Raw genomic sequence first — 71,853 nt, forward strand, 5'->3', positions numbered from 1 at the left:
GCTCATTTCTCCCAAGTCACTTACCCTTCTCAACTCCAAACTTGCACATATATTTTGATCCAAATCCCTTGGTGTACCTTTCAAAATCACCTACCCCTGATACAAGATTTATTTTGGAGGCTTGCTCATTGGGAGATGCTTCTTCTTGCAATAATTGAGTGAGTCTAGCAATCTCTTTCTTCATGTTATTCTTCTCAACATGGTTAGTAGCACAAGTGTAAATATCAATATTATAGAAACATGCACAACTATTACTAGTTGATGAACTAAGTGGCAGAACCACTTTGAGCCACACTAGTTTTAGTGTATCAAACACTTCGACTAGTATAACTAATGGTCCTTCGGGTAGGATCCCGATATAGCCACTCGATATCGGATCGTAATACAACTATACATCCCGCATGAAGGCGAGTCAGAGATACAACAATTTCACAATATTTTACATCACATAGATAAGGAGTATAATTTACATCAAAGTTTCGAAGCTAGCAAGCCGAAGCTTTATCTTTTACAGTTTTATTCTGACAGAAACTAGAGAAGTTTCACAAAAACAAACTATAAGAAAAGAGTTCTGCAGCGGAAAGTAAAACATGATTATGTATAGACGTCGTAGGGGTGATGTCATGGTAAGCCCGAACATGACATCATTCATCCGAACTTAGCTGGTAGATGGTTCCCATTCCATCGTCCAGCCAACAGGTAAACCACTAGGCCAAGTTGAGCTAGAGTCTTGGTCATCGGAAAACTTTCCTGAAAATATTATCAAAAGAAAGTCTGAGTATACTAATACTCAGCAAGACTGACCCGTCTAAGGGTATAGCATAGCCCTTTAACTAGACATGAAAGGTTTGCGAAGGCTTTGGAGTTTGTTTTGTTGAAAAGCAACAAAGAGTAGATCCTTAAGGTCAAATTTTAGCTTTCAGATTCTAGTTGCATTAACCATTCTAGGTAAGCATCTATCTACACAAACATGATAGAGGATATATTTGCATTTAACCATATTATGAATCATAAATATTCAACTTCTTACTCTATGCAGCAAAGGGATTAAGCAGTCTCATTATCCGTGAGAGGCGGAACAGTTCGAACCGAATTTTAATCCTTGCAAGGTAGAACCTAACACACACGCTTGGAGCACTGATGAGTCACTCCCAAGAAACCGTTTGCCTTTCATTCCGGTTCATGGACAGGGCCACTCTCCTCGGTTATAGCGAGCCCGACCCTCTCTGTAGCCGTGGATTCTTGCAACATATAATATATAACTTCCTATCTCTACAAGAGAGTGGGGTAAAGTCCACTTGCCGGTCCGATCGGTTACTAGGTTTGCCGCGTACCATATTTACGGCATATGGATAGTACTTTCAAACACTTAACCACCGCTACCACACATTGCGGCCTTATCAAGTTCATCAACACAGACGGACTTCAACAAATCCGCCCATGATCCTTATAGTGATTGCAGAAAGTAAACAATCAACTCCTATAAGCTCGCGAGTGACAGGCAATCACTCGACTTTTACCGATCTTATTAGCATAGCAACTATTCAGGACTCAGATCTAGTGTTCAATCAATAGGTATCTAGAATTATGCATCTAATGTTTTCAATCAATTCCAATAACTGAAATGCACAAGTAAATAATAACGATAAGTTGCATAATTTAAAATATTAGGATTATGCTCCGGGGCTTGCCTTTTGTGACGTCTATAAAGTCTGTAGATTAGATTCTTCTAAGTTGACGTTCAAGACTTCAGTTAATTCCATAATATTGCTTGGGCTTCAGAAATATCCTGTCTGGTTCCTAGATAAATCCGTGTGTTCCGTTGACTAGCGATATTATTACTATATGCAATGCAATAAAGTAAATTAGTGAAGTGCTTGAGTATAGCTTTCCTTCACTAAAGAGTTGAAACTCAAATCAAGAAAACAACCATTCATTATTTTCTACTAGGCAGTCATTTATGGAGTAAAAAGGAACATAAAGAGCTCCATAAAATGAAAGAAGGGGGTTTTTATTTCAAAATAAACCACAAAAATCTTTTTAAATAAATCTTTTAAGATATAACAATATATAAAGAAATAAAGTTTTTGAAATAATCCACAAAAAGGATTAAAATAAATATTTAAAGACACCAATACTATATAGAGAAGAAAAGTTTTAAAGTCCACTAATGTGTTTTGAAAACTTTTGAAAAGTTTAACATGCTTCAAAGATCACATGTTCAAAGCTTATTTGAAATAAAAAATCCAAAATAAAAGATCCAGGTTTAAAAGACCTATAAACTAATTTTATTTTTAAAACTTACTACACAAAGTTTCATAGCAAACTCATAGCATCATCAATTAGATCTACTCACAAGGAATCAAACAAAATCAATTTCACATTTTTCTGATTTTTCTAGCATTTACTAGAATTTTTCAAAGTTTGCTAGAAAAAGAATAAGAGGAACCTTTTTCTTTACAGATAGGTCCCTGGAATCAAAGATTCCTTGCAAATAGGCCCTTGGCCGGGTTTGGGAAGGGGAACAGGAGAGGGTGGCCGAATCCCGGCGATATGGCTCGCCGGCGGCGAGGGGAAGGTGGCCAGGGAGGTAAATTGGACCGAGACGAACCTGCTGGTAGGGTTGGGGTGGAAGATTGCAGAACGGAAGGTGCTCCTCGGCGTGGAGCAGAGCTCGGCGGCAGAGGTCGATGGCGATGGCAGCCTTCCGGTGAGGGGTTGGCAAAGGAAAGGGGCTGGGGAGCTTTGCGAGGTTACGGCAAAGCTTGCTAGGAGGTTAAGAGGGTTGGGGTGGGCCTGACGCGGTGGGTTCACGGCGGACAGGAGCTTGCCGGCGATGGAAAAGGGGCAGAGCGGGGTTTGCCGGCGATGGGGATCGTTCGAGCCTTTTATAGGCCAAATGTGGAGAAGATAAGCACCAGGAAGGCCTTGGGATCAAGTTGGACAGAAAACAAAGGCGAAATGGCAATGGCAGCGGCCTCTCCACGAGCACCGGCGAGGTGGCGAGCAGAGGCGGCGTCGGGACGGCGTGGCGCGACCAAATCCAGCCAAGCGGAGGCGGTGTAGGGCACAGCGGCACTCTAGATGCGATGCGTGGGCGTCGAGGTGGCTCGGGGAAGCCGTTCCAGCGGCGGGGAGCTCACCGGAGTTGCAAATCAGGGACGGCGGCGGCAGACTGCCTCGGGGATAGAGAAAGGGGCGCCCACAAGTAGGGGAAAAGGAACAGGGAGGGCCAAGGAGGCTTGTCGGCGCACCTATGGGCGGCCTGGGGCAGCCGTCGGGCTGGGAAACCGACGGCAAGGGCGGCGGCGGCGCCCTTTGTTTTAGCCCGAGGAGGAAGACAAACAGTGGGTGGACTAATTTGCAATTACAAAAAGTCCAAGGGATGAAATGAAAACTAAAATTTCCCACTATTCTAGGGTTCAAATGAAAAAGTGCCCAACATGAAAGTTATTCAATTTTTTGAGATCTACAACTTTCATGTTATGCAAATTTTCACTAGATCAAAGGTTTTGAAGATATTTTTATAATTTCAAAAGAACACTATTCCTTTAAGAAAAAAATACTTTTTATAGTAAAATTACTATATTTTTGGGCTAAAGTGCAACAATGCCACAAAGGTAATTATTTTTAGCATATTTGCAATAAGGCCCATAATAAAGTTAAAATTATTCCCTAAGTCAAAACTTGCACAAAGGGACTTGTAATTTTTCATAATTACCAAAATATCCCTACTTTGCACAAAATAGTTTTTAACTATCAAACATTAATAAACACCAAATCCACACATTAAACTCTAATCAGCAGCTAGACACCTAAGGTGTCACAAACTAGATGAACTAGATTTCTCACTAGCTTTTGAGTAGCTCTCTAAAGAAGTGTTGTGTTCAACCTCAAGTGCCATGTGAAGGGCTTGCAAGCTTGTAAAGCTCTCTTGAAGTTTCACATTTTCACTCTTCAAGCTAGAATTAGTGTCCCCTACAAAAGAACATTTCTTGGTTAAGTCATCCATTTTCTCCTTTTCACTAGTGAGTGACTCTTTTACCTCAAGAAGTATGCCATCATTGGTTTTGAGAGAGTCCTTAAGCCTCTTGTTTTCCTTCCTTTCATTGGCAAGGTCCTTTTCAAGAGTTTCGGATTTTTCTCTCTCAAGCCAGTAGTATCATCCATTTCATCTATTTTCATCACTAGTTTCATTATCTTAGTTGCAGCTCCTTTACCATATTGATTGATTAAGCTAGCAACCTCATTTTTCTCATCTAATTCATCATCCGATGAGTTTGGAGAGTTTACCTCATGATTGGATTTTGATCATCACCGTCGTTAAGATCTTCACCGTCGTTAAGATCTTCAAATAAGCTTGTGGAATGATGAGGAGATGATTTGAATGCCATGGTTGCAACACCTTCATTATCGGAGTCACTTTCTTCTTGTGAATCCCAGTCTTGACCAAGATGAGCTTCACTGTCTTGTTTCTTGTATCTTGGTCTTTTTTTCGTATATGAGCCTTCTTTGGTGCCCTTGTTTTTCTTCTTCTCTTCTGGACAATCTGCAATGAAATGCCTAACTTTCTTGCACCCAAAACAAGGTTTGTTGGATATTCTTCTTTGTTCATATTCGCCCTTGTTCTTGCCAAAGTTCTAAAAGATTCCTTTTCTAAATACTCTTCTAAAGTTCTTGATAAAAAAGGCCATTTACTTATCATCTAGCACATCATATTCATATTGCTAGAGTCTTCTTTCTTGGATGATTGAATAGCTTTCTCTTTGCCTTTGGAACTTGCTTGAAGGGCCAAACCATTATTCTTTGCCATTTTCTCTTAAAGTTCGGCCAGATCTTGATTTATCTTGACTCTCTTCAATTGATCATGATGAGCTTCAATGCTTTCAAGAACATTTTCAACGGTGAAGTTCTTGAATCCTCTTTCGGCTCTAAGCAAGCTAGGTAGAGCGACATCCCTAGACGGTCAAGAGCTTGTCCACAATCTCATGTTCACCTCATTTGTCACCACCAAGTGATTTGATTTGATTTGTGATCTTCTTCATACGGTTATACATTTCCTTCACACTTGCATCCATCTTCATGGAGAAGAGACTTAAATCATCTTCCAAAGTCTTGATCCTTGACTCTCGGACTTTTCTTGAGCCTTGGTGATTTACTTGTAATGTGTCCCAAGCATCCTTGGTGGTAGGTGCATCTTCAATCTTGTCAAACTCTTTCGGACTTACGGAAGTGTGAAGAATATTCAATGATTGGAATTTTTTTTGTAATACATATTGTTGCAATGGTGTTGGAGTTTCATCTTCATCCGGGATTTCACACCCAACTTCCACTACCTTCCAAAGATCTCTGTGAATTGCATTCAAGTAGCCAAACATTTTTGTCTTCCATTGATTGTACCCCGTTCCATCAAAATAAGGGGGCTTTCCCATATGAATTGATGCACTATGATCACTAGGAAGTTGGAAGGTGTAATCATGGGAAAAACGGTGATACTCAGCTTTTCCTTTCTCTTTTGATGAATTATTCTTGCTAGATGTGTGGAAAGATCTTCTTTTCTGATCGGAATTCAAGTCATCACTTGGAGCTAGATTTCTTCTTTTTTGTTTTCAATTTCTGCTCCTTCCTCCATGCTTTCCACTCACGGTATGACATCTCATCATCACTTGATTCCGATTCATCTTCATCATCTCTTTGATTTTTGCTTTTCTTTCCCTTTGATCCACTTGATTCGTTTTGCTTTTCCTCTTTAGGCTTGCCGCCCTCGTTCTTGTCCTTGTTCTCTTCGTCTGATTGATCGACGGGACTCTTTGGTAATTGTTCATACGAAATCTTGCTTCTCCAAATGGTTAAGCTCTATGTGGAGATCCAAGCTCTGATACCAATTGAGAGGATCTTAAGATGCCTAGAGGGGGGTGAATAGGCGAATCTGAAAAATTAAAACACTTTGAACTCGATTAGTACCAAAGGACTCGGATTGTCCGGGTTTCAGTCCGGATACTCCGGACTTGGTATCCGGAGTATCCGAGTGTAAAATCCGGACTATCCGGGTATTAGTGCAAGTGTACAAGAAACTAAGAAACTGAATATGAAAAACAGATCGAGTAAATTTGTAGGTACCAGGGGTTCCTTCTAAGAGTATTCGACCAGATATATTTCTCTAGAAGCTTGTATATGAATGGATCGAGCTCAAACCCTAACTAGTTAGTCTCACAAGCAAATAACAAGTAACTCAAGTAAAGTAAAGGCAAGGAGACATCGATTTGTTTCCCGAAGTTCATACCCAATGGTGTTACGTCTCCGTTGAGGAAGAGTCCAAGAGACGAAGCTCAAGAACCCCTATGTTCCTCACCCAAGGGCGAGACCAATGCTAAAGCCCAAGGTGACTTACTATAGGTTCCTCCGAGAGGAATGGAGATTACAAACTTCCTGTGGAGCTCACAAATCAGCTTGAGCGCTCACAAGCACGCCTAGCCGTCTAGGAGCTCAATGCTCCAAGAGTAGAAATGGCTAGAGGGGTATTTATACCCCTTACAGTAAAAACTAGTCGTTGTCCAAAGGTTACCCAGAGAGTCCGGGTTTGCCTCCAGATACTCCGGACCTGGTGCCCGGACATTTCGGGTTGAAACCCTGACAATCCGGGTTCATCAGCAGGGTTACTCAAACACTAGTTCTAGTGAGATCTTAGAGTAGTTTTTGTGGCTCATCGGGTTTCTATTAGTTTCTTGAGCACTAGATCTAAGTCACAACCTGCAGATCGAAGTCCCTCTTGATAGTACGACATTCATATACTCAAATATAAAATAAAAATTCTAATCATTGAGTTAATGTCAAATACCGCTTTTCATTTCCTTTTCAGGGGACGTGCTTCATCATTTGATTCACTTCTCCAACCCTAGCACTAGCACACATGCTTGATAACCACATTAAACGTACATGTGTTTTGTTGTCAAATACCAAAACCCACTTAGGGGCCTAGATATTTTTCATCAGCGCACCAAGCACATCGAGATTGATCTTCACTTTGTCTGGGAGTGGGTCTCAATTGGTGATCTTCGTGTTCTTCATGTGCCGACTTCGTCGCAATATGCAGTTATCTTCACCAAAGGGCTTCCCTTTTCAGTGTTCACGGAGTTCAGGTCTAGTCTGAACATGTGCAGTGGATGACTATCAGACTGCGGGGGTAAATCAAGGTTCTTAGTGGGCCAAGCCATAGGCCGTGGCACCCAACCCACATGGCTAGGTTGCCCTTTGGGTTTAGGGGTAATTGATTTAGATTAGGCAAGGATCACTATTGATTGGGTGTTTCCTATAAACCTTAGATGATCCTTGCCTATATAGTGTACTTCTTATACTCTCTATGGTCAATCACCCAGTTTTCCACAGCAATGTTTGCTTTCACATTGGTCCTATTTTATTTTGGTGGAAAATGGTTGCTCTAGCAATCAATCCGATTTATCTTGATTTCACAAAAGGAAGGGTTTTGACTTGAGACACTAACTACACCGAGCGACTACTGTGCACATTCTCATGTTTGATTGACTAGTCGTACTCATCATCTTAACCATCAGTAGCAACTGTTGTGCACATTCTCTCCCACTTGCTTGACTAGTCGTCCTCATTATCTTAGCCAGCACACCCTTGTGCACCATTTGCAGATCTCCATCTTTCTCTCTACCTTTGATGAGATGACGTGTTAGGTTTTCATACGCTATAGTCTGAAGTGGTTTATTTCAGCATGTTTAATGAAAATAGATTAGTGTCGATGTAATCTAGATTTTAGACCACTAGCACCTTGAATTCTAAGGATGGAACCATTCCATCCTACTTCACACTCCAACCAAACATTACCTGAAAAACTCCAACTACGTAACCTTCCTCTAGTTTGGGAGCTTGAAAGTTGGCATTCGATTGCCTTCCAAGGCATTTTTGCACGAGGCTATAGAGTACATGCGCTTCTCAAAAATAATAGAGAATATGGGCATAAAAAGCTGATTAAATAAACATGGAGCCATGGCATTACCAGATGGCTTATTTATTTGCAGAACCTGCCCTGGCTCCCCGAATCGGAGGAAGCAGTACAAAAATCACCAGAACAATTGGTATAAACAAGCATTAAACGAATTTACACTCGACTCTTTAACTAGAAGGCAAATGGAAGCTAGTTACATCGGCAATCTTGTTGTCGCAGAGCTCTACTCCTACTGTACCCGCCTGACATCCTGATTGACTGTTCCAAAAAAAAAATTTATCCCAACTTCACCCTGAGCATTCCCTAAACGCTCCTTGGCTCGATCTGTATAGCATCTGTGACCATCTCAATTGCCTTCAAAATCTTGGAGGAACCAGCAGTTATACATGGAAACAACAGAAGAAAGAATCAGTCATCAAAAGTTGGTTATCGACCAATGCACATCTGAACGGGATACACAATGCTTAAAGTAAATATTCACCCAGAAGCTTAGAACTATCAAATAAAACATAAATAGATGAGGGTAGCGCGACACCACTTGCAGGGCTGCTGTCGCATAAGCTCCTTGACATGACCAGGGCGTCAAAATTAGGTTATCTATCCACGACAATAGGGGTCTGACCTCAAGCAACTGGTTTACAAAATCAATAGGCTCATTGACTCATTTTTTCCCTTAAACACTCAATGACTCATTTTAACAACTTAGGCCTTTTTCTGTTCGCGGAATTTTTTTGGGTATTGGTAGTGTAGCACTTTCGTTGTTATTTGACAATTAATATCTAATTATGTATTAATTAGGCTTAAAAGATTCGTCTCGTCGTTTACAGTTAAACTGTGTAATTAGTTATTTTTTAACTGCATTTAATGCTCCATGTATATGTTTGAAGATTCGATGTGATGGGTACTGTAGGAAAAATTTTTGGAACTAAACATGGCCTTAGTTTCAACAAAAAATTGACATAGGTCCATGGAGAATTATGTTCACTATGCCAATGAATCAAGAGTAGCTCATGTTTTATTTCAAAAGAATAGCATGCAGAAGTTCGTTCTTTCACTATGGAAAAAAAGCACTGATTAGAAAACACTGCAAACTGAAATTGTGAGTTGCATCCAATATCCATTCAAATTTAGTTATTTCTTTCCCTTTTTTCAATAAATATTTTCAAACCATCACATATAACGCGAACTCTCAACAATTTTTCTTATCTGAATGTGAAATCATCCAACCGAACTAATGGCCATTGATGTCTTCTGTTGCATACTTGCACAATGGCCCGTGAATAGCACTTAGAATTAACTCTGTTGTGGTGGCATAAATCTGTAACCCCCACCCCCAAACCCAACACACACACAAAATTCCCCAAAATTTTCCTATCGTAATGCTACGGCAGGTAGCTCTCCTACAAATTCAAAAAAAAAAAGCAGTTCTTTCACCAATTTCTCAAATCCTACCATGGAGTTATGAAACATCTAATAGGGAAATTATAAACTGGGGTGACTTAACCATTATGAAAGCTCTCTCTTGAATTAAGGAGATAGATAACTCAATCTAATCTAAGTATTGGGGCAACAAACCAACCAAAAGCCTGGTGTGAGCAGTAACTACGTAGGCTCTGTTCATGCAAGATGACCCAAATGTATATAGCACCAGTGGCCATGGAGACCGTCTCCCATGGGCCTAACAGGCGCACACAAAAAGTCCACAGCAGTACAAAACAATGGTAATTAGTCCCTAGTAGATTGATTCGGTCCATGTTGAAATGAATCTACAACTAGGCCAAAAATCTTATTAGTTTAATTCAATATACCATCACTATTTCAATAGTAACATGTTAGCTGAAACATTGCTTCCTGAATCTTGATGCGTTTGATATCTTGGAATACTTCAAAGTGAAAACTAAAATTGACATATAACTAATACTTTGCACGTACCTAGCACAAACACTATCCACATCTTTTTGGCCTAGAAACAACCAACAGGTGTGACAATGTGTCACAACACTAAATAGAACTAACAGAACCATGGGATAAACTCCTCAGGATACCGAAACTTCACTGTAAATCTAGCCCTAACAGCAGGGGGGGGGGGGGGGGGGCGGTGTGGAAAAATTATGAAGAGGCAGCTGGGCCTGACACACGGGCTGGGCCTTCGGCAATGACATGGGCATTCCCCAAAATGTGTGAAGAATATTACATGTGGCAAAGAATAATCACCCCCATACCTGTACATGGCAAGCAGAAAAACAATGACCCAGTGCACTCTTTATCACTCCATGGAGGAACAGATCAGCCAAAGCCAAAACCTTCACTAGCTTCATGAATGGCAAGAAGCAGGCGCTCTTCTAATTGCTCCTTTGAGGTGTATTCCGGTAAGTCCAACTGGTTAAAGCTGCAAATTCATTGTACATTTAGAACAATTGCTAAAATAAATGCAAAAGTGAAAAGCAGTAAATGAACATATCAATATATTACCATGTATGAGCAGATGGAAGCCGATCTGGAGCTCCGTAAGCCTTATGAATCTGAAATCTCTGGGGACCAGAAATACCTTGTAGTGCTTTGAAACCTTCCAATGGTACCTGCAGAAATAAATTCCAAAAGGGGCTATTGAAGTTCTACTGCAATATATTGCTCAAGATTATGAAAAATTTTATGTGAAACTACAATTTCACAAGTGCCTTTTGACCTTTGATGTTCCAGTAACAAACTGCAGTAGTCTGGCCATGTCCTCCTTGCTGAATACTTTAACAACTTCCCAGAACCACTGGATGACAGGAGATGCAGCAGAATATCCAATGTATTCCGCATTAGCCTTCAGATCATCCACTGCAGGAGAAACAAAATAAAAATCAAAAGGAAACAAATAAATAAGCAATAAGATGATGAATTATCTGATAGATGGAATCCACTCACGGTCAATTTCAGGAAGACCACTGATCAGTAGTTCAAGTTCTTTATCATTAAATAGGGCTATTAGGTCCCTTGGAACTAACTCTGTGAAGCCCTCAAGGAAAGCATTAATTTGAGGACGAATTGCTGTGGTCAGTATATGTTCAGCTACAAGGTCAACATATTCTTGCTTTGTTTCCTCAGTGACCCTGATGTTTCTTCCACCGGGTTTTAGCTCATAATCAGTAACCTAAATTGAAAAATTATTAAAAACTTAACTACGATAATAGTTTAGTAAAAAACTAAGATAACAGCTGAGGTAAATAGAAAAGTTCTCGGCCAAGCCATGATGTGTTTTCCATACCTCAGTCTTCTCATAGAGAATATGTTTTTCCTCGTCAGGATCCATGCTGAATGTTAAATCAGGAAGGTCACTTACATCATTCTGTTCAGAAAAGGCATGATTTAGGAATTACACACAGCAACATAAATTTAGCAAACGAAATTGTGGATAATGAAACCAAACCTCCAGCATCCACTTCAAATTTTTGTAGTAATCAGGATCGATAGCCTCTATATCATGATATGTTACTTTAGCACCGAGGATGTGTTTGTAAAATGAACGGGTGAAGTGGACATCCAATAATTGGCCATCAAATAATGCTTTAGCAACCTGTGAAAATAACTAGGTCTCAGAAGAGGTTTTAACAAATGATGCAGTATTATACTATTGAGGACAGTGCCAAGAAAATACCACTCGACCAACAAACTTGAAATATGAAAGGTGCTCTGTTTGATAAACAGAGTTGGGATTAGGCTGGAAAGTCGCATTGTTTCCTACTGTGGTGAAGAGAAGAGCTCCTTTGTCAAAAATAACTCGTGAGAGCAATTGGTACCACTCCCTAGTAAGTCCTCCAGCATCTATACCCTCTTCTCCTTGAAACTGCACAGTCAAGCGACCTTTCAGGTCCTGGGTACGACGTAATCTCAACTGATTATATGAATCCTCCAAAACATAAGCTCTGCGAACACTAATGCGTAGAGGAGCTGAAAGATGCTGATCATGTTGCTGTCTGATGCGTGACCGGAAGTAAGCACGCTTGTTGTCAAAATCTATCAGCCTTGGTACTTTCAACATCATAGAAAGTGATTTCTCTAGTAAGCTTGGGTTTTGTCGAATGTAAACATTGAGTAGCCGTCGATGTTTTTCTGCAACCCTTATAAAAGTAACATTGCAGATTCCACCAGCCTTCAATGAAGGCGACGATGAACTTCCAACTAATTCTTTCACTTCATGAGCAGTAACATTGTAATCTGATTGTGTAAGTGGTTGAGTTGTATGAAGCTTCTCACAGAGAACAAAAAACGATTCTATGAACGGCAGCAAGCGTTGAGTGCCTGGAGGAAGTGGTGGAGAAATAGAGGACGAAGCACCAACTTCCAAAGCATCCCCCAATGGAACAGGGGAAGCAAATGTTGAATTGTGTACAAGTTTTGCCTCTGTGGCACTTATACAATCACTTAATTCTTGCCACAAAGGTTCCAGACCAACATTCAAATCCCACAAAATGGACTGCTCTTCCTGTGCCATATCTTGTTCATGTCCACTATCAATCACATCTGATGTCAATGTAGATAGGACTTGCAGTACCCGCAAGATAGCAGCTCCAGCCATAGAACAAGTACTGAGCCCAAGCATTTGAGTGTTCTTCAGTGTTACAAGCTCCTCTACTGCAGGAGAACTTAAACTCCGAGCAACACCAGCTAACTCGATGGAAAAGAATTTCCGATGCGATTTGGCAACACTAGCCAATTTTTTCACCACCTCCGCAGCAAGCGAGTACACTTTATCTGTAAGACTGAATATTTCAAAAAAAAAAGGTAAATATTTCTGAAGCCCTGAAAGGTTGACATTTTTCAAATATTGGAAGTATGAAATCAAGATGAACTCCCAAAATAACACGAATTAGTTTTACTTCGAAACAAAACCTTTTTCTTTGAGTATTTTTCAAGTAAGAGGTAAACTAACATTAAAATGATTGGTTGCGGTTTACTGCATAACGACCGACATTAACAGTGGCAAGACAACCAACTTCACGAGAGGAGGAAAAAAGAAACAATGTGTTCTTAAAGTATCATACTACCAAACAGGGATCCTTGAAGCTAAGAAACAAATATACAGAAGGAAAAATCTTCCTATGGTACGCATTGGTCAGCCTTAGGTCCACCTATCTACCTAGTTGGCCCGCCTTCTCTCTACTCTACCTAGTTGAGTGTTTGTAAGAAAGATATGGCATGCAAATCTTCTCCCCAACCCACTTCCCTCCCATACTCCATTCCTACTCCTTGAAACTGAACAATAAAGCAAAATATGTAAGGCATCTGTTACCATTCAACAGTAAATACATGTAGAATCTAATACTCAAGAGTAAACCATCATCTGTGCATGTCATGCAATAATAAGTAAAAAAAGTGCAAGGCAAAAACTAACCCCTCAAGTGCCAGAATATTGCATAGATTATATAAGTCAGCATCAGGAAGCTGAGTAAGAATGGCATGCACATTGACATCCTGCTGAGCACATGACGCTGGGACCTCAACATCTTTGTTTTGGTCATTACCCTGGATATGACCTTGTTCCAGAGTAGATGGTTCCACCTGTGTTTGAGACGGTGCCCCATCAGCCAATTTAACACCTGAACTGTTAGCAATCTGAGCAGAGCGAGGTCGATAATCAATTTGGGACGCAGCATTGTTGACCACAACTTCAAGCAAACACATCACCTGGAGACAAAATTAAAAGATACAATAAATGTTTTAAGAAGTGAACCAAGATCTATCATACACCAAAACCAGTGCTGAGAAATACCTGCTCAAGATACAGTCGACTGCGCAGAAATAAGGGTTTGTTTAGGAGCTTAAGAAACAATAGAATAGGTGTATAACTCTCTGAAGATGACTGCTTCATCTTCAACGATGGACTTTCTTGAGATACCTCTTCACTGTCCTGTAATGTCAAATGGTTTGAACTAACTGAAGGATTGAAATGGACCAAAAGATCCGCAACAGATGGATGATTAGAAGCAAGATATGTCAGGATTTCAAGAAGTCGCCGTGTCACAAGTGGAGGCAAACCTGAAAAGTGGTAGTGCAAGTATAAGGTTGCTTAAGTGATAAATAACTTTATTGGATAAGATATTGAATAAAAAATGAAGCAATATAAAACAAGTTTTACAGACAACCTGTTGGGGGCGTGTCTTAGGTTTCCTAAGGCTAGGGACCCCCTTGTGTACAAAAGAGGCTCGAAATAGAGGTCTGATGGCTTTTTCGTGAGGTCTAGAGACTTAGTTGCAGTGTTCAGGGATCTATTTTGTAAGTTCCAGGGACTCCTTTGCAAATCCTAGAGACCTTGTTGTAATATTCAGCCCCACCAATGGAACAAATATAAATGACCGCCTCCTCCCTATTAATAGAACCCTAGGGCTTGGAGGAGAGGACTTTTGGTCATTTGCTTGCTTGTGTTAGCAGCTCAATTTTCACTCTCATTGAGCTGAGAGGATGACACTCAAGTTGGGGAAGTTTTCTGGGTTTTTCTTCATTCACACTCACAATGTCATACCATCCAACGGGAGAGGTGGCCACACATATATATAGCCAGCCAAGGGGCTGCTAACTGCCTAGTCTAAGATGCTCCTGCTGTCATAGAAAAGTAGATGCTAACTGCTGCTGTCCTACTAACTGCAGCTGTCCTAGCAAACTGAAAAACAGTCCAAGATGCTGTCCTCTAGGGGCAGCACAAACCCACTGCGTGCTGCAGCAAAAAAGGAGATGCTGCAGCCCCACAAAGGCCAAGGGTACAAGACTTATTCCCTTCATTCTCCCCCTAAGCCTTGTGCGTCGTCTTGTGGGAAAGTTGGACCATCCCGGTCCTTGGAGCAAAGCTCAAGGAACTTGATCCTCCCAAGGGGCTTGGTGAGCAGATCCGCAAACTGATCCTTGGTGCTTGATGTAGCTCGCCTTGATGCTTCCTTCCTCCAAGCAGCCTCGGATGAAGTAATACCTCACCCGGATGTGCTTGCTCCGTTCGTGGAAAACGGGGTTCTTCGCCAAGGCCAGAGCGGACTTGCTGTCCACCCTGAGCTCCACTGCTCCAGTGTCTCTGCCGAGTAGATCACCAAGCAGTCGAGCGAGCCAGAGCGCCTGAGTCGACGCAGTGGAGGCCGCTATGTACTCGGCCTCGCAGCTAGACAAGGCCACCACCTGCTGCTTGACCAACTGCCAGCTAACGAGGCACTTGCCGAGGAAGAAGAGAATCCCGCTCGTGCTCTTGCTGGTATCGATGTCGCCGGCGTGGTCGCTGTCGCTGTACCCGACGAAGTGTGCCGCTCCAGGGCACCTCGGGTAGTGGAGACTGTGGTCGAGAGTCCCCGCAACATAGCGGATGATACTCTTCACGGCCTGCTGGTGCTCCGTCGTCGGTCGCTGCATGAACCGACTAACGTAGCCGACGGAGAACGCCAAGTCCGGCCGTGTGTGGGCGAGGTAGCGGAGGCTCCCCACAAGGCGCCGGCACTGAGTAGCGTCCACCTCCTCTGCCGTGCTGTCACGGCTCAGCTTCAGCCTCTCCTCCATCGGAGTGAGAGCTGGGTTGCAGTCGGTGAGCCCAGCGAGCTCGACGATGCGCTTGGCGTAGGCGGTCTGTCGAAGTGTGATCCCGGAGTCGTCTTGGTGCACCTCGATCCCTAGGTAGAAGGAGAGAGGCCCCAGGTCGCTCATCTGGAAGGTGGCCTTCATCTCCTCCTTGAACGCCACCACCTCCACATCCTTGGTGCCAGTGATGACCAAGTCGTCGACGTAGACACCCACCAGCAGGGCATTTCCGCCATTGCCCCGCCGGTAGATGGCCGCCTCATACGGGCTTTGCTCGAAGCCCATCCCCTTGAGCATGGAGTCCAGCTTGGCGTTCCACGCCCTCGGGGCCTGCCGCAAGCCATAGAGGGCCTTGCGCAGGCGTAGCACCTTGCCCTCCTTGCCGGGGATCGCAAACCCCGGCGGCTGGTGCACGTAGACCTCCTCCCTCAAGTCGCCATTGAGAAACGCCGACTTGACGTCCATGTGATGGACGCGCCAGCCCTCCTGGGCAGCCAGCGCAAGGAGAAGTCGCACAGACTCCATCCGGACTGTGCTCAGCACGAGCAGGTGTTGAAGTAGACGTGCCCGGAGGAGTGGCTATCGGTACTGGAGTGCGCGGCGTCGCCGGCTGTGGTGGTGCAGCCGAGGAACTCGGCGCAGCCGGAGTCGTAGCTGAAGGGCATGGTGCCGCCGATGTGGCGAGCGCCGGAGTCGGTGTAGGCTCGGGGACCGGGGTAGGCACGCTCGGCGAAGAAGAGCTGCCTACTCCCCCAGCTCCCTCGAAGTGGACGTACTCGACGGTGAAGTCGTCGTACGTCAGAGCCGAGCCGTCGTCCACCGCCTTGTCCCACGCCCATCCTCGCCCTTCGTCGAACACAACGTCGCGCGCCGTGCGCACACGCTGTCTCCAGATCGCGCCGTGCGCACACGCTGTGTCTCCAGATCGAGAATGCGGTAGGCCTTCGAACCCTCCGCGTAGCCGATGAACACTCCCGGAGTGCTCCTGTCGTCGAGCTTGCCGATGTGGCCAAGCTCCTTGGCGAACGCGAGGCAGCCGAAGACCCGCAGGTGGGAGACCGCCGGCTTACGCCCATGCCAAGCATCATACGGTGTCATGCCGTCGAGTGCCTTGGTGGGCAAGCGGTCGAGGATGTAGAAGGCCGTCACCACCGCCTCTCCCCAGAAAACAGCCGGCATCCCCCTCTGCTTAAGGAGGGCCCGGGCCATCCCCACAACCGTCTGGTTGCGCCGCTCGACGACGCCGTTTTGCTGCGGGCTGTACGGCGCGGAGTAGTGGCGCTGGATGCCCTCATCCGCGCAGTACGCCGTGAACTCGGCCGCCGTGAACTCGCCGCCGTTGTCGGTGCGCAGCACGCGCAACATGCGGCCGCTCTCCGCCTCCGCAGCAGCCTGAGCACGCCTGATGGCGTCCGCAGCCTCTCCCTTGCTGCCGAGGATTATCACCCACATGAAGTGGGAGAGGTCGTCGACGAGCAGCAGGAAGTAGCGCCGTCCTCCTGGTGTGACCGGTGTCACCGGGCCACACAAGTCCCCGTGTACGAACTCGAGCCGCTCCTTGGCTCGGAAGCTCGCCTGCTGGGGGAAGGAATGCCGCTTCTGCTTCGTCAGCACGCAGACGCAGACGTCGCAGAGCTGCTCCACGTGGTCGAGGCATGGGAGGCCTCGCACCATCTCCTTGGCGCCGAGCCGCTTCAGGGCCTCAAAGTGGAGGTGCCCAAAGCGCTCGTGCCACTGCCATGCCTCGTCGTCCCTGCGAGCTGCAAGACAAAGAGGCTGGGCCACCCCGACGTGGAGGATGTAGAGGCGGTTCTTCCCTCGAACCACCCTGGCGAGAAGCTGGCGACGGTGGTCCTAGATGCGGAGGACCCCGTTGTCGATCACTACGCGGGAGCCGCTCTCATCGAGCTGCCCAAGACTGATGATGGAGTTCCGCAGCGCCGGGATGTAGTAGACTCCGGTGAGCATCCGGTGCTCTCCGGACTTGGCGGTGAAGATCACGGAGCCCACGCCCTTGATCTCCGCGGCGGAGGAGTCCCCGAACCTGACGGAGCCACCTACGTCGACGTCCAGGTCGGAGAACTCCCGCCGCCCGGTCATGTGGTGCGTGGCGCCGGAGTCGAGGTACCAGCCATCGACCCTGTCGTCGTCGGAGCCGTTGCCGAGGACTCGGGCACGCGGCTCGTCGAGGTGGAGTAGAGCGGTGGCAGGCGGTGCCGCCGGATGCGGCTCCATGTCCCCGTGGAGTAGGAACAGAGCCGGCTCGTCATCCGGCTGGGCCTCCGCGACGTGAGCTTGGCCCCCACGCCTCCGCTGCGGGCAGTCCCTGGCCCAGTGGCCGGGCCTGCCACAGTTGTGGCAGGCGTCGTCTTGTGCTGCCTTGGGCCTATCGGCGGCGCCGCCCTGAGCATCTCCGCGGGCGTCACCCTCGGCGCGCCCTCGTGCCCCGGCTTGGGCACCTCCGCGCCCCATTCGCGGCTTGCCGCGCTTGCGGCCACCAGTCGAGGAAGAGGGCTCCCCCCTCCTGTCACCGCGCCGGGCCTCCCACTGCTCCTGAGTAAGGTGGAGCTTCCCACCGATGGAGATGCCTCCCGAGGGAGGCTGTGGCTCGTCGCTGTCGATGACCTTGAGGCGACCTATCGCCTCCTCGATCGTCATGGTGGAGAGGTCCAGCAGAGACTCGATCGAGCGAGCGGTCTGCCTGTACCTCTCGGGGACGCAGCGGAAGAGCTTCTCGACGGCTCTCTCCTCGTCGTAGGTGTCGTCGCCGAACTGCACCACCTTCTGCAGCAGAGTGTTGAGACGGAGGGCAAAGTCATCAACATCCTCACCTGGCTTGAAGGCCAGGTTCTCCCACTCCTTGCGAAGTGCCTGGAGAGTGGTCTAGCGGGCGCGGTTGCTGCCAATACGTGCCGCAGCGATGGAATCCCAGGCCTCCTTGGCAGTTCGCTTCTTGAAAAGCGTGAACTACATCTCGGGCGGGGCTGCTGCGATGAGAGCATCCAGCGCCCGTCGATCCTCATCGTAGTCGTCGCTGTACCGGACTGCCTCCCACATATGCCGCATCTGGAGCTTCACCTCCATGACCGCAGCCCACTCGACGTAGTTGGTCTTGGTGAGGGTGGGCCACCCACCGCCGGGACAGACGTCCCTGACCACCGCCTAGAGGCCGTGGTAGCCGGGGGTGCCGCCGCGTGCACCCCAGCAAGGAACGCCGCCACCGCCCTGTGCGCCGCCGCCAGGGGCGCCGCCTCCGCCCTGGGCCGCCGCCGGGCGCGCGGGCCCCTGGGCTGCCGCCGGGCGTGCCGCCCTCCAGGCCGCCGCCGCCGGGGAGGGCTGCTGCCCACCGCGCGGTCCGCTCCCACACTCTCTCCCTCTCCAACTCCTCAAGGTCCCCGTCGGCGGTGGTGTCGCCGGCGATGGAGCCGCTGAGGCTGCCGCGCAAGGTCTCAACCTCGACCTCCGCCGCACGCGCTGCAATATCCGCCGCCTCTGCTTCCACCTCCGCCCTGGCCGCCGCCAGCTCCGCTGCAGCCAGCCTGGCCGCCCTCGCCGCTGCAGCCAGCCTGGCCGCCCTCGCCGCTGCTGCAGCGGCTTGTGCCGTCGCTCGCCTGCGCTCCTCTGCCGCGGCGAGCTCGGCATCTCGCTGACGCCGTGCGCTCAAGGCGACCGAGCGCTAAGACAGTGCGTCGGACATGGCGCGCCTCCAAGGGGCTGCTGCGTGGAGAAGACGCAGCCTCAGACGAGCTACTGCTCGTCTGCTCAGGTGAGGAAGGTGGAAGAGGGGCTGCTGCAGGTGCAGCTGCGCTAACTGCTGCTGCTGCGCTAGCTGCTGCTGCTGCGCTAGCTGCTACTGGTGCTGCAGCAGCTGCTACTGCTGCTTGGGAGGGAGAAGAACAGGAGATATCCAGTCTACAGGAAAGTACGGCTCTGATATCAGATGTTAGCAGCTCAATTTTCACTCTCATTGAGCTGAGAGGATGACACTCAAATTGGGGAAGTTTTCTAGGTTTTTCTTCATTCACACTCACAATGCCATACCATCCAACAAGAGGGGTGGCCACACATATATACAGCCAGCCAAGGGGCTGCTAACTGCCTAGTCTAAGATGCTCCTGATGTCCTAGAAAAGTAGATGCTAACTGCTGCTATCCTACTGACTGCAGCTGTCCTAGCAAACTAAAAAACAGTCCAAGATGATGTCCTCTAGGGGCAGCACAAACCCATTACGTGCTGCAGCAAAAAAGGAGATGCTGCAGCCCCACAAAGTCCAAGGGTACAAGACTTATTCCCTTCAGCTTGCTCACTTGGCTTGGTCTCCCTTTCACTCTAAGGTTATTTCATTGAGCTTTGGCCCCTCTTTACCTTTTCTACTTGGTTTCAGCTTGTCGACCCCCAGCATAACCAAAGATTTTCTAAGAAATGACAAAAAAGATGAGAGGGAACGAGGGAGGGAGAGATCATATTACCATTTGCAGAGTAAGGTTGCGCATAAACAATGTTCCACTGACATCCATGCAATCTGTATGTAGCCATGCAAGATATGCTAAGCCCCTCAGATTCAGGTTTAATCATGTCGAGCAGATGGCCAACCAAGGTAACACGTGTGACACTGTGTGCACACAGATTGAACATAAGCCTTTGAAGAAGGCCTTTGCTGAGTGGCTGCAAAGATGTGGAATAGTCAACCAGTGTAGCTGAAATGTAATAAGCTAACAGAAAACTGAACAAAAACTTAACAAACAAATGTATTTAGTAACATTTTTATATTAGTCTTTATCGATGTATGTTATGTAGAAGTCATCCTTTTCTCATTCTTGTGTATAATCCATGTAATTATTTTATTGTTTTCCGGTAGTTTAGAAGGAATCAAAACATCATATTTCGAAGGTTGTTTGGTTACGTTGTGCTATGATACGCGGATACTTCGCAAAACTCACGTACCGGTATCGGATACCGTATCGGATACCCGTACTCCACGGATACTCCCGGATACGTATCCCGTAAGTATTGGACTATTTAGGTATTTTCAAATAATAAAAATAAATCGGATACTCATGGGATACATGTGGATACCTGTCCGATACCTTCAAACCCTAACAACACCACTCAATCGCTTCGTATAAAGGTCCTCCGTTCAGCTGTGCCACCCTCTCATCCCCACTCGCGCAGCCACAGGCCCGCAGCAGCCTCGCACGGCTCGCGCAGCCCGTGCAGCCGCTAGAGAAGGAGAGGATGAGCCGCAACCTCTGGAGAGGGAGAGGAGCCGCGGCCGCCAGAGTTGGCCGCTACACAGAGAGAGAGAGAGAGTGAGTGCCGAAGGTTGGTGAAGAAGACGACCGACATCCATTCGTGGAACAGACGAACAGGTAAGAGAAGGTTGGTTCTTTTTTCCTTTGCCCCTTCCCTTTTCTAATAACTATAGAACATATGAATATATGAGTTTATGACGCATTATAGTCCCTGGAACTTCTATTTTCTCACATTCTAGTTCCTGAAATTTTTATTTATTTTTATTTTTTATATATATTGGCGTATCCCCGTATCCTTGTTTTTGGAAAAATGGCGTATCGGAGTATCCCCGTATCGCGTACCGGTATCCGTATCCGTGTATCCGGGCAACATAGACGTTGTGACCACTCTTTCCTGGATGTCCACACATTACAGAAAGCATTGCGAGGCTTCCAATAATATGCTACTATCCATAGATGGCACATGAATATAGTTATCTGCCATATAAGTCTACTAAATTTACAGATTTCAATAATATTGATCTTCCAGAGACAGGAAAATGTCAGGTGCAAAACTCCTTTCCGTAACATTTAAATGGTGCAGTTTGTTTCAAATGTAAACTTGTGTGGATGGACAATTTGGCTTGGTTCATTAAAATTTAACAATCAATATATTAGTAACAGATCTTTCAGTAAGAAAGTTCATAAAAATGTTTTTGCCAGTACCTTCTTTCATTTCTCGGAAATGACCGAGGGCCTCTGTGGGTGTGTTTTACAATTTTACAGGGGTGTACAACAGGTCCCCACTTGCAAGTCTCTTATCATTTCATTTAAATTTCGGAAACTTGTGTATGGCAACCTTACAAGGAATGTTTCACTATGCAACTATATATTTATGCATGCAATATTACATCATATAAACTACTGATGAATGCACAGCGCCACTCTATTCAAGAATGGAGCACATATGTGGCGATAGCTACAAAGTTGGAAAGTTCAGTCGAAGAAAAAATAATAGAATTATAGAGAATTTGAGATATTCTGCACAATTAGGACATTACCTGAGCCAACTGCAGAAGACGAATAAGTGCACGTAGGGCATCTGAGTCCAGAAGTGGGGTCCCTTCCACATCTTTACCCTTTGAACTGACTTGTGAAGCAGAAATAACCCTTCTACCCATAGTAACACCAACAGCCCTGTCTATAACTGTCTGATTATCTGCTGGCAACCTCCTCCCTCCAAGTCTGTAGCTTCCACCAAATAGGCTTCCTCTAGCACGATATCGACTCAATTCTCTGTCCCGTAGCATTTGAGCTTCGGCAAGTAAAGCTGAAGGAAGGGCAGACAGAACTGCTTCTGATGAGGTCAAAAGCACCTGTGGTAAAAACATGTCACTAATAGTATTGAGCTGTGTGGTAAGAAGTATCCCTTCATACAAATAAGGAGGGAAAGTGGCTATAATTGAAGCATTACCTCTTCACGTAGATCAGGAGGGAAAGTTGCTATAATTGAAGCATTATCCATATCTACTGGCCGACCAACTGGTTGAGAGTGAGCAATCCTCTGTGCTCGCTGCTGGGCTAGAACCTCAGCTTGTATGTCTGGGGGGAGAGCAGCCAAAAACTCAGGATCTATTTCTTCTGCAGCTGGTGGAGTATAGGAAGCAGCTGGGGCAGAACGGTTCTGCTGAGAAGCAAGGACCTCTGCACGAAGATCCTCAGGCAATGCTTCAAGAAATGTGGGATCAATTTCATTAGCACTAGAGACCTCATTGTTAGCATTTAGTTGCTCTATCTGAGGCTCTTGATGAGCTTCTTCATGTCTCCTAGAAGACATATCATTGCCATAAGAACCAGGAGCTGAGTTCCCAACTTCATTTTCAGCAATATCAACACTGTTCATGTCAGCATCCGCATTCACTGCAGCAGAATCTACATGAGCATCACTCAGCTCAGGAGCAGTACTTGCAGAAGTGACAAGGGCATGGCAGCTTGACTCCAGATCAGATGGTGCTTCCCTAGGATCACTACTCAACTGAAGTTGTTGAGGTGCTTCAATCTCATTGTGCATAATATGATCATGACTTTGATTACCAGATAGGGAATCTCTTTCAGGACAACCACAAAGCTGTGTATCAGCAACAGACATTATTTCATCATTCTGAGGTACAGGATCATCAGCTGCTGTTTGCTGTACCGCTTCCTCAACACAATTATCGTGGACAAAACCCTGTTGATTTACCTGCACATTCGTAGGACAAAATCGATCATTTGCAGGAGCAGGTTCTTGGTTAACAGTATGAACTTGCTGAGGACTACCAACAGGTTGAGCAGGAGAATTGGTTGCTACAGGTTCAGTATTTTCTGTATCTGGTGATGGTAAGTATGCATTCACATCATTGCCATTCTGTTCAGGCTGCACCTGAGCATTATTTGAATTACAAGCCACAGATAACTGTGACACAAATTGATCCTCCACTGCCTGAGCAATAGCAGCTGCATGATTACCTGCCTGTGGTTGGCCATCATCAGTCCATGGATTATCTCCAGGGCCCCGCCTAATTCGGAGGGAATCCATACCAAGTGAAAAATCCATCAATGGTGGTGGAGCAGTACTTACAACATGCTCACCGAACACTGGGGGAGCAGTTTCTGGTGGAAATCCAGCATCTAACATGTACAAGGGGATGTCTGAATTACCAAAAGATAGTGTGTGAAAATCTCTTGATGAGGTTCCTCCAGAGGGCCATACCGAACCAGTTCCCTCCCTAGACTGAGTTGGCCTGACAAGCAGTGGATGAAGAAAAGCATTTCCATCAGACCTTGGTCGATCAAGAAGTGACCTACTTCCACTTTGGCGGCGGCGCTCAAGACCGAATGAACGATGCATATTAAATGAATCATCCGTCCCCACACCATGAAATGACTCAGAAGATATATCAATAAAACCACTTGAGTCTGCACGACCCCTGGAAAATCTGAGATGATGATCCATTCCAGTCAAGCTCTCCCTCCATCTCACTTCTATAACACGGTTCTCAAGAAAGTCATCATCATCCTCTTCATCCATCAGGTCATCATTGTATTCGTCACCAATAGCATTGTTCTCCTGGTCCTCGATATCTGTGTCAGCTATGGACATCAAACCAGTTCCCTCATCTGCTATTTCCTCATCATCCTCATCCTCATCCTCACCTTCTTCCCCAATATCCTCATCTTCTTCAGCCATTTCGTCATCAACTTGGTGTTGCACTGGGAAAGCCAAACCAACATCAGTACTAGGAGCCATAACGTTACCTTCAATTGCTTCCTCCTGCATGAACTCCACACCATTCATTGGAGGATTACCACTAGAATTATTGTCCACTGGATCGACTCCCATTTCATGCTCAGCAGGTTGGCCATGGTTCTCGTTATTGTCCCCATCACCATGAGACAGTTCTTGCGCTTGTTGACTTGTAGATTGGATGATGTTGTCAGTATGATGATGTCTGATATCTGTGCTTTGCTCAAGAATTACAGTGCCATCAGCTTCATGTGTTTGTTCATGTGACCCTAGCAATCTGTTCTTGGTATATCGATCTGACTTGAGAACTTGATCACTAGCATAAGCAGTCCTGGTGAGGCTATCCAAAGCCTTCAATATCAAGTTGACAACCTTTGCAGCATCTGGATGGTCCAGATCAATTACTTTCAGAAAACCAGAAAGAGATTGTACCATTCCACCATCTACCATAGGTTTTGCAATATCAGGCGAGCAACCAAGAACAGGTAAGTTGCTCTGACTATTCCGCGACAATATTGAATTTACCAGCTCAGAGAAAGCCAAAACTTTTCTGTCAGGTATCAAAGATCCTCTGGAGGTACTGCTTGCTGAATCAATAAAATAGTTAAATGCCTTCACAATTTCAGAAATAACCCTTCTACGACCTTCAGCAGACCTGCAGCACAAAGCTACCAAGAAACAGGAAGCTCTCTCAGACAACTTTCCTGTCCAATCAGCAGTTTTGACTGAAGAGAGTGGAAGCAGCAGATAGAATATATGATGCAGTAAACCACTGTGTCCTGCACCTTGATCACAACTTCGTGACTGTGATATCTCTGTATCCCGTCTCAGAATTATCCCTACTGCATGCACATACATTAGAAGTATCTCACTCATCAACTTAAGGATAAATGACAATTTTGACAGCAAGGCAGATCTCTCAGAGAGGGCACCACCATCAAACTCTTGGCCATCATCAACTTTAGATTTTCCCTTAGTGTTTGGTTCATCAACATCCATTGGACTCAACAGGGAGTAACCATCAAACCCCTGCTCTTTGCTTGCAGATGGATAGCTCATAATGATCTCAAGAAGCTGATCGATCACTTGAGAGAGACTAGCAGGAACCTTTTTTTGGCTCCGTGAACATCTGTTTGGTGTATCAATTGACTTAATATCAGCTGCCATCCGAACAGGTTCATTACATGGCGCACCACTTTCTGTCGAAGGAACTTTCTGTTTCTCCGTGTCTTTTTCCTTATCCTTCAACAGGACTACATTCATTCTCCCTCCAGAAGAATCTAATTGGCAGACTGAAGTTACAGCCCTCATGAAGATCACAGGATCCCTACATATCAGCGGTGCCATATTTGTCAGGAATGAGCGTGGAGTACGACTGCCACGGTTAACTAATGATTGGCGTATCTCCAATTCCATGGCACTCTGCAAGGTCTGAGGATCCTCAATGAGGTGGCGCACAATGGCAGACGCTATGGTTTCAAATCCAGGAAAGATGCAAGCGCTTGGGAGATTTAACAGAGATGATAGGCCACCATTTTCAAAGAACTGAGTGGCAAGAGAATGTGTCTTTGTCAAGCGGGCACTGAGCTGAAGAACGGCTTGCATAACCGTTGCTGGCACACGTTTCTTGATGAACTCACAGCAGAAAACCAGTGCCTTTTGGCTCTCCTCATCAGTCAAATAGCCTGTAGGTTTTCCCAAAATATTTTCGAACACATTAGTAGCACTTGCATAGTCTGCTGAATCCATGGTTTCAGTTTTCTTTCCGTCAGGTGGCACTGGATTTGCCTTGCTGTCAGCACTGGATGCATCAGAAATTGACTTGGATGCACCATCTATTGTTTCTGTATTAAGCTTTGGATTAAATTGTAGCATGCTATCCAATACAAGCAACAGTGCACTGATAGAATTCCAACTATGATCTGTCTGGTTTGTCCTTGATTTAAGATTTTCTAACATGTTAATAACATAAGTGACGACACCATTTTCAGCACCAATTTCACGTATGCCACTGTCTCCACTCAGAAGCAAAGCTAACAAGTGGCCAACAGAATACAAAGCACCTGTATCAACGATGGCATCAGATGAAAAACGTCTTAGTTGCTCAAAAAGATAGAGTACTACCCGTTGTCGGTATTCTCCCTTATTCCGGTTGCATAGTGTCACTAGAAGGTCAGTCAATGGGAAAGTCATGGCAGAATTACTAGAGCAGAAAAGCTTTGTCGATACAGTGAGAATGTCATCCAAAGGGAGCACAAATACACCTTTTTCTTCAGCAGTAGCTATACCATTCTTATTGCTCCCATCCTCCTTGGGTGTTTCAATGGAGGTTCCAAGTGACAAAGCTAGAACCTGTGCAAGCTGCACATCTTCTTGAACAAATTCTTCTGGATGGCTAAACAACCAATCAGTTGCCATCTCCACACTGTTGGTTCTGACGCTTCTCAGAGCTTCTTCTGCCCTAGCTCTTGAAAATCCCATTTCAACAATTGTAGCAATAGCTGCCTCATCAAGAGGGGGGCTAGTAACACGCTGGTTGGCAACTCCGACACTATTGCGGCCTTGCTTCAGATCTCCAACAGCAGAGCATATATTGTTCATAATTGACACCAGTGAGGTAACAAGAGCCAGGCTGCATTCAGGAAGCATTGTGTGATTCCAAACAGGAAGAACTGCATCCAGAACTTGAGATTGCAGCATACGAACAAATGATTCTGGCTCTGAAGGCACAGGGAATAGATTAATTGACAGTTCAGTGACAATAGGCTGGACAAGAAGCTGATTATGAGAAGAGGATGGAGACAATAAAAATGTAGAGTTCACATAACATTCCAGCAATTTACAGTAGCTCTGTAATGTATCCAGAAGCCACGAATTGTGAGATGCCTTCTCACTAATAGAGGAACCTTGATCTGTGCCAGCAGCAGGGACTGAGAAAGGAAGCGTCCATAGTAACTGACTGGTGGCCTCAAAGGTAGTTAGAACTTCCTTGAATGTCCCATTCACATAAAAACTATTAACAAGTGCAGAATTGCATGAGCGACGTCTGCTGTCAAATGTAAGCACAGCCATGTCTTCCACAACCTTCCCAAGGTACCGGCATTTAACAGATAACGACATCTCAAAGCCAGCAGCAGAATGTCCAGAGTAACCAAGAGCACTAAGGAAAAGTTGTGCTAGTGCAGTCACAAGACTTCTTGAAGCTGGGCTAAGATTAGAGTCAGCCCGACGACGAGCTGGTAATCCTTTGACAAGGGTAGAGAGGAAGGAACGCATGGTGTAGCCAAGTTTTGTCAGAAGTTCAGAAATAATAACTTCAGGGCTTTTCTTTGAAGCATCATGACTCCCAGAGATCTCTGCTGGAGAATAAGGACCGTCGATATCAGTATGTGATGCATCCAATACTCCACTTAGGCGCCCACGTATCCTTGATAGCGAGTGCCGACCATGGCGGTGCATGTTTGCAGCAGATCGGACTGCTGATACAAAATCTTGCTCCATACTCCAGGGTGATGAAGAAGCCCTCGTGGAAACAGAATTCATATATCTTGCAACTGGTACTGCACTTGAGTCATCATCACTATCCCTTTCAGATGCATTAGAAATTGACGCATCTCCAGGTACACCATCTTCATCTGACTCCTGCTTATCCACCTTGGCATCACTGAGTAAAGACATATGCCATGTCACTTCAATATAAACCTTCCCCAATTCCTTCAATACCTCAGCATCTGCAAAAGCCAGTTCTGAGACCATAATAGTTGTTCCCTTCAGAAGAAAATTGGCAACAGACAAAAGCCCTTCAAGAGTACAAAGTGATTTCAGGAGAGCTGATTGCTTCACAGGTTCACTATCGGTAAGCTTAGTTCCAGAAATCGAACCCAACAGGTCATTTGTCAATTTAAGGTGGTCTCGAAGAAATAAGCACACTGCTCTTGCCAGAGAAACAGAATGCTGAGGTGAGAAGTTTTTAAATGCGACAGATATACTCTGACCAGTTGAAACAGATACAGGTATTACTGGCAACTTCAACAGTTGGAGAACAGCCTCGATTCCTTTTTTCTCAACGAATAGCCTGCAAGTATCAGTATTTTGCAGAACAGTTTCAAGGAGACAAGCAACATTGCATATGCACTCAGGAAGAAATAACTCAATGGAAGAAGATGTCATAGCATCTAGAGGAGCCTCAATCATTTTTCCTGAGCATCCCATTTCAGAAGGTACACTCTCACTCTGTGTTGTACCTCCCACCACATCAGTATCCATCAGAACAGTTGCAGAGGAATTATCACATCCTGTACAGGAATTAGAGTCTCCACCACAGCCAATTTTTGAAACAGTGTTCAAGATTTCAATAAACATGTCAACTCCAGAGGAACGTAATGATGATGCATGGCGCAATAATTCATCGAGTCCACTTGATAAGGCCCCTGTTGTGTCCCCACTAAGCGCTTTCAAAAATGATCTGGAGGTAAAGATTTTCACAAAGCATCTTAAAGCATTGCGGTCCTTTACTAATTGAAGACCACTAATGTTCAAACATAATGCATCCAAACACTGTGGTATACACGAGACTGCATCAGAGTTGTAAAGTGCACCATCCATTATGGCATCAAGAAATGCTTGTGGCAAACCAGCTGCATCAAGAACAGTATAGCATGTTGGGTCTCTATGTATGAGATCACTCATAACATTTGCAGCAAGTGAGAAAACACCACCACCAAAGTCCTTGCCTCTCCTAAAAATTGTACATAAACATGGCGGCAGCACATTCTCTTCAGAACCATCCACACGAGCAGAGCTACCAGGCACATATGTTGCCAGAGATATTGTACGTAGTAAAACTTTCATTAAGCTCTTCCTATTATATAAAACCAAGGCTTCAGAACATGGAGACTGCATATCTGGAACTGGTGGACAAATTTCAACCTCTTTTCCTTTATTGATTGGCTGAGACTCTTCAACTTTTTTCGAACCAATCTCAACCTGTGATACTTCTATCTTAAGACGTGCAATAGTGTCGTCTAGTCCACCTAGATCTCTGAACAATGCTGAAGAGGGATTGTGATAATCCAGGAAGCTTTCGATGACATACACTGCCGTACTAACTAGGTGTAAATGTTGTGTGTTTGTGTCCTTGAGAAGAGGCAAAATGGTGGGTATAAATCCTGCTTCTTGAAGAGCTAGAGAACCAGGGGTTGATGATACCAGCATAGAAACAAGAGAGAGAAGAGCTTCAGCAAATATTATGGACCATTTCATAGAACCACTGATGATAGAATCAACTGCCTTCTGCATGAGACTAGGAAGAATACCACGATGTCCACCAGAAGTTACCGAGGACAATACAGTAGGCTGGTGAGATCGATCTTGGCATAGTGCAACCAGTGAAAGGATTCCCAATATCCTAATTTTTTCTGGTATATCATCCTCATAGCTAAGCAATGATAATAGTTCATCAATGAATTCCGGTTCATAGTTCAAAAATGATGATAAACCTTCAGTATCATGGCCTGCTTGCACAAGAACAATAAAGGCATACAAACGGATACAGATATATTGGCGTCGACATGCCAAAGAGTCAAATGCCCTTGCAAATCTTAATCTTGTAAGAAGAGGGAACCTTAAAGCATGAGGCACGCTGTAATCCTTGACCAACTTGTCCAATATTTCAAGATCTGTTCCCTTGCAGGTATTGACATTCGATAAATGAATTACTTCCAACCTGTTCTCGTTATCTAGAGACTGGGATTTATCTGATTTATCAGCACCACGATAAAACTCAAAATGGAGAGTGGAGCCAACCTCAGTGGAAACTGGATCGGATACAGTGGGCAGAGAACACACTATTAATCCAAGGCCACCTTCTCTTCCACCCCAACCTTGAGAGAAGGCAAATAACTTTGAAGTCAAAAATGTACTGCGTATTGAGCTTTTCCCAACTGACTTGTTTACAAAAGCCATTAATGTCTGCAAGCTTGCTTCAACAATATCTGCATCTGTCGATGCAAGAAGAGCAGACAGGTGCTGCTGTAAACAAGGACAAGAAAAAATACGTAGATTAGAAGTAATTAATACAGATGAAGGAAACTAGGAAGTTATGCTCTTGGAGTAGAAAAGAACACAAAGGCAAAAAAAAAGGCCTGCAGATAAATAGGGCATGTGAAAAAGCACTAACCTCAAAGAAACTATAGAAGTGTCTATTTGTGCAATTTTCCAAGATTATTCTTGATACTCGAAGAATTTGAAGGATTGCTTCCCTAGGAAATGGGGGGTCCACATCAAGAAAATTATCTTCGAGCTGCAAATCTTTCCTTGATTTAATGTAACTCTCAAAGAAAGAATCAAAGTGATTAAAAAGGTCCACCCAGTGATGAAAATCCCCCTGCAAAATTTTGATAGCAATAAATTATCATAACCACAGAATATGTTATAGAGAGAATAAAAAAGGGCTACATTACGCAAACCTTGTCAAATTCCCATGCAAAATCCTTCAGCGACAGCTCTACATTGTCAAGAGGAACTGCTGTAACACTTTCGATGAAAGATTTTATATTTGGAGGCTGCAAATGAAAAAAAAGGTGCATTAGTTAAAGGTATAAAATTTGAAAAGGGCCACAAATTCAGGCTAGTTTAATAGAAAAAATAGAACACTAAACAAAATGCAACTAATTTATACACACCAGTGTTTCATTAAATACCACATCCATGTCCCGCTTAACTTTCATTAAGGTTTGAAAACAAAATTCATTCTCCCATCAGATTTAGTAACCCAAATCTTGATGTGTCATTGGAAAGAAGATGAGACTTCAATTTAAAATTTCGTATATCAAATTGCAAGCTGTAAGAATTGTAGAAATTGCAATCAGAGCCAAGTCAAAGATAGCAAAGTCTAGGACTCCACATTACGACCAGTCGGGATTCTCCTAATCAAGTATGGATTGAACATTGGACTAATACATCGTATATTTATGTCATAAAAATAAAAAAGAATCTTCGCCTCTCAACATAGCTCAAAGTCATGGACCATAACAAATAGCAATTACAAAAGGATTTATGTTTACTAAACTGCATGCTTTTGTAAGCATGGTTTAAAAGGCGGTAAGGCGAGGAAAGCGACCCCCTTCCAGACGCCTAGGCGAGTAAGGCGGACGCCTAGGCGACGCCATACAAATATGTTAATATATAATGCAACTAAAATTCAGAAGCAAATTAGACCTTAATATTGCCAATTTTTAGCATATATACAGAGTTTTAGACCATAATAAGGATGATAAGTAGTGCTATTATAGTACAAGACTACTAGAGCACAATATGAAGTAGCAAATAGCACATCTAAGATGCCTCAGTAGCCAAAAACTAGTCTCTAATGGCATCATTAATTAGTAGTGCTGCTAGCAAAAGAAGTGGACAACCCCATGTGACGTGCTCTGTTTTATATGCAAAGCCCCCATGTGACGTCCTCTGTTTTTGCAAAGCTACCACATGCACAGCCAATCGAAGCTATAAAGTAGCAGAGGGAGGGGACACGGAGGGGAGATGAGAGGACGACATGCATAACTTGCTTCCAAGTGCCCAGCGAGAAGTCAGGTTGGAGCTGGGGGTCGGCCGAAGCCAAATTGGAGCTGCGGCCAGCGGGGAGGCAGGTAGCGATGGGTCCAAGTGCTTGGCGCAGAGCAGACGGGTCGATTTGATGGCCGCCAGGCTTCAATCGAGCTGCAGACTGCGTGCTTCAGTTGCTGCTGGAGAGGGCGACGCGCGGGGAAGTGCGAGGCAGTCAGCGGTGCTGCGCTCTGCGCGAAATTGATGTGCCGTCGGCGGGAATCGCCGCCCTAGGAAGAGGCGGAGCGGCGCTGCGAGGGGCCCCGTCTAATTCCTCTCCCTCTCTCTCATCTCACTCCCGCTCTCTAGTCAGGCGGAAGGAGGGAAGCACCGGCACGGGCACGATTTCTTCCCGCCCGCCCTTTCTTCCCGCGCGCACGGGATTTTCACGAGTAAAGCGTCCGCCCTGGGCGCCTAGGCGATGCGTGGACGCCTACTCGACAATGGCGGACGCCTTACGAGCGCCGATCTAGGCGACCCCGACGCCCAGAATTTTTTCTCACTTGGATGCCTAGGCGACGCCTTTAAAACCATGCTTGTAAGTCTGTAATGTGGTATGTTCAAAGATCTAAGCAATGTAGAGCAAAACATGAAATTGCTTTGGACCTTTCCAAAGATATCAAGCATAAAATTCATCTCGTCGCACATGTACAAGACATCAGTTTGCGCTAAGTGACTACAAACTCAAGTTCACCTGACCATAATAATGGAAGTGTTCTCTTTGTTGGGGGTGTTCGTCAAAAAGTAAAACTAGAACAAATCCAGGTTTAAATACTGTACATACACAAGTTTGGCCAACTGCAGATCTATGACAAGCATTACAAGTAAAGAGCCCCACACTAAGATTGCGTCAAACCGTTTGATATCAGAAAAATACAGCCTTCCTAATGAGTACCGAACTACAAAGCATCTATATTGAGGTCTAAAGCTTCTTATTCTAGCTGCAAAATATTGCTGCAAGGATTGCATACACGGACCACTACAAAAACCACGATGTCAACCCAGTGATTACCCCAATAACCAAAAGTACCCTGGGCAAGCGGCATCCTAAACCCCCCAAAACCTTCTCCCTCCGGAATAGGAATCCCCACCACGAGCGGTAATCCACACCGGCAGAAACCCCGGGGCAATACCCTAATACGTTCGCAATCGCAGGCCACCGCGATCAGGGCGATCGGCACATAGATCGCGGCGATCGAGTGGGGAATAGGGTAAAAGAGTGGGCCGAGGCGGCGTACCACTTCCACCGCGCGTCGCCGCTTGAGCTTCATCCCGCAATTCGCATCGCCGGGGGGGCAAGGCCCTCCGCCGCCTCGTCCGCCTCCCCAGCCGCAGGGGGGTGGGCAACCCGCCGCGCTTTCCGCCTCCGCCTGGGGGCGCTACGCTGTCGCCTCCGGCAGTCGCCGCCGAGGCGCAGGGTGGTTAGGGTTTTGGGGGGGCGCTGGAGCGATCGCCAGGGGAGAGAAGGGGAGGAATCGTATTGGGGCCGGTGGGGATGGGAATGCGCGTGTCGTCGCGCAGAAGCGGGAGAGAGGGTTGAGGAGGGGGAGGCGAGGTGAAGGAGACGAGATGAGCGCTGCTACGCGTACGGCGACGGTGCCTACGTGACGGTGATGATGATGCTAAAGGAGTCCCACAAACTGTGTCAAAAAAAAACTCCCACGGTGCACGGTGAATATCATAGGAAAGATCATAGGATTGCGCTTGGAAAAACTTGACGGCAACCATCATTTTTTCTCTATCTCTAAATTCATAATGCACGGATTATATTCTATAATTATTAGTTGATGTCCAAATTTTTTTCTCTGTCTCTAAATTCATAATGCACGGATTATATTCTATAATTATTAGTTGATGTCCAAATTTTCGCTTGATGGAAGATTTCATTTTACGCTAGTTTTGTTTTATATCGAGGACAAAGATGTGGCTTGTGTAATTATCCTGATGGAAAACTGTGTAAGCTATCAGCTGACATCATTATGTTACTTGAGTCAAGGATAAAATCTGCGCAAGTGCTCAATGTTCCAGGAATTGGGTACCTCGTTGCCATCTGCATCAGTAATTCTGTATGATCCGGGTCTTGTAACCTAGTTATAATGAAAGGACCCTCCAATTTGGAATTTAACTTGTGCAATCCTGTTTCATCTTGAATCCTTCGTAATACTAGATCTCCAACGTTGAAAGATCTTTGCTGGACATTGTGATCATGATAGCGTCTGACTCCTTGAAGATATCTAGCTGATTGGTTAAAAGCATTGATTCTGGCCTCTTCAACTGAGTCTAACTCAAGTTGTCGAGGTTCATCTGCTTCTCCTTCTTGATAGGTTTCTACTCTTGGAGATTTCCACATGATATCTGTGGGTAGTATAGCTTCTGACCCGTAAGTGAGGAAGAAAGGAGATTGTCCAGTTGCTTTGCTAGGCTGCGTTCGGAGCCCCCATACCACATGGGGTAATTCTTGAATCCACTTGCCACCTTTCTTAGTGTTGGCGTCGTAGAGTCTTTTCTTCAAGCCGTCGAGTACTAAACCATTGATTCGCTCTACTTGACCGTTTGCCCAAGGATGAGCTACTGAAGCATATTTGACCTCGATGCAGGAGTTGTCACAGAAGTCCCAGAAAGATTGAGACGTGAAGTTAGAGCCAAGATCCGTAATGATGGTGTGAGAAAATCCAAACCGGTGAATGATGTCAGAGATGAATTCCACTGCTCTATCGGATGAGATCTTGACAATGGGCTTGTACTCGATCCACTTGGTAAACTTGTCGACTGATACCAGCACATGATTGAATCCTCCTGGAGCTACGGTTAATGGTCCGATCATGTTCAAACTCCAACAGGCGAACGGCCATGATGGATGGATTGTTATCCGGTTGTGTGCTGGGACGTGAGTCTTTTTGCCGAAGAATTGGCAGCCAGGACATCGTCTGACGAGGTCTTTTGCGTCTGAAACAGCTGTTGGCCAAAAAAATCCTGACCTGTAAGCCTTGCCGACTAGTGTCCTTGACACGGCGTGGTTGCCGCAAACTCCTTCGTGTATTTCTCTGAGGATGTCTTTGCCTTCTTCAAAGGCAACAAACTTCATGAGGATGCCAGAAGCAGAGCGCTTGTATAGGTTGTCGCCGACGAGGACGAAACCCTTGCTACGCCTGATGATGCGGGCAGCTTCATCACTTTTAGGATCAACATGTGGTGGAAGCTTGAACTACTTGATGAAGTCGATAATCTGGGTCTGCCAGTCTTCTTCAATCATCAGTACCTCTCTGACTATGGCTAGGGCCTCCATGTTAGTGGCTTGTTGGCTTTGTACCTTGACTGATGGATGATGAAGTTCATGGACAAAAACTCCCGGTGGAACAGCTACTCGAGTAGATCCAAGTTTGGAAAGGACATCGGCTCCCACGTTGTTATCGCGGTCTACGTGGTGGATTTCCAATCCTGAGAACTTGTTTTTGAGCTTTCTGATTTCCTCGACGTATGCGTCCATTGTATCCTTGTTGATGTCCCATTCTTTATTGACTTGCTGAACGACGAGTAGAGAATCTCCGTATGCGTCCATTGTATCCTTGTTGATGTCCCATTGTATACCAGTTTTACACTCTGCAGAGGATGCTCATCTTTACCCACAAGTCGTGAGCTACGCTAGAGTTTCATCACACTTCCTTAGGTGAGATGACTAGCGACTCACTACGAGGCCTTTACAAAGAATCTCGTTGGTAGGGAGTAACCGCGAGGGTGGATCCGCGACTATGGAGCAGGTCTAGTGGGCGTCAAGACACGAAGCACAGACGAGGCCACTCAGCACGAGGGCCATAGAAGCTTACCGCCCCTGCCCCGCAGGTAAGTTACTCCAAACCAAAAAGATCTAATTATTATGCCAAGTCTATCCCATTCTAGCCTTGTGGTAGCGCTGTTGTCCCAGGTTGTCGCTCTATGAACCGGTCCTTATGGAGAGTGGCCAACCAAGCACTAAGCACCGTGCTGGCCCCCTAAACCATGTTTCTACAAAAACCATATTTTAACGAGACGTGAGCCACCCAAGCACGAAGCACAGAGGGCCACTCTCATAATTAAGTTCAAGTAAACCATTAATCAAATTAATTAAAGGGAAAATTAGATTCATGCCACCACAACTATAAAAAGGACCAGAGTGTGTTATAGCGCGGCACCTAGCACAACTAACCAAAATGCAACCCAAAGGATACATATAAAGGATATGAAGTGGCTAGGACAGTCCTTATAGGCATACAGTATTAAATGCAGTATGAAAAATGTATTTAAAGTGATAGGTTGTTCATGTTACACATGCCTTCCTCGTACTGCTCCTGCTGCTGCTCAAAGTGCTCGGAAGATGGCTGCTCCTGGTACTGGTACTGGGGCTCCTCAGATGGATCAACGTCTACTCACGAACACATGGCCAAAACAATGCACAATAATAAGCATACAAGCAAACACTAACAAAAACTAAGAAACAATACATCAATACATGAAAACAGCACACCAAACTAGTCTAAAACTATTCTACGCATTACAACGATCGCGTGGACATAAAGAACGCCTAAAACGGAGCTAAAACGCATAAACTAGAGTTAAAACAAGATCTAGGGGCTTATCTGTGAGAAAAACTAAGTCTCGGGGGGTTTTCTGCAAAAACCGAGGGCCTAAACATAATTAAACATTAAATCTAAGGGCTAACATGCAAAAACACAGGGCCTGGACTGCGAATACTAATTTGGGAAAGCTCAGGGGCTTAAGTGTATAAAACAGGCCTAATCTGTAATTATTTTTCTTTACCGATGGAGCGCGGGTTAAATCTAAGAAAACTAGGGGGGTTTTAGTAAAAGAGCCAGGCGCTGACCGGTATTTGGATTCTGTTGACCGCGGCCGAACAGATCGGGACCGCAGATCTAGGATCGAACAGCCGCTGGCGATTGGGGGCGCGGGCGGCGGCGCTGACAGCGCCGGCGGCGAGCCTAGCGACGGCGGCTTGCCGGAGAAATCCGTCCCAGTGTTCTAGGGGGTTATTCGAGCTGCGGTTTGGCTCTGGGGCGAGCCCGTGGCTTGCGCAAGCCACTGGGGCACTCAACGGGGCGCTGCGGGGCTGGGGGAGGGGGTCTCGCCGACATGGGCGGCTCGGCGGCGGTGGAAAACGCCGGCGAGCTTGGTTCTAAGCACCAGAGTACACCTCAGGCTGAACTACCTAGCGCAAAGGAATCAGGGAGACTCTGGGTTGCTTACTGAAGGCTTGGGTTGGCCGAAGCTGCAGCGGAGTGGGGTCGTCGTCGAGGTCCGGCGGCGGCCGACGGTTCTGCGCACGGGTCCGAGCGATGTGGAGCTCCCCCGGGCCTGCTAGTCCCACGGTCAGGCTCGGGGTCGACCTGCAGAGCTGGAAGGTGGGTCAGTGTGGCCGGAGCGTTACTGGCGACGAGGAATTACGGCGGCGGAGCAACTCACCAGCGGTGGATTTCGGGTCAAAATCCGGCGAGGGCATTGCTTTGACAGGGGCGAGCGAGCTCAGGATCGATCCTGGGCACGGGACGGAGCTCCAGCGGAGTTCTTGGCGGTTGTGGCGCAGCAGGGCGGCCGGTCCACGGCGGCGCGGGGGCTCTGCTTCGAGCGGAGGCGAGGCGGGGTGATGCGCTAGGGTTGCTGGGTGGCGGCGCTAGCGGGATGAGAGACGCAGGGGGTCCCCGGGTTGGTTTAAGAAGGGGCGCCGGGTTTCTGGGCGTGCGTGCCCCGTGAAAGGCGCGGCGAGATCCCTGGCGGGGATCGCAGTGTTCAGTTGCGCGGCGGGAGGGGGAAGAAGATGACCCCGACGTGTGGGTCCGGTCGGGCAGTGAGGGAGGAACGGGGCGAGCGGCGCGGGCGCCGACACCTTGGGCCCAGATGGCAGGGAGCTCTCGCGGGCTGGGCGCGCTGCTGCGCTGGCGGGCGCTGGGCGCTGGCAGGCCGAGCGGGGAGAAGGCGACGCGGGCTGCGGAGTGTGGGCCGCAGGGGAGAGAGGGAGTGGCTGGGCCGCATGGGGAGTGAGCGGGCCACCAGGTTTGGGGTGGGAAAAAGGAGAGTGGGCCAAGCTGGGCTGGTTCATTTGCTGGGCCGCGGGGAGAGAGAGAAAAGGGGCTGGGCTGGGTTGGTGGGCTTCCGGGTTTGTTTTCTATTTCTCTCTTTCTAATTCAAAAACAATCAAACACTTTTGAATTCAAATAAAATTTGAATTCAAACCACACTCAAATGAGTAAAATAAATGCACCAGCATGAATGCAACATTAGAAGTAAACCTATGATGAAATTTTAATTACTTATGAAACAAAATTAAATTAAATGCAAGGCTAAACACAATAAACCTTAGAAATTTAAATAAAGCCAATTAAATTCATTATTAAATGCTGAAATTTAAACTAGGGTGTTACAGACCCTACCCCCTTAAGGAAATCTCGTCCCCGAGATTTAGCTGGGCTGGCTAGCAAAGAGATCTGGATATGTCTTCTTCAGCTCGTCTTCTCGCTCCCATGTAGCCTCAGCTTCACTGTGGTGACTCCACTGAACTCTGCACATCTTGATGCGCTTGTTCCGAGTAACCCTCTCTGATGTCTCCAGAATCTTCACCGGATGCTCAGTATAAGTCAGATCTTCCTGCACATCTTCTCCATCCAGTGGTGCCTGCTCCTCGGGTACTCGCAGACACCTCTTCAGCTGAGATATATGGAAGACATCATGAACTCCTGAGAGGCTGGTGGGCAACTCCAGGCGATAAGCAACTTCGCCTTTCCTCTCTAGCACCTTGAACGGACCAACATACCGAGGTGCTAACTTCCCTTTGACATTGAATCTGCGGATTCCTCTCATCGGAGACACCTTCAGGTACACATAGTCACCAACACTGAAAGCCAGGTCTCTCCGTTTGCCATCTGCATAGCTCTTTTGTCTGCTCTGTGCAATCCTCAGATTTTCTCGCACAGCCTGAACCATCTGCTCTGCATCATCTATGATCTCAGGGCCAAAGAGCTGCTTCTCACCAATCTGATCCCAATAGAGAGGAGTCCTGCACTTTCTGCCATACAATGCCTCGAAGGGGGACTTCTTCAGACTGGCCTGATAGCTGTTGTTATATGAGAACTCAGCGTATGACAGGCACTTATCCCAACTAGTACCATACTGAATAGCACAAGCTCTCAGCATATCCTCCAACACTTGGTTGGTCCTCTCTGTCTGCCCATCTGTCTGAGGGTGATAAGCCGTACTGAAACGCAGCTTCATATCCAACGAATCATGGAGCTGCTCCCAGAACCGAGAAGTGAACTGAGACCCTCTGTCAGATATGATCTTCTTGGGCACACCATGTAAGCAGACAATCCGAGAGATGTACAACTCTGCGAGTCTAGCACCGGAGTAAGTAGTGTTCACTGGAATGAAGTGAGCAACCTTCGTCAATCGATCCACTACTACCCATATAGAGTTGTACCCTTTCTGAGTACGAGGCAACCCAACAATGAAGTCCATAGTGATTTCCTCCCATTTCCACTCTGGAATCTTCAAAGTCTGTAACAGACTTGCTGGCCTCTGATGCTCAGCCTTGACATGCTGATAGGTGTCACAAATAGCCACGTACTCTGCCACTGAACGCTTCATCCCATACCACCAGAAACGTTCCTTCAGATCATAATACATCTTCGTGTTGCCCGGATGAATAGAGTAAGCTGTATCATGGGCCTCACTCAGAATCAACTTCCGGAGATCATGCACATCAGGCACGCAGATCCGGTTCTTGTACCACAAAGTACCCTGATCATCCTCTCTGAAATGAGGAGTCTTGCCCTTCTTGAGCAACTCACGAATCTCCTGCAGCTTCTCGTCATCTTTCTGATGCTGCCTGATCTCTGACTCTAGAGTCGGTACTGCCTCAAATGCTGCACTGGAAGTATGATGCAAGAAGCCCAGACTCAACTGCTCGAACTCCTCACATAACTCTGGAGGCATCTGGAAAGCCACGGCCATGTTGACATAACTTCTTCTGCTCAGAGCATCTGCTACAACATTGGCCTTGCCTGGATGATAGTGAATCTCCAGGTCATAATCCTTGACCAACTCTAGCCATCTTCTCTGCCGCATGTTCAGCTCATTCTGCGTGAAAATGTACTTGAGGCTCTTGTGATAAGTGTAGATATCACACCGCTGCCATACAAGTAATGCCTCCAAATCTTCAGAGCATGCACAACTGCGGCTAACTCAAGATCATGGGTGGGATAATTCAGCTCATGCCGACGTAACTGCCGTGAAGCATAAGCGATCACTCTGCCCTCCTGCATCAGGACACACCCAAGACCATCCTTCGAAGCATCACAATATACCGTGAACCTCTTCGTCTGGTCTGGCAGAGTCAGGACTGGCGCCATAGTCAACCTTTTCTTCAGCTCATCAAAGGCCTTCTGACGCTCATCTGTCCATATGAATGCCACATTCTTCTCTAGCAAGGAAGTCAAAGGCTTCGCGATCTTGGAGAAATTCTCAATGAACCTCCGATAATATCCAGCTAAGCCCAAGAAGGACCTGACTTCCTTTACTGTCTGCGGTGTCTCCCACTCGAGCACATCCTTTACCTTGCTCGGATCAACAGCAATGCCTCCCTGAGAGATAACATGACCGAGGAATGGAACCTCGTCAATCCAGAACTCGCACTTGCTGAACTTGGCATACAGCTGATGCTCTCTCAATCTCTGCAATACGAGTCTCAGATGCTCCTCATGCTCTTCTTCTGTGTTGGAGAAGATCAGAATATCATCAATGAAAATCACCACAAAGACATCCAGATAATCCATGAAGACCATGTTCATCAGATGCATGAAGAAAGCCGGGGCATTAGTCACGCCGAAGGACATGACCGTATACTCATATAGCCCGTACTTGAAGGTGAATGTCGTCTTCGGAATATCCCCAGGACGGATCCTCAGCTGAAAATAACCCGAACGAAGATCAATCTTCGAGAATATACGAGCACCTCGAAGCAGATCGAAGAGATCCTCAATACGGGGCAGTGGATGCTTGTTCTTGATAGTGACTGCATTTAGCTCCCGATAATCAACACACATTCTCTTCGAGCCATCCTTCTTATCTACCAGCAACAATGGAAAAGCCCAAGGAGAGAAGCTGCGACGGATATAACCCTTGGCTAGCAACTCATCAATAGTCTTCTTGACTTCTTCATGCTCTATAGGTGCCATACGGTAGGGCCACTTTGCAATAGGGGCTGTGCCAGGCAAGAGATCAATACAAAACTCAATGGCGCGTTCAGGCGGCATACCTGGCAGATCATCCGGAAAGACATCCGGGAATTCAGACACCACGCGAATACCGTCCGTGGGTCTAGCCTCCATCTGATGAAGAAATCCAGAAGGCTCTGAAGCACTGACTGTCACCTCTTGGCCATCAGATGCCGATAAGTGAACTGTCCGCTGAGCACAATCAATACGGACTCCCCATCTGGTAAGTGTCTCCATGCCCAAAATCACATCTATCCCCGAGGAGTCAATAACTATCAAGCCAGTGCGGAATTCTACCCCCTTTATGACAATACTAACTCTGGAGCATATAGAACATGTACGAATCTGACCCCCAGGTGAGGTAACTACCATAGCTGTCCTCATACAAGAAACCGGTATAGCATGCTGCTCGGCAAATGACTTGGAAATGAAAGAATGAGTAGCACCGGTATCGAAAAGCACTGTAGCGGGGTGAGAGTTGACCATGAACATACCAATGACCACGTTAGGAGCCTCGGCCGCTGACTCGGCCGTCACGTGGTTCACCCGACCCTGTGCTGGCGCCCTGGGCTGAGCTGGGCGCCCCTGCTGTCCCGCCTGCGCCTTCCGGGGGCAAGTGTTGGCATAGTGCCCCGGCTGGCCGCAGTGATAGTAGACGCGTGCAAGTGTCGAAGCCGGCTGTCCGGTAGGAGCTGCTGGACGTGGAGCCTGAAGTGCTGGCGGAGCTGGTGGAGCACGAGCCGGAGGTGCCGGTAACCTCGGGTCCTGACCTGCCTGCTGCTGCTGTCGAGGCGGGTACTGCTGCGGCCTCTGCTGGTACTGCTGGGGAGGCCGGTACTGCTGCTGGTACTGCTGGGGCGGCTAGAGGCGAGGACGAGTGTTGCTGCCAGAAGCAACGGGGACAACCTTCCTCTTCTTGTCCTCCATCTCCAGGTGCTTGCGCTCAGTGTTGAGCGCGCTGTCAACCAGATGGTTGAAGTCGTCGAAACGGAGGTTGAGCAGCGCGTACTGGAGGTAGTCCTCAAGACCCTCCATGAAGTGCTCCTGCTTCTTGCGGTCATCCGCAACATCGGCAGGGGCGTAGCGAGCAAGCTGCAGAAAGCGATCACGATACTCCGTGACCGACATAGTCCCATGAAGTGACAAAGACAGATAGATATCGAAAGATTAACTCAAGATTCATAAGGATAGAACAAGGGGCATTAGCTCAAAAGAAACCGCTGAATGATTATATTTAAGATTACCTGCTTCAGTGCAAGGAACTCCTTCTGCTTCATCTTCATAACGCTCGCGGGGACGTTGTGGCTGCGGAAGCGCTCCCTGAACTGGAGCCAGGTGAGAGCCTCGCGGTCCTGGACTGGGTGGGACTCCCACCAGTCCAAAGCTGCCCCTCGCAGCTGTCCTGCTGCGTACAAGACGCGCTCACGATCATCGCACTGGGCGATGTCCAGCTGGCGTTCCACTGCACGGAGCCAGTCGTCAGCCTGAAGAGGGTCGGACGTGTGAGAGAACGTCGGCGGGTGACCCCTCAGGAACTCAGCACGCCTGTCGCGAGGCTGCGGCGGTGGAGGAGGCGGAGGCTGAGTGTGAGCCTGCTGAAGAGCCTGAACAGTGTTGTTCAGGGTGGCCATCATCTGCATCTGGAGCCGGAAGTACTGCTCCGGAGTCAAAGGCGGCGGCATCGGGATCCCGGTCCCCTGGGTGTTCTGACCCTGGTTGTTCTGCTCCTGCTGGTCAGAACCACGCCTGGTGTTCACCATCTGATTTTGGACAAAAGATTTCACGAGTAAGGATATTGCAGGAATAAATTCAGATGGATACGATAACTCTTTGCGGAAAAAGACTCAGATCTGATAAAGTAGACAGGATAGAGTGGACTGTTTTACCCCCAACGATCTAACTCATTTTATTAATTAGTTAACTTTAACATGAGAGTAATTTTCTCTAAACAAATTTAAACTTCTAAGCTATGCAATCATTCAAAAATCCAAATCAAACATGTAGCATAATAACAAGCAGACAATTTTCACGACTTTGGCGAGTTTAACATACGACTCGACTAACACAACGCGTCGCAGAACGTGCTATCGTATTATTATAAAAGGGTCACCTAGCTAATACTCATGGTGGTCAGATGACTGATTCAGGCCAAAATCTACGAAAACTATTCTTTAGAGAGAGAGATCAAGGCAAGACGGGTAAAAGTCATAGAATTCAAGGGGTATAATAGTAAAATAGTTTCAGCAGGCAAGGATTGGAGAGAAGAAGTCCTACAACTCGACCAGTTCTATCTAGGCTTCGTCCTACAGTCGATACGGCTCTGATACCACTCTGTAACACCCGGTTTATAAAAGAACATAAACCGAGCAAACATATACGTGCCAGGATCAAGTCATAAGTATATACAATAGAATGAATAGTATATCACAGCACATATCACGAATAAGACATAATAAATCGAAATACGAATGTTATTTATTACATTAATGACAAAATGTCTGATACAACGGAAGCGAAGTACAAATACGATAAAAGCTCTCCGAAACTGAGCAGGGCGCCACAGGGACGTCGACTGGGAGACGAACGCCTAGAAGTCCTCATAGTCCTGGTAGCGCTGAGCGAACTCCCTCGCATCGGCAGGAACTGAGCAGCAGTAGCGTAGCCAAGAGGAAAAAGTAGAGAAGAGGCAAGAGTGAGTACACAACTTGTACTCAACAAGTATAACACAAACTATGAGGCTCTAAGGTTGGCTGAATCAACTGCATTAGCTTTTAATCTTTGCAAAATTTTATTAAAGCTATTTACTACGAGTTGATGAATTACCATTAACCGAGTTACATAGTAATTAATCAGAATTAATTAAGAAACTACTGAGAACCAAACCGAAACCAGGCCACCAAGGTAACCCCGAGAGGCACCTCCCTCGTCGGAAGGAGACAACCCCACTAATCAAAAGGAGGATCTGGGCCGCTCATAACCGTGAGCACAGCTAGTATACCAGTTTTACACTCTGCAGAGGTTGCACATCTTTACCCACAAGTCGTGAGCTACGCTAGAGTTTCATCACACTTCCTTAGGTGAGATGACTAGCGACTCACTACGAGGCCTTTACAAAGAATCTCGTTGGTAGGGAGTAACCGCGAGGGTGGATCGGCGACTATGGAGCAGGTCTAGTGGGCGTCAAGACATGAAGCACAGACGAGGCCACTCAGCACGAGGGCCATAGAAGCTTACCGCCCCTGCCCCGCAGGTAAGTTACTCCAAACCAAAAAGATCTAATTATTATGCCAAGTCTATCCCATTCTAGCCTTGTGGTAGCGCTGTTGTCCCAGGTTGTCGCTCTATGAACCGGTCCTTATGGAGAGTGGCCAACCAAGCACTAAGCACCGTGCTGGCCCCCTAAACCATGTTTCTACAAAAACCATATTTTAACGAGACGTGAGACACCCAAGCACGAAGCACAGAGGGCCACTCTCAGAATTAAGTTCAAGTAAACCATTAATCAAATTAATTAAAAAGGACCAGAGTGTGTTATAGCGCGGCACCTAGCACAACTAACCAAAATGCAACCCAAAGGATACATATAAAGGATATGAAGTGGCTAGGACAGTCCTTATAGGCATACAGTATTAAATGCAGTATGAAAAATGTATTTAAAGTGATAGGTTGTTCATGTTACACATGCCTTCCTCGTACTGCTCCTGCTGCTGCTCAAAGTGCTCGGAAGATGGCTGCTCCTGGTACTGGTACTGGGGCTCCTCAGATGGATCAACGTCTACTCACGAACACATGGCCAAAACAATGCACAATAATAAGCATACAAGCAAACACTAACAAAAACTAAGAAACAATACATCAATACATGAAAACAGCACACCAAACTAGTCTAAAACTATTCTACGCGTTACAACGATCGCGTGGACATAAAGAACGCCTAAAACGGAGCTAAAACCCATAAACTAGAGCTAAAACAAGATCTAGGGGCTTATCTGTGAGAAAAACTAAGTCTCAGGGGGTTTTCTGCAAAAACCGAGGGCCTAAACATAATTAAACATTAAATCTAAGGGCTAACGTGCAAAAACACAGGGCCTGGACTGCGGATACTAATTTGGGAAAGCTCAGGGGCTTAAGTGAATAAAACAGGCCTAATCTGTAATTATTTTTCTATACCGATGGAGCGCGGGTTAAATCTAAGAAAACTAGGGGGTTTTTAGTAAAAGAGCCAGGCACTGACCGGTATTTGGATTCTGTTGACCGCGGCCGAACAGATCGGGACCGCAGATCTAGGATCGAACGGCCGCTGGCGATTGGGGGCGTGGGCGGCGGCGCTGACACCGCCGGCGGCGAGCCTAGCGACGGCGGCTTGCCGGAGAAATCCGTCCCAGTGTTCTAGGGGGTTATTCTAGCTGCGGTTTGGCTCTGGGGCAAGCCCGTGGCACGCGCAAGCCACTGGGGCACTCAACGGGGCGCTGCGGGGCTGGCGGAGGGGGTCTCGCCGACATGGGCGGCTCGGCGGCAGGTGGAAAACGCCGGCGAGCTTGGTTCTAAGCACCAGAGTACACCTCAGGCCGAACTACCTAGAGCAAAGGAATCAGGGAGACTCTGGGTTGCTTACTGAAGGCTTGGGTTGGCCGGAGCTGCAGCGGAGTGGGGTCGTCGTCGAGGTCCGGCGGCGGCCGACGGTGCTGCGCATGGGTCCGAGCGATGTGGAGCTCCCCCGGGCCTGCTAGTCCCACGGTCAGGCTCGGGGTCGACCTGCGGAGCTGGAAGGTGGGTCAGTGTGGCCGGAGCGTTACTGGCGACGAGGAATTACGGCGGCGGAGCAACTCACCAGCGGTGGATTTCGGGTCAAAATCCGGCGAGGGCGTGGCTTGGACCGGGGCGAGCGAGGTCAGGATCGATCCTGGGCACGGGACGGAGCTCCAGCGGAGTTCTTGGCAGTTGTGGCGCAGCAGGGCGGCCGGTCCACGGCGGCGCGGGGGCTCTGCTTCGAGCGGAGGCGAGGCGGGGCGATGTGCTAGGGTTGCTGGGTGGCGGCGCTAGCGGGATGAGAGACGCAGGGAGTCCTCGGGTTGGTTTTAAGAAGGGGCGCCGGGTTTCTGGGCGTGCGTGCCCCGTGAAAGGCGCGGCGAGATCCCTGGCGGGGATCGCAGCGTTCAGTTGCGCGGCGGGGGGGGGGGGAAGAAGATGACCCCGACGTGTGGGTCCGGCCGGGCAGTGAGGGAGCAACGGGGCGAGCGGCGCGGGCGCCGACACCTTGGGCCCAGATGGCAGGGAGCGCTCGCGGGCTGGGCGCGCTTCTGCGCTGGCGGGCGCTGGGCGCTGGCAGGCCGAGCGGGGAGAAGGCGACGTGGGCTGCGGAGTGTGGGCCGCAGGGGAGAGAGGGAGTGGCTGGGCCGCGTGGTGAGTGAGCGGGCCGCCAGGTTTGGGGTGGGAAAAAGGAGAGTGGGCCAAGCTGGGCTGGTTCGTTTGCTGGGCCGCGGGGAGAGAGAGAAAAGGGGCTTGGCTGGGTTGGTGGGCTTCCGGGTTTGTTTTCTATTTCTCTCTTTCTAATTCAAAAACAATCAAACACATTTGAATTCAAATAAAATTTGAATTCAAACCACACTCAAATGAGTAAAATAAATGCACCAGCATGAATGCAACATTAGAAGTAAACCTATGATGAAATTTTAATTACTTATGAAACAAAATTAAATTAAATGCAAGGTAAACACAATAAACCTTAGAAATTTAAATAAAGCCAATTAAATTCATTATTAAATACTGAAATTTAAACTAGGGTGTTACAGTATATCCCCCAATGGGAGGTCAGTTATTACTGAGATCTTGTACTCGTCGAAGTAATGTCGAAGCTTCCTGGAGGTGATTAGAATTCCATACAGAAGTTTCTGGATTGATGGATATCTATCCTTTGATTTAGAGAGTACTTCACTAATGAAGTAAACTGGTCTCTGAACGCCATAGGCGTGGCCTTCCTCCGGGCGTTCGAATACTATCGCCGTACTGACTACATGAGTAGTCGCAGCGATGTAGAGGAGTAGTTCCTCGCTAGGTAGTGGAGCTGTTAGAGTTGGCGGTGACTGGAGATGATGCTTGAGGTTCTCGAGTGCTTCCGCGGCCTCTGTAGTCCACTCGAATTTATCTTGTCGCTTCAGGAGCTTGAAGAAAGGTAAACCCCGTTCGCCAAGCATGAACAAGAATCGATTCAGAGCTACCATGCAGCCTATAAGCTTCTGGACGTCCTTGATAGTAGCTGGAGCATCCATAGCCATGATGGCATTGATCTTCTCTGGATTGGCCTCAATTCCTCGGTTACTGACGATGAATCCGAGTAGTTTTCCAGAGGGTACGCCAAAGACACACTTGGTTGGGTTGAGTTTCCAGCAAAATTTTCGGAGGCTGTTGAAGGTCTCTTCCAGATCAGTAATGAATTGATCCTGGGTCTTGGTTTTGACGACAACATTGTCGACATTGGCTTCAACATTGCGATGTAACTGATCGGCAAAGCACAACTGTATCGCACGCTGGTAGGTAGCACCAACATTCTTCAACCCGAAAGACATGGTCTTGTAGGCATATACCCCGTAAGGGGTAATGAAAGCCGTCTTGATTTGGTCTTCTTCTTTCAGGGAAATCTGATGATACCCTGAGTAGCAATCGAGGAAGGATAACAGGACACATCCTGATGTAGAGTCGATTACTTGATCAATACATGGTAGCCCGAAAGGATCCTTTGGGCAATGCTTGTTTAGATCGGTGTAGTCGACGCACATCCTCCACTCGTTGTTGTTTTTCTTCTGGACGAGCACAGGGTTAGCCAACCATTCAGGATGGTAAACTTCCTTGATGAACCCTGCTGCGAGTAGTTTTGCCAGCTCTTTTTTGATGGCTTCTCGCTTGTCCGGTGAGAAACGCCGCGGCCATTGCTTTTTTGGTGTGGCTTTAGGGTCAACCTTCAAGGTATGCTCGATCAACTCCTTGGGCACCCCTGGCATATCCGCTGGTTTCCACGCGAATACGTCTCGGTTGGCCATAAGGAAGTTGACGACCTCGAGTTCCTATTTGTCGCCCAGTCCTACTCCGATGATGGCGGTTTTGGAGTCGTCTCCCTCTTGTAGCTGGATGGTCTTGGTGCCCACATCACTAGTAGGTTTAACCGATGACTGGCTTGGCTTCTTGGAAGGCATCGAATCCTTGAGTGAGAGTTCCTTAGCAGCAGCAAGTATTTCGCTGATGGAGCTAGGGATCCGGATTGTGGCGGCATGATCTATTGCTTTCTTGTCGCATTCGAAGGACTTGAGGAGGTCTCCTCATAGGGAAAGTACTCCTGTATTGCCTGGCATCTTGAGGAGCAGGTACACGTAGTGTGGTACTGCCATGAACTTGGCTAGTGCTGGTCTTCCCAGGATGGCATGGTAGGAAGGTTCGAAGTCGGCTACTTCGAATTTAATGTATTCTGTCCGGAAGTTCTGTTCTGTACAAATATGACTGGAAGAGTAACTGAGCCAATTGGTGTAGAGGAATTTTCGAGGACGATGCCGTAGAATGGAGCCTTACTTGAGTGAGTAGACTCATGTAGTTGAGGCCCATATTGGCTAATGTACTTGTGAAGATCAGGTTGAGCCTGCTTCCGTCGTCGATGAGTACTCGAGTGAGCTTGGAGCCTTGGAAGACTGGGTTGAGTACTAGTGGGAACTTTCCAGGTTCAGAGAAGCTGGTCCATTGATCTTCCTTGGAGAAAGTAATGGGGACCTCGCTATATTTCAGTGGCCTCTGAATTGCTGGCTTGACTGATAGTATCTCTCTGAGTAGGAGCTTCTGGGCTCGCTTGGAGAAGCTGGGATCTCCTCCAAATATGATGTTGATGACATTTTTTTGCTGTTGGAAACCATCATGGTCTTTCTTGTCGTCTTCGTCATCTTTGCCCTGTTCTTTCTTAGGAATGACTGCAGGTGCCGACTGGAAGGATTTGCGCAGGATCGTGCACTCCCACATCGAGTGGTTGCTCTTGGGGTGGATTGGATATCTTTTGTTGTGAAGAATCTTGTCGAATTGGTCCTGCGGTTTGTCACCCTTTTTACCATGCGGGGTGCGATCTATAGTGCTGACGGTGTCATCAGGCTTGCGTTTACGCGCAGGATCCCGCTGGTTGCTGGGCCCTCCATGGTCGTTGTGGCGCTTCCCGTTGTTGTCGGTGTTATGGCGTGGAAAGCGACTGCGTTCTTGCTCTTCTTTGTCTGCCCAGCGCTGCATCATGTCTCGTAAATCCACCACCGTTTTGGGGCGGTTACGCCCGAAGTCACGGTATAGAGACTGGACGGTGATGCCGCTCTGGAAGTAGTCGATGACGTCGTCGTCGGCGACGTTGGGGATGGTGGCTCTTGTGTCCAAGAAGTGCTTGACGTAGGATCTGATCAACTTGCCTTGTTCCTACTTGCACATGGACAGGATGTGTTGAGTAGCTACTCGGTGTAGCGACCCTTGGAAGTTGTCGATGAAGGCCTTCTTGAGGTCACCCCACGAGTATAAGGACTCGCGCGCCAAGCTTTCGAGCCACATGAGGGGTGCGGGCTCCAAGGCCATCGGGAAGTAGAGGACCTTGGTGTTGGTGTCTCCCCCTACAACACTAACAGCGGTCGAGTATAAACGTAACCTTTGAGCAAGGTCTTGCTTACCGTCATTCTTTTGGATGTTCGTCGGCTTGAAATCCTTTGGGTACTCGATGTTGTCGAAGACTCTGTTGAGGGCTTGAAAGCGATCAGAGTTATCCGCAAGCTGCGATCTGCGTCTTGCGTTGATGATGTCCCGTGCGTCCACTATGGAATCGGCTACTTCCTCCCTGTTGTGCCCGCGGTTGTTGTTGTTGCGATTTGGCTAAGGCCCAAGAGTTTGGTTTGCCGGTGGTTGGCCACCCCTGGGTCGATGGTTACTTGCAACTTCCTGGTCCTCTTGATTTCTTTGATTTTGCTGCTCCATCTGTTGTTGACGATGGTGGCCTCCGGGAGTTCGGCTTGCTTGAGATATGACTGTTGCAGTCATCCTTGACTGTGTACCACAAAGTGAGGACAATGGGTTTTGTCTTTCGAGTTGTTCAACAGCATTCTTGGTAAGGTTTTTGACTCGTTCCATCTCTGGGTTTCGAGGCATTTGCATGAGTCGCAGGGTTGCTTCTGTTATCGCAGCGATTGGTGTTCTGAAGACAGGATCCGCGATGTTGTTGAATTCATTGTTGAGATTGCGCGGGGGAAGACGAGCTCGTTCTGCAGCGTGAACCCTGCGCTCTCCTTTACGTTGATTTTTTGCCCTGCGAGCTGTGCGGGCAGCTTCATCTTCATCTTGTGGAGCGTATTGGGTCAGATTGTCTGCTGAGATCTGATCTAAGGTTTCGTTTGGATCATGCTGACTAGCTTCAGGTTATTGAATGATCACTGGAGCCAGGCATTCGGGAGAGAAGCTTTCCAGGTCTGAGTCGTAATCAGCTAGGACAGTTTCTCCGAAGCCAGTTTCCCCCTCGATTACGAGGGAGTACCATGTTGAAACGGAAGATCGTCAATGCTGGTAACTTCCCGAAGGTTGTCGAGTAGTTCCGCGAGAGTATGGCTTCGGCAAGATTTGAGTCAGATCTTTGCCAGCGCATTGGTGATGAAATCCAGGCTATCTTGAGATGGCTCGATTGGATTTGAGTATACGTCGAAAATGGGTGCCTCCCGGCTAGCAGTGACTGGGTGGTTTCCGTCGTAAAGAGGGTATCCAAGCTATTTTCATAGATGGATCTGATCATTTGTCTGTAAGTAGATGATGAATTGCGCAAACTGAAGATGGGTTGTGCAAGAGGAGTCCCAATCCGAGAAGGTTTCGGTTTGGGGTTAGTCTGAATCCGAGTAGAACTCGATTTGTTTTCGAGTTTCGCCTCGATCTCCTTTGTGAGGTCGGGAAGCAACATGATGCCTTGATTGTTGGATCCGGTGAGTTTGTTGGAATCTTCCGACGTGGTGATCTTCAGTGTGGGAGAGTTGGTTAGGTGGCTATCAAAGCCGCCCGAACTGTTGGCGACGCAGATCCTTGAGCCGAAGATGAAGGTGGTGCCTTTTGAAGGAACCATGGTGCTGAAAGCGAAGGTGGCCATCGAACTCGCCGATGAACTCGCCGACTCCCCTACCTGGCACGCCAGCTGTTGGTGTTTACCGCCAAGCCTGCTCAGGGATACCCTTAGCAGTAAGGTTTGTAGGTAGGGATCGACTGCTCTGGAACTCGATGGTGCAAGGAATACAAAGATTTAGACAGGTTCGGGCCGCGAGTTGCGTAATACCCTACGTCCTGTGTGGTGGTTTGTATTGCCTTAGGTGTTGATGACTGTCTGGATGGGGTCCCTGTCCGCCCTTATATATCTAGGGGAACAGGGTTACATGGAAAGTTCTAGCCGAGTACAGTTGGAGTCCTACTACAACATAATCGGGTAGTTTCCTTTGTACTGCAGCTAGTTCTATGCCTATTCGGGTAGTTACAAGAGAGATAAGGTATATCCATGTGCTATCCCTTACTCTAGAACATTCTATACATGTAAGCAGTCCCGCTGCCCCGGGTCTGACAAACACGACAACACATTCACAGAACACACACACGTTCTCCTGAGCCCGATATTGGCACTTGCCTCAATCAACTCTAGTAGAGACTTGGGAGCTTCTCTCCCTCTCTCGCCTCGCTTGTATCCCCCTACTACAAGCACCCCAGTGCAAGATAATACAGTGCTCGCATACTCTACTGGACGTACGACCTCGTGGCCAGAACCAGGATAAACCCTTGCGTCATTATGTTACCTCTTGCATCAACCATCTAGAATTAGGGACACGCAGCATCATCACTAGTTGGTGCTAGGCCGTGAGGTCCGGACACCGATCGTTGGCGCGCCAGGTCGGGGAGCGCTGCGTGACAATCACCCTTTGTCCCCTCTCGCTTTCTAGATGGCGGACGAGCCACGCCTGCTTCCGGCACGCACGGTGCTCCGGTTCGGGAGCCTCGACTTCATGGCAACTGACAACGGTTACAACATGGAGCTCCTCCCGCCCAGATCCAACCTCGACACTCCGACACCACCGCCCCGGCGCAGGAGGCGCTCGGGCCAGCACGCGCGTCAAGCGCGCTTGGAGCGGCGCAGAGCGGCTCGCCTCGGCTCCCCCAAGTGGGTCGAAGCTGGCACGCCATAGCCTGTCGCCGCGGCGGAGGACTTCACCTCTTCACCACCAAAGGCGGCAGCGGTGCCTCCCGAGGAAAACGTCAGCACCAACATGAGTGCGTATGAGGATTTGCCGGGGCATCACCTGATCTCGATCTGGAACCTCATCGCATCATCACCTGACAACTCCTACCCGACTCCGTGGACGAGGGGTACGTCTTCGTACGTGGCCGCGTGGCTCCGGAGTGGGACTACTCGGGGCTTCACGATCGCGAGGCTTTCTTGTCGTTTCAGGCTGCGGCGGACTACTGCCTCACCTACTCCGATGACTCCAATGAGGGGGATTACGATCCCACTCGGTAGTGCTTCATGGTTGAGCTGGGGGAGCACAACGACGACGCGCTGAACGACGAGGCAAATGCACCACCAGTAGTGCCTGCAGCGTCTAGGCCAGCCACCTCGGCAAACTCGGGGATGCGGCAGGCGCAGCTGGCACAACACCAAGAGCTTGAGGCCAAGCTCGAGGAGGAGCATCGGCAAACATAGAAGCTGCGCGTCGCGCTCGAGCAGGAACGCACCGGACGCGGTGCGGGTGCTCGGGAGGCAGGATGTATCACCCGGAAGTGGATCCTGGCAGACGACGATGTGGACAACCCGCCAGCCCTGAACAGGGCTAGCCAAAAGCTCACCGCTGCTGCTCTTCTACTCCGAACAATGCCCAAACCCTCTACGCCCGAGGGTCGCAATCTACGCCAAGAGGTGCGGATGCTCATCGAGCAGGCTGCAGTGTAGCATGCTGAGAGCTCTGCGTCTCGCATGCGCTCAGCGGGCTCGACAAAGGCCGGTGGAAGTGCACGACAAGACCGCGAGGCCTCGGTGCACACCTTACCGGGGGACGGGGACAAGGCACCCTCGGTGCGCCTGGCGGCTGGGGCAAAAGCACCCTCGATGAATGACTGTATCAAGCTGACTCCTGTAAAGGAACGCATTTGGGACACGCGTGGCCACGCCGGCGACAGCGACGCCCGCAACGTCCTCAACTAGAAGAAGCAGGGCGGTGAGCCCCATGGCTACCACCCTCGACGTGGCAGCCGCTATGATAGCATGGAGGATAGGAGTCCATCACCGGAGCCTCCGGGCATCCGTGTGTTCAGCCGGGAAATCTGTGCTGCTCCGTTTCCCCCCGCGCTTTCGTCAGCCCGCCACCCTCACCAAGTACTCGGGAGAAACTGATCCCGAGTTCTGGCTCAACGACTACTGCCGGGCTTGCTAGCTGGGCAGTGCAACTGACGACGCCGTGATCATCCGCAACCTTCCTCTACATCTTGTAGACTCTGCGCGGACATGGCTCGAACACCTTCCCGCGAATCAGATCCACGATTGGGACGACCTGGTCAGGACCTTTGTGGGCAATTTCCAAGGCACTTACGTGCGCCCTGGGAACTCCTGGGATCTCCGAGGGTGTCGTCAGCAACCCGATGAATCCTTGTGTGACTACATCCGACGCTTCTCCAAGTAGTGCACCAAGCTCCCCAGCGTCGCCGACTCCGAAATCATCAGTGCCTTCCTTCAGGGCACAACGTGCAGGGACCTGGTGCACGAACTTGGACGGAGCCCTCCCACCAGCGTGAATGGCCTGTTTGATGTCACCACCAACTTTGCCTCCGGCAAGGAACAAGTTGGTGCCATCTTCGACGGCAAGACGACGAAGCGCAAGGAGGACGCACCTGCGGAGGGCAGCAAGACCAAGACCCCTGCAAAGAAGCAGAAGCAGGGCAAGAAAGGAAAGAAGAAAGGCCCGCAGAACCAGCGCGGTCAAGGGCAGGAGGAGGACTCCGACGAGGCCCTCGCCGTCAGCCCCGATCGCAAAGGTCCCCGAGGCCCCCCTCGGGGCGGCGGTGGCCTGTTCGACGACATGCTCAAAAAGTCATGCCCTTATCATAAGAGCTCGGTCAACAACACCCTCGAGCAGTGCGACATGCTCTGCAAATACTACAACCATGTCGCACGCAAGGACGAGGACAAGCAAAAGGATGTGGAGGACAAGGATGACGACAGCTTCCCCTCGGTGTTGAACGTATTCTTCATCTTCGGCGGACCAACGGCGAACATGACCGCTCGGTAGCGCAAGCGTGAGCACTGAGAGGTCTTCTCCGTCCATAAGGCCACACCATCCTACCTTGACTGGTCGGAGGACACCGTCTCCTTCAGCCGCGAGGACCACCCCGACTACATCACGAACCCGGGACAGTATCCACTCATCATGGATCCCATCATCGGCAACACTAGGTTCTCCAAGGTGCTCATGGACAGAGGCAGCAGCCTCAACATCATGTACACGCACACATTGGAGCTCATGGGGATCGGTTTGGACAAGCTGTCCCCCAGCACGTCACTGTTCCACGGCGTTGCACCGGGAAGGCGAGTCCAACCCATCGGTCAGATCGATCTGCCTGTTTGCTTTGGCTCTGCAGCCAACTTCCGCAAGGAAGTGCTCACCTTCGAGGTGGTGGGGTTTCGGGGTGCATACCACGCCATTCTGGGGCGTCCGTGCTATGCCAAGTTCATGGCGATTCCCAACTACACCTACCTCAAGATGAAGATGCCGGGTCCAAAGGGCGTCATTGTTGATGGCCATAAATTCACATCCTATGCCGTCAACTTCTCAGAAATAACATGAGCTTTACACTATATTTCATTCATATTCTGTTTATTTCTAACGAGTTCCACAAGTTTTGGTTGAGTTCTGATTGCAGGAACAGGTGTACCAAAAATGAGCATAAATGGGCAAAATCCCAGGCCGACCGGCCTCTCCTAGGCCGGCTGGCCTGGCACCTTCAGAAGCACGGCCCCGGCTTCGATCCAGTGACCATGAGACACACTCATAAGGCTCTAAGTCCAGGGTTGGCTCTGGTTCAATTGGATACACCGAAAGGCTTCAACATCCATCCAAAGATCCACAAGACAGCCCAAGATCAATTATATTTCGGTAACCCACTTCTCTGGAGAAGGCATAAGAGCAGAGCAGAGTCTCGGCAAACCCAGAGGCTGAGATGGGCCAGAGGGAGGCCGGCCGGCCTCCCCTAGGTCGGCCGGCCTGGCACATGCAACTGCCAACCGAAGCCAACTGCCAACCGACTACAGGAGATAATCAGAGCCACTGTCCGAAAGGCGGTGGACGCGTGGTGGCATCCCCAGGCCGGCCAGCCTAGGGGAAGCCTGCCGGCCCCACATGGAAGCCTCTCAAGCTGAGGTTTGGTGTGGAAGTTAAGCACAACAGTATTACCTGCTTTCAACCGATGCTACCTGCAGTAACCGCCAGAACCGACCTTGGGAGGGCTATAAATAGAGGCACCATCCATCACTCAACACACACCATTGGAGCTCTTCTCTTCTACATGTACTTTTTAGGGTAGGTTAGTAGCTTGGGAGTTAGAGTCGAGTCGAGCTTGCTCGGGACTCCGGAGTCGTCGAAAGTCTGGTATAGCTCTTGTATCTTTCTTTTGACTTTATTAATATAAGTTATCTTCTTTACTTTTCTGAGTCAACTCTACTTTCCGTAGTCTTTCATTTACTCAAGTCTGAGGTTCCGCTTGAGCACGGAAGTTTTCCTTTAGCTTAGGCTATGTTATCTCTCTTAGTGATCGGGAACTTATCTTATGGGTTTTCTCGCCCGGACTAGAGTATCTCAAGTTAGTGCTCTAGGTTGAGGGGGATTTCTCTCGAAGGCCTCGAGAGAGATCCTAACATCGAGTGCAGACATGGTGTCTAGCCTTAGTGTTAGCTAGAAAGTGTGTTCCACCCCACGGAACCTTTGTGGTAGTCGGTAGGTGGTGACAACCCTATCCGTCCTTTGTAGTCCACCACATTCGGGTGTTTTCATAGCAGTAGTGCAGGTTGCCGTTGGACTCCCCTCTCATCCCTTTCTGAAGTCCTTCCTCTTCCAGCCGCCGAAGTAAGCTCTGCTTTCCCGAGAACTAGTTAGGTGTTTAGTCTGATCTAGAGAGGCTACCTCGATAGTTCAGAAGTGTATCAGGTGTCTTTTCTCGCTCATTGTCCTCCCAGCTGGTACCTCTCTAAGGATTAGAATCTCCGTGTGTCACTCGGTCATTGCCTGGCCACTTATCTTATCTCACTACCTATCTGGCTTCCCCCCGTATAGTTAGTCGGTTGATCAAGCTAGTACGATTATCATTCGATTTACGATACTCTTTACCATAGTGCTTCCCTGAGGAAAAATACGATACCCTGGAATACTCAAAGGTGAAGTGCTACAGCGGTGATTCTGTGCGCTTGCAAAATATCTATTATAATCGGGCATAAGAAACGCCAACAAGCATTTCTGGCGCCGTTGCCGGGGAAGCAATTGGCTAAAGATATCGTAGATAGTTTGATAAACTCTACTAGTTTGTCGCCGGTAACCCTAGCGGGCTTACCATTGCTCTCTCTATCCTTTGATCGATGCAGAGCAGTGCATGACAGGTTTCGACCTACCAAATAACTTCCACCCAAATCCAGAAAGAATTGGGAGAATTGTGAGACGCCGCGTCATCCCACCTCAGAAAAGACTCACTTGGCCTATCAGTTCACCCTCCACTTCAGCATCTCCATCCATGGCTCAGAAGACCCTTTGTCAGTTTTCTGCCCCGTCCAGTAGCCACATTCCTACTGGATTGAACGCCAACCAAGCCGGCAATGATGGCTTTGAGCTGAAGACTGGACTCGTGAATATGGTCCAAGCAAGTCCGTTCTGCGGAAAGGCATCAGAGGATGCCAATGCCCATCTCCAGAAATTCCTGGAGGTGAGTAACACCATCAACCCCAGAGGAACTACTCTGGATGACGTCCGTCTTCGCCTGTTCCCGTTCTCACTGCTCGGGAAAGCCAAGACATGGTTCTACTCCAACAAGGAAGCTTTCACGACATGGGAAGCTTGTTCAAATGCATTCCTAGCCAAGTACTTTCCAGTGGGCAAGACCAATGCCCTCCGGAACAGGATCACCGGAATTCAGCAATTACCGGATGAGACCATCCCGGAAGTCTGGGAGCGTCTCCAGGAGTACATACAAGCATGCCCACATCACGGCATAGAAGAGTGGCTGATCATTCAGAACTTCTTCCATGGTCTGAATCAGCAAGCGCAGGACCACGTTGATGCAGCAGCAGGTGGTTCCTTCCTTTCTCTCGATGTTGCGGGAGCAAAGGCGCTGATTGACAAGATAGCTTCCAACCAAAGTTGGAAAGGAGAATGGTAGCAAGCCCATCCCAAGGGCGTGCATCAGATCGACACGGTCGACATGTTAGCTGTCAAGTTGGAACTTTTGATGAAGAAGCTGGAATTTCCGCACCAGGAGGTTAATCAAGTTTTGGAGTCTCGTATGACATGTGAAACATGTGGTGAGACTGGGCACTCGGGCACTTCGTGCCCCTTAACTCAAGAGGACGCAAATTTCATTGGGAGCAACAACAATCCCAACTCAGGATTTCGTCCTCAGCAGGGTTGGAACTCCAAGCCCAACCTCCCCTTCGGTCAACAACAAGGTACGAATTTTAATAACAGTTTTCAGCCCACATTAAAAGACCTAGTGTATGTTGATGGTGCTTATGTGCCATTTTCACCCGTCAACTATACTCAATAATAAAGGAAAACCACATGCCTTACTCACATATTTGTATCACTAACCTCGCTCCATAGTTGTTTTTGAGTTTTGCACATTTCAGATGAGCAGGAGCGGAATAAGACGAAAACACGCAGCAGATGCCATACAACTACGCAGAATATCGCATCCGGCATCACACCCTTACAAAGAGGGCCCACATGTCAGAGGAAACGGGGCCTCCACGCAAGATGCACTAGAGGATAAGGATAAGATCCAACGAATCAACCACTTAGCAAAGGATCAGGCCAAGGGGCTGTCAGGTGGGTTCGGCCGACCCCCTGGGTCGGCCGAACCTGGCCTAGTTCCCGTCCAGGTGCACTTCGAGGAGGAGTAGCTGCCAAGGCACCTGATCACCTTCCATATGCGCGTTGGCGGAAAACCGACCTCTAGAGCTATAAATAGGGCCTCTCTCCACCCCCCTCAACACACACACACACACACACACACACACACACTTCATTCCATTCTCTCCAAGAAGGCTCTCCTCTCTCTTGCTCTCTTAGCTAGGTAGTGGAGCTAGGCTAGTTCTCTTTAGCGAGCAAGTCGTCCTCGGGGTCGTTGAGCAATCCTCGGCTCCTGGTATGGCTTTGTATCCGACTTGTCAGACTTCTATTCATAATATAGAGTTCGGCCATGGTTGCTTTACTATCTTGATAGTTTATCAATCCATGCTTAGATCGTTCATAAGTTATGCTACGGTCTTGGTTCGGCCAGATGATCTGGGTACGGATAGAGGTTCGTTGTGCTTTCGGGCTTGCTCTAGTGTTTTACTCATCCATCCGAAGGGTGGGAGACCTGGGGGCACTATAGTAGTGACTTCATACACGAGCGTGGTGCTCGGGTATGCGGGATCCTTCAGATATGACCGTGCTCCACGGTGTGACTGGAGTAGATGGCAGGTGGTGACAGCCCTGTCCGCCCGGCGTAACAGCGGTGTTGCGTTTAGCGTACTCCCCGACGTTCGGGTTCGGTGTAGGAGTTCATGCAAAGAGGTAACGGGACTGGATGTACTCCGGTGCGGGACCTTCTCCCCACTATCCCATTTTCCTGGCACCTACAGTCCTAACCATGATCTAACATGACCCCAGCTTTGGATAGAAGCACTAGGACACCTAACCTAGCCTAAGCTCCAACTGACTTGACATAGGATAGAGTAGTTCTTTATTTTATAGTTTCTCTCCTTTATTCCTTCCTCTTGAAGTGTGGATGTGTGCTGTGTCACATTACCCTTGCTTATTCTTTATCTGTACTTACCCCTGTTAGAGTATTGCCTATTGCTTGAGGCATAATGTCATGGTTATTAATGTTGAGTACAATACATTTGCCGCTGCCGTCCTTTGGGACACAAATAAATGACGATACCCTTACTCTCCGGGTGAAATGCTACAACGGTATATCCGTGCGCTTGCGGATCCATCTGTAATCGTATTGATTATACCACGAGAGTGGTATCCCTTGGGTGCAGTTGGTAGGATGGGTTCGGCGCCCTCATTTCTAGTGATTGCACTAAGGACTGCCAACAGGCATTTCTGGCGCTGTTGCTAAGGATTAACCATTCCTAGTGATTGCGCTAAGAAATGTCAACAAGCATTTCTGGCGCCATTGCTGGGCATGGCATGTGAACAAAGATATTGTGCTGATTTTAACTTAGACTTTGTACTCAGGATATAGTCTTTACTCTTTCAGGCTAATGTCACTTTATGTCTTCTTTTATTTTTGATTTGAAAGAAGAAAGGGGTAGTGTATGACCGGTTTCTCCCTACCGGAAAACTACACAGACAATCCAGAGAGGCTCGTGAGAAGGGCACGGCCTCGCGTCGTTCCTCCTCTCGCTATCCTCCCAGCTCAGGAACCCATTTCGGAAGCACCACTCGTTCTTGAGGTTATGGCTGAAAAGACTCTCCGCGAGTTCTCCGTCCCCTCCACCGACAATGTGGCCACTGACCCCAACATCAATGTCGGGGACGTGAACTTCGAGCTCAAATCAAGCCTCATCAACATGGTGCAGGCTAGCCCATTCTGTGGCAAGCCGAACGAGGACGCAAATGCATATTTGCAGAATTTTCTGGAGCTCTGTGACACCGTTGTCATACGGGGTGTCGCCGCCAACGTTGTCAAGTTTCGTCTATTTCCCTTTTCCCTCCTGGGGAAGGCGAAATAGTGCTTTTATAAAGAAAAGGACATCGACACCTGGGCCAAATGCTCCAAGGCATTTCTCACAAAATTCTTCCCACTGGGCAAAACAAATGCCCTGCTCGGGAGAATTTCAAGTTTCCAGCAGACAGGGATAGAATTCATCCCAGAAGCTTGGGAGAGGCTACAGGAATACATCCTAGCCTGTTCTCATCATGGCATGGATGAGTGGCTCATCCTGCAAAGCTTCTACAATGGGCTCACAACGACATCTCGAGCCAATATTGATGCCGCGGCTGGAGGAGCCTTCCTCGACCCGACTATCGCCAAAGCAAAAGAATTGGTCGAGAAGATGGTCTCCAATCAGGGGTGGAGCGATGAACGACTCCAACCCCGTACAAAAGGCATGCATACTGTAACACCCGGTTTATAAAAGGACATAAACCGAGCAATCATATACGTGCCAGGATCAAGTCACACGTATATACAACAGAATGAACAGTATATCACAACACATATCACGTAAAAGATATAATAAAGCGAATACGAATGTTATTTATTACATTAATGACAAAATGTCTGATACAGCGGAAGCGAAGTACAAATACGATAAAAACTCTCCGAAGCTGAGCAGGGCGCCACAGGGACGTCGACTGGGAGACGAACGCCTAGAAGTCCTCGTAGTCCTGGTAGCGCTGAGCGAACTCCCTCGCGTCGGCAGGAACTGAGCAGCAGTAGAGTATCCCCAAGAGGAAAAAGAGTGGAGTAGGCAAGAGTGAGTACACAACTTGTACTCAACAAGTATAACACAAACTATGAGGCTCTAGGTTGGCTGACTGACTGCATTAGCTTTTAAGTCTTGGCAAAATTTTATTAAAGCTATTTACTACAAGTTGATGAATTACCATAAACCAAGTTACATAGTAATTAATCAAAATTAAATCAGATTACTACTGAGAACCAAACCGAAACCACCAAGGTAACCCCGAGAGGCACCCCCCTCGTCGGAAGGAGGTAACCCCACTAATCAAAAGGAGGATCTGGGCCGCTCATGACCGTGAGCACGGCTAGTATACCAGTTTTACACTCTGCAGAGGTTGCACATCTTTACCCACAAGTCGTGAGCTATGCTAGTTGTTCATCACACTTCCTTAGGTGAGATGACTAGCGACTCACTACGAGGCCATTACAAAGGACACGTTGGTAAGGTGTAACCGCTAAGGATTCAGGCAATGCAACGATGGTACCCACCTCGAGGGGTACACATACCAAGCCTCGTAGCCTGGGCACCATTGAAGCTCGACTCCCCTCTTGCCCCGTCGGTAAGTTACTCCCGAACCAAAATGGCCTAATTAGTAAGCCAAGACCGTCCCATTCCAGTCTTGTGGTAGCGCTGTTGTCCCAGGTTGTCGCTCTATGAACCGGTCCTTATGGAGGGTGTCCAACCCAGCAGTAAGCACCGTGCCGGCCCCCTAAACCATGTTTCTAACAAAACCAATTTTAACGAGACGTGAGCCACTCAAGCCACACAGAGGGCCACTCTCAGAATTAAGTTGCATATACCATTAATCAAATTAATTAAAAAGGACCAAGTGTATTATAGCGCGGCACCTAGCACAACTAACCAAAATGCAACCCAAGGATATATATAAAGGATAAATGTGGCTAGGAAATCCTTATAGGCATACAGTATTAAAATGCAGTATGAAAAATATAATTAAAAGTGATAGGTAGTTCATGTTATACTTGCCTTCCTCAAACTGTTTCTGCTGCTCAAACTGCTCAGAAGATGGCTCCTGGTACTGGTACTGATGCTCCTCCGGTAGCTCAACGTCTACTCACGAACACATGGCCAAAACAAGGCACGACAGTAAACATACATGCAAACACTAGCAAAAACTAAGAAACAGTACAACAATACATGAAAACAGCGCACAAAACTACTCTAGAACTATTCTACGCGTTACAACGATCGCGTGGACATAAAGAACGCCTAAAATGGAGCTAAAACGCATAAACTAGGCCAAAAAAAGTTCCAGGGGCTTATCTGCGAGAAAAACTAGGTTCCAGGGGGTTTTCTGCAAAAATCGAGGACTAAAACATAATAACTAGAAAGATCCGAGGGCTAACGAGCAAAAAGGCCCTAACTAGACGGCGGGTTCTATATCTAAAAAGCTCTTGGGTTAAAACGTTAAAAACAGGACTTATCCGCTATTATACTTGAACTAAGTGGATGGCGGGTTCATTTTAGCAAAGTGCAGGGGTCTGTCGGCAAAACCACCGGCGCTGACCACCCCTGGTTTCTTTTGACCCCGGCTAAACTGGATCTAGACCGTGGGATGTGGAACGAACGGCTCAGAGCACGGCGGGGGTCTGCGTCGCTGGTCTGCAGGCCCAGGCCGGGTAAGAGTGCGACACGAGCAGGGACTGGCCAGTGGGTCCGGGCGTGGGGAAAGGGAAGCGCTGTCTGTGGACGACGGGTAAGTGGGCTTGGATCGGAGAACGGGGGCACGCGTCCGCGTGAGGAAGCGAACGCTGCGGCTGCCAGGTGGGACCACCGGGTCGGAGGGGTGTGCGTGCGGGCGTCTGCTGGCGTGTGCGGAGCGAGACGCTGACAGTTGGGGCTGCTTGGTCAGACACTAAAGGCGCGTGCGCGGCTGCCTGGCATGTGGGCCAGGGGTTCGACTGTGTCCGGGGCGCGGGTCACCGGCGTCGACTAGCGGCGGCGAGTTCGACAGGATTTTGCGAACCCGGCCACCTAGGGCTCTACTGGGTCGGGATTCGGGTGATTCAGCACCGGGGAAACACGCGGAGTCCACCAGGACCGAGTGCGTGGGTTCGCTGCGGCCGGAGAAAGGGGTAGGCGGCACGGTGGCATCAGGCTCACCGGCGCAGCGGCGTTCCACCTACTGGGTCAAGCTACTCGCTCCGATTTCTAGTCCAAAACGAAAGGCAAGGGAAGGCAAAGCTCACGGGGGCTTGGATTTCAAGTAGGAAGGCCGTGCGGGGCGCTGACGTCGTCGTCCGGCGGCGGGGTCGACGCTGCTCACGCGGAGGATGTTGTTGCAGGTGTCGGGGTCGGCGGCTGCGGGCTCGAAGAAGTCCCGGGGCACGGTCCGGAGCTACTGTACGGCTCTGGGGACACGGAGGTGCGGCAGGGCGGCTGGTTCACGGCGGCGCGGAGCTCGGCTCCGGCGCAGAGGATTCGGCGGCACTGGTAGGGTTTGAGGGCGGCGCTGCAGATGGGATTCCGGGGAGGGGTCACGGACTACGCTCAAATAGGGCCGGGAGCGATCCTCGGCGTGCGGCCAGTGGAAATCACGGCACGCGTGGAGTCGCGCAACCGACTCCCGGGCGGATCCGAAATCGGTGCGGGGCGCCCGGTGTCCGTGTTGCGTGCGCAAGGAGCGGAGGCGGGCGGTCCTGCGGTGGGTCTCTTGACCGAAAGGCTCGGGCAGGACGGTCCACAGGGCAGCGGGCGAGCGCAGCGGAAACGAAATAGAGGAGCATGCACGAAGATTGCAGTCGGAGGAAAGGGAAGGAACTGACCGGTGGGTCCGGCTGGTCGGAGGGGGAACGCGCGTGACGCGGGCTGGAGAGCGAGTGGGCCGGTGCGGAGAAGTGGGCCGCGGGGAGGGAAAGGCGCTGGGCTGCCATGTCCCGCGGGCTGGGCTGGGGGAGGGAGGTCGTGGCTGGGCCCGGGGAAAAGGGCTCTGGCCCGCGGTTTGCTGGGCTGAGCGGAAAAGGTGGGCCGCAGTGGAGGTTTATGGGCCGAACTGGGTTTGGGCTGGAAACTGGATTGGGCTGCCGGTGTTGTGTTAGGTTTGGTTTGGGTTTGAGTTTGGGATTTTGGTTTCTAATTCTTATTTCCTATTTCAAACTAACTCAACCAAATCTATTTGAATTCAAACAAAATTTGAATTCAACAACCTTATGCACACAAGCAAATAAAATAAATGCTCCAGCATGATGCAACAACAAAATTTAACCTTAGACAAAATTTTAATTACTTGAGGAACAAAAATTAGATTAAATGCAAGTCTAAACACAATAAACCTTAGAAATTTAATTAAAGCCAAATAAATTTATTATTAAATACTGAAATTTGAATTAGGGTGTTACACATACCGTCAAAGAGACGGATATGATTACTGCGAAGCTGGACCTCCTAATCAAGAAGATGGAGGAAGGGAGCAAATAACTGATCCATGCTCCCGTTTACGCCATGGGTTCGCACTTCACGTGCGATGTCTGCGGTAACGATGGACATTCGGGAACGATTGCCCCAAAACCCGTGAAGACTGCGCATACCGGACGGGGTAACTCATCTCGGAGGCCACCATGCAATAACCATGCAGGTAGGTACTATCCCCAAGGAATGACATTTGGGATGGCATGGTGGCAGCGGTGCAAGAGGATCCAGGGGTCCCCATGATCAGCTGCTCGATCTACATCAAACACTTCGAGCGATGCCTATGCGACCTTGGGGCAAGCGTGAATATAATGCCCAAGGTAATATATGAAGCACTCGAATATCCTGCTCTTTCCCCAACAACTATGCTCGTACAGCTTGCAGATTCAACCATTCGGTATCCCGAAGGGATAGCCGAACACGTTTTCGTACGAGTACGAGACTCCTTCGTCCTTGCCAACTTTGTGGTAATGGATATGGAGGGCGACCTCGGAGTCGACCTCGTACTTGGGCGACCTTTTCTAAGGTCTGCCAAGGCAAGGATCGATGTCGGAAAGGGAGAAATCCGTTTCCGTGTTGGAAGGGAGGATATGTTTTTTAGGTTCAAGAAGAAGGAAGAGCAGTGCTTCATGATCCAACAAGACAGTGAAGGGCAAGCACTCTGGGGTGCACTAGAACCCCAGCCAGAACAATGACCCTCCGGACCTAAAAGAAAGAAGAAGGAAAAGAAGGTGTGGCGGAAGGTCGAGAGTTCGGCCTCGTCCAGTTCTCCAGGACGAGCCGACGAATGGTCAGAACGATGGAGAAAAGTCGTACACATCGGACTTTAAACGACGCGCCCTTGCCAAAGGTAAATTGGTATTTATCTCATGTTTGTTTCATCCGCTTTTGAACATTTTCTTTGCACCTTATTTGTTTTTCTCCACTGCATGTTTGAAATTTTCAAAATTGTTTTCTGCGTGTTGGAATTTTTTCTAGCATTTTTCTCTTTTTACAAAAAGACCAAAAATATTTTCTGAGTTTTAAAATCCTTTGGGAAAAATAATTTGGACATCTTTTCAAGCAAACTTTTGGCCGTGCACTATATTTCCAAAGTTCATAACCATTGAGGAAGCACCTGACCAAAGGGGGGCACCAGGGGGCCCACCCTAGGGTCGGCCGACCCAGGACCAACGGCTCCTGGGCCCCACCTTCTCCAACGGCTACCTGACCGTTGTGCCTGGCTCTTCCTCGGTTGCACTCGCCCAAATTCCTTTAAATAGAGGCTGAGAGAGGGGTGATGAGCTCTCATGCTCACTCTCTCCACTCTCACTCCCTCTCACTCATTCTTGCTCGGGTTTCCTTTGGATTTTGACTCAAGTTTGATTGCAAGAACACACTCTCTCTCATTTCTTTGCTGCAAGATTGATCACATATTTGGAGGAAGAACTTTTGGGTAAGAGTTTCATTTTCATTTCACTAATGTAACCCGAATCGAGTTGTTCTCGTTCGTTCTTGTTCGTTCTTGTTGCAAGCATGAGAGGTGTAGGGCGGAAAATTTCCAGAGCTCTCAAGAGGATGACGAGGTTGGGCTCATCCTGTTCGCAGGGTGAGTCGAGCTCTCATCATTCCCCCGAACCTGCACCAACACCGACTACAATGGATTATGAGCAAGACGAACAAGAAGAACAGTTCGAGGAGCAAGCTGCAGAACCGCAAGCCGAGGACATGGAGATAGATGAAGATGATGCACCATACCTCGACTTGCAAGATGACCGCGAGCGTCAAGCCTACGCCTTGATCAAGAATCGAAGCCTTGGTCATACTAGAGCCTTCGATCCGGACCTTCTCGAAAAAACTAGTATGGACGTTGACTTCACTCGTGTTTGGCATGCGGTTGGATGGGATGGTTTTGTGCCCATTGAGGAGAATGGTTCTCGTCTCCTCACCATCCAATTTCTTTGCACTCTTCGGGAGGTGGACGATGGTGTTTCTTTCTGACTTTTTGGAGTTGAACTCTATTTTAATTGGAGAAATTTCAGTCACCTCCTTGGTTTTAGCGCTTGCTTGCCAGTTTCCCTTGCAAAAGCTTGCCGCGGTTTTGATCGACATGAGTTTTGGGGTTTGATTTCGGGTAAAGTTGTTCATGGCAAGTTTGCACCTCGGTGCAATGACATTCAAAACCCGACTCTTCGTTTGATGCACAAGTGGGTGGCTATCACTCTCTTTCCAAGAGATGATCCATGATCAGTGCGCAATGATGAGTTGATGATATTATACGCCATGATCAACAAGATCCGAATCTCCCCCGCACAAGCAATGGTTAAGCAATGGCTCACAAATTTTCGGATGACGGGTCCTATTGAATGCACTTCTTTGGTTACCCGCGTCGCATCAAACATGGGAATCTTAGACGGGAACCCCGTTCCTTTTATTGAGGAGCCCCGTGTTATGATCGATGAAGCGTACTTGGTTCAAGGCCACACGCTCAAGAAAGGCCCGGATGACTCCTTGATTTTCTTTTCACTTGGTTATGCAAATGAAATCCCGTTGCCAAATGCGGGGTATCATTTGTATAACTGCCGTTCGCTAACCATCCCTCTTGTTTCACAAGAGGAGAGCCGCCGGCATACTATTTCTGGTCTTCCTGGCAGGGTTACAAGAAGCAGGGCCAGAAGGGAAGAGTTCATGCAGCTGCAACCTCAGCCTCAACCACAGCAATATGAGGCTGGAGGTTCATCATGGCAGAGTGCCAGCTCCACCGAGTGGGCACGGCAGGCCTCAGGGCACCGGTCCACCAGTTCCAGCTCCAGCGGACCCCCGCGACGTACAGCTTCGTCCAGAGGTTTCGCCACTCTAACTCGGCAGATGGGCGAGCTGAACGTGCGCACCACCAACATCGATGAGTCGCTGGGCCAGCACATCGAGTCAACACAGAACTGGCAGCGATATACTGGCGAGAGGATTCGCAACCTGGAGCAGCAACAACAGCAATCCCAGGAGGAGTGGAGGGCCTACTACCGTTGGGTTGGGTTTAATCCCAACCAGCAGCAGTGAGCTTGAAGCTAGCTCGGGGGAGGACCCCCATGAGAGTTACCTTGTATCAAACTCTATCTTTACTGCTTTCAAAACCTTGCATGAAACCAAACAAAAATTTGCAAAATTATGAAAATCCATAAAAATTTGCATAACTAAAATCAAATAAAAATTGGCAAAACCCATAAAAACCCAAAAATATTTACTTGCTTTCTAGTATGTGTGGTAAGCATGTGTAGTTTTTCCTTGTTGAGATGATGAATAGTTGCTCTGTTAGTTCCTTTCTTATGCCTAGTTACAACCTTGTGCTCTGCCTAAATTTTGAGTTTGGTGGCTAAATTGTTCAAACCTTAAGCTTGAAACTTGTGGGTAGCGAAAAGCAGAATTCGAATCTAGGTTGTTGTGGGTTATGATATGGCTGAAAAGAGTTGCTATGATCTTCTCCTACGTGATGCTTGATATCCGGAGTATTTCTTTTAAAAAAATACAAAAATAAAATAAACTTCCTCGGTGATATGCAATTCCTATCCAGAGCCATATGAGTTACAAGTTTGAAAAGCCTTTTCTGCATATGCAACTTGTCTTCTCATTGAGCTTTGTCAAATTGTTGTGACCCTTTGAGAGAATCACTTCATACGCCCATGATCAAGATCACGTACACGTCCACTCACATGCTATACTTCTACACCTGGAAGATAGCAAGTACATCCCCTATCCATCCACAAATAAAACTCCAAGACGTGCCATGTTTATCTCTCTCCAAAGTTATCATCATAATGTATGGGCTATACAAAAAGAAATAAAAGATGCATGCCCAAATAAGGTATGCCACATGCCCACAAGGCATGTCAAAAAAAAGAGAAAAGATGCATACCCAAAGAAGGTATGCCACACACCCACAAGGTGTGTCAAAAAAAGAGAGAGAGAGAAAAAGGAAAATATTGCCCATACCAAAAACATTACAAGGGAAATAGAATTCATATAAAGGAGTTCTCATCCATCATCCACCAAAAATATCCACACACTTGCACATCTTGATCAAGGCTTATGACTTGTTTCTCCTTTGGATCCGGTCTTTGACTTAGCGAAATATGAGAAGCAAGTTTGCCATTATATCCTCCATACCTACAGATCCACCAAAAAGAAGCCATTAGAAGTAGGATGGAAAAAGAAAAGCGCATAAAAAGGCCTCGGTGAGGAATGAAACACATTGAGCGATCTGAGAGATCACCCGAGGAACTATAATATTTCTTTTTAAAAACTTTATAAAACCTCCAGATTGACGGTTAAACAAAGGAGTGGTAAGTGGTACTCTACAAGCCGTTCTGACCCTCAACCGCCAAAGATGAGGATGATGCTATAAGCCCCACAGGAGTAAGGTAAAAGGTGCGAACAAGGCCAATGTTGACGGTCCTTAAGTGTCTTGTTCAACCGTCAACTCTTGCAGTTTTTCACTAGAAATAATCACCAAACATAGATATAAGGCATACAACTAACCATTTCCACGAGTTTTGGTGAATTGTCATCTGCAGGCACCCACATCTGTAAAAGAGGGAAAACACAAGTAAACACGAGGAAAAATGCACAAAAGACCCACACTGAAATGTGTCACTTACAAGGAGGGCCCACATTTCAAAGCAAATGGGGGAACCAAGTCAAATGCACCACGGGATCTTGACATGGGCCCACAGATCAGACTCCCGGAGGAAGATAAGGGCGAGAGGCGACCAGGTGGGGCCGGCCGACCCCCTGGGTTGGCCGAACCTGGTCGGCCTCCCGTCCAGGTGCACTTCGACGTGGCATGGCCCCTACTCCTCCTGATCACCTTCCATATATGCTTTTGGTGGGAACCGACCCTGAAGACTATAAAAGGGGGCTCCCTCCACCTCTCACAACACACACCATTTCATATGTGAAGGAGAAGAGTAGAGAGGCTCCACCACTTTTTATCATTAGCCTAGGGAGTGTGTGAGGAAGGAGTGCGGAGAAGAGTCGAACTTGTCGGCATCTCTTCGGCTTTGTACCTCTACGGATACGGTACATTTGGAGTACATATCTGGGTTTTTCTAATTGGTGAGTTCTAGTTAAGTTATTCTTTTGTTCTCATTTGTTCACGGGTTCATCGTCCGTTCTCGTAGCCGATACTCTAGAAGAGGGCCCCTGATAAAGATGGGATAACCCTGCACAACTCTAGAGTAGTAGTCGAAGGCATAGGAGTGGTGTCTAGGCCTTAGATTACCTTTGTTTGTCTCGTGCTCAGCTAGTATTGTGGGGTAGACGGCAGGTGGTGATAGCCCTATCCGTCCGCTACGGAGATAGTCTGCATGGTCAGTGCACTCCCCCCCGCTTGGGTACGACATAGAGCGATACCGGATATTCCTAGGCAAACCAGGGTTAAACCGGTGCCTGAAGTGAGCGAGTGGAAACATTAGTGTATCTTCGCTTGAACCTATCCATAGATTAGAATCACACTGCCCTAAGGTCTCTTTATCTCTTATCTTCTTCGGAGTAATCTAGATAGAAGACAGTTACACACCTGTTCCTCGTGGAAAATACGATACCCTGAATACTCCCGGGTGAAGTGCTACAATGGTATTTCTGTGCACTTGCGGACTTCTCTATAAGAGTTAAGAAATACCAACAAGCATTTCTGGTGCCGTTTCCGGGGAACGGTTGCCGTAGTTGTCTTCGAACCTAATTGCTTGTGTATCCTTTATTTTATTCTTTCTTCTCTTTTTATCCTTATTCCATGGATACCCTTTCTATCCACCAACTCTCTGCTCCCTCGGGCGAGTTCTTAGAGCCACCACTGTCATCCAAGCCAATCACAGCCCTGTCTTCATAGCCATGGTCCGGGAACAACCCTTCTCAGGATATGAGCTAGAAAATCCCTACCATCACCTATGAGAGTTCGAGCAAATGTGCTCTTACTTGTCCATTGCAGGCATGGCACAAGAAACGCTTCGGTGGAAGTTATTTCCTTTCTCCCTTGCTGAGAAAGCGAAACAATGGTACACCCATAACTTAGGAAAGGTAAATGGAGAATGGGAGGACTTGCGGAATAGGTTCAGTCTCGCCTTCTTCCCTATGTCTCGCATCGCTTCCCTGCGTAAAGAAATCCTCGACTTTCGTCAGGATGAGAAGGAGACCCTTGGGACAGCCTGGGCTAGATTCTCACAACTCACACATGCCAGCCCAGACTTGTCCATTCCCGACCATGTGCTGCTTCAGCACTTCTGGTTGGGGCTGAACGATGACACAGCCCAACAGCTTGATATCACCGCTGGGGGATCTTTCGCCTATAAAACCACTTCCGAAGGGGTGGCACTCCTGGATCTATGGATGGCAACGGGGCTATCCCCGCCGGGGAACGGGCAGACGTTCTGCTCCCCGATAGTGGAAAAATGGCCCATCCCCATCCCCGTCCCCGCTCGCGGGGAGGATTTTTCCCCGTCCCCGTCCCCGTGCGGGGATCAGGCACCCGACGGGTACCCCGTCCCCGAAATATCCCCGACGATTCGAGGGGAGAGGGCGCTGGCCAACTGCTGAGGGAGGCCGAGCTGGGTGGCGGCCTACAGGGCGGGCGGCGTCCAGCGGCGAGGGAGGCGGAGCTGGGTGGCGGGCTGGCGGCGGCGGGCGGCGAGGGAGGCAGAGCTGTGTGGCGGGCGGGCGGCGTCCGACGGCGACGGAGGCGGAGCTGGGTGGCGGGCTGGTGGCGGGCGGCGAGGGAGGCGAAGCTGTGTGGCGGGCGGGCGGCGTCCGACGGCGAGGGAAGCGGAGCTGGCGGGCAGCGTCCGGTGCCGAGTGACGGAGGGAGGCGGAGCTGGATTCTGGCGGCGTCGGGCGGTCGGGGCCTCGGGGGCGGACGCTCGGGCCGTCGGGCGCTCGGTCTCGGCCCTGTGCGGCTGTGCGGCACCCGCGCCGACGGGATTTGGGGTGGGGGGCGGAGAGGAAGTGAGGAACTGGGAATGGGATGGATGACCTAGGGTTTAAAAAGTTTATATACATCTGCTAGGAGCTGGGCTGGGCTGATAGCCTCTATTGGGCTTTTTTCGGCCTGTTATGGGATTATTCGGGTTCCCCAACGGGTAACGGGGACGGGGATGTATGAAACATTTCCTCACCCGTTTCACCCGACGGGGATCATATTTGGCCCGTTAAACTCCCCACGGGGAGCAAATTTGACCCGTTAAGATCCCCTAATGGATTAAATCCCCGTCGGGGATCGGGGATCGGAGCCCCGTTGCCATCCCTACCTGGATCATATCCTGGCGAACACCTCCTTCACAGAACCCCTCCCAGTAGTACAACCTTCAAGCCAGGAGGAAGGTTTGATAGCTGAGCCCATTCACTCTTTAGTAACCCATGACGAATTATCGGCCAGACCTTCCCCTGAACCTGAAGACCCAGAGGAGGAAGAAATTCTGCCTCCAGAATTCCCGTTTAACATTGAGGAGGATATATTCTATGACTTTGGCAATACCATGTTATATCCCCTCAAGAAAAGGCCTCCAGTCCCTTTAGACCCATCGGGCGGTCTCGATAAGGCTTCCCTTAGAGAGACCGTAAAAAGGGTGACCGCTATCATGAGCAACGAATGGGTACAAGAAGGGGAAACATCTTCTGAAATAATCCAATTTCATGCCCCCTCCTTAACCATTATATGTTCCATAGAAGGGACTGCAGTCACGGCTCTTTACAATCCCACGGTTAGAGTAAACATTATTTCTGCTTTGTTCGCTTCTGATCGCTTAGGCGAAAGACGTGTTACTCCAACTACAAAATCCCTT

At 48.4% G+C, this 71,853-nt stretch overlaps 1 protein-coding gene and 2 non-coding genes across 4 annotated transcripts; all 3 read right to left on the bottom strand.

The window, feature by feature from the left end:
- Positions 1 to 7,978: 7,978 nt before the first annotated feature.
- Positions 7,979 to 33,212, bottom strand: LOC120660177 (E3 ubiquitin-protein ligase UPL1-like). Of its 2 annotated transcripts, none has more exons than XM_039938574.1 (16): positions 32,869 to 33,212; positions 30,496 to 30,591; positions 30,207 to 30,413; positions 22,217 to 30,058; positions 21,804 to 22,118; positions 19,981 to 20,176; positions 13,731 to 13,996; positions 13,353 to 13,645; positions 11,616 to 12,720; positions 11,388 to 11,534; positions 11,226 to 11,306; positions 10,886 to 11,111; positions 10,659 to 10,798; positions 10,445 to 10,551; positions 10,195 to 10,361; positions 7,979 to 8,335 (listed from the first exon to the last, which is right to left on the bottom strand). In XM_039938574.1, exons 1-15 carry the CDS (start codon positions 32,899 to 32,901, stop codon positions 10,259 to 10,261), a joined length of 11,157 nt encoding a protein of 3,718 aa, XP_039794508.1. In that variant the 5' UTR covers positions 32,902 to 33,212; the 3' UTR covers positions 7,979 to 8,335; positions 10,195 to 10,258. The 2 variants fall into 2 exon arrangements, with proteins under 2 accessions (XP_039794508.1, XP_039794509.1); XM_039938575.1 differs by having other exon boundaries at positions 22,217 to 30,055; positions 32,869 to 33,200.
- Positions 33,213 to 57,045: 23,833 nt separating this feature from the next.
- Positions 57,046 to 57,152, bottom strand: LOC120663103. Its single transcript, XR_005670326.1, has one exon. It is a non-coding gene; the product is annotated as a small nucleolar RNA R71 (small nucleolar RNA).
- A 2,822-nt stretch (positions 57,153 to 59,974) lies between these two features.
- LOC120663090 lies at positions 59,975 to 60,078 on the bottom strand. Its single transcript, XR_005670314.1, has one exon. It is a non-coding gene; the product is annotated as a small nucleolar RNA R71 (small nucleolar RNA).
- Between the last annotated feature and the right edge of the window lie 11,775 nt (positions 60,079 to 71,853).

This window comes from Panicum virgatum, chromosome 2N, assembly GCF_016808335.1.
Source record: "Panicum virgatum strain AP13 chromosome 2N, P.virgatum_v5, whole genome shotgun sequence".
Classification (NCBI taxonomy): domain Eukaryota; kingdom Viridiplantae; phylum Streptophyta; class Magnoliopsida; order Poales; family Poaceae; genus Panicum; species Panicum virgatum.

Bases quoted from the DNA above. Each gene is read 5' to 3' on its own strand.
- LOC120660177 (XM_039938574.1), bottom strand. From the start codon at position 32,901: ATGAAGCTCAAGCGGCGACGCGCGGTGGAAGTG. The intron at 13,646-13,730 runs GTATTTCTCAGC...TTTTGTCTCCAG, and splicing joins GTCGACTGTATCTTGAGCAG to GTGATGTGTTTGCTTGAAGT. The intron at 11,535-11,615 runs GTATTTTCTTGG...TTATTTTCACAG, and splicing joins TCAAGTTTGTTGGTCGAGTG to GTTGCTAAAGCATTATTTGA.